The following is a 72,089-nucleotide window of genomic DNA, read 5'->3' as shown; positions in this document are numbered from 1 at the left end:
CAGGCCTTTTCAAGATTGTCAAGGATAAAAGGCATGAGCTATTGGTCCTGGCCATTCTACTCCAGATCAAGGCAGTGTGAGAGCCAGCCTCCGAGTGTGTCCCAGACAGGATCAGCATTGTTGCTTAGGAGTGGGGACCATGGTGGCTGATGTTGACTGAATTCCCCTCTCTCTCCAGAAGCATTTCTATATTTCAGTGAGTAGACCAGTTACTAAGATCAGACACCAACCTGTGCCTAGCAATGATTCAGGAAGGAAGACCCTCCAGGCACTCACAACTCACCAAGTCACTTCCCTAAGCTACATGAAGGTAGGCGGAGAAAGTCCACTCAAAGTGGAAAAAAGGATATGGTGTAAGAGAAAGGAAGAAATTTCCTGGTTTCCTTTCCTTTGTGTTCTGATTCTCTTTCCTATGGTATCAAAGTATGTTTCTAGCACACATAAAGTTGAATGGGTTACATATGTGTATGCATCCTGGTGTGGGTCTGAATGCCAGTGCCTCTGTGAGTTTTAAGCAATGCCCACTATTGGAGCTATGATGTGTATGGTCAGTTATAAATGAAAAGTATTAATGTGGTTTCAGCAAATTACAGGGAGAAGTTAGCAAAGGGTTCACAGGAATCTCCAAAGTGCATAGAAAAATTTAATTACCTCTTCTTGCCTGTTCCTGACTTTTGGAGAATATCAGCTGCTTTTTGAATAAGAAACATTCCTCTGTTCATTATTCTCCAGGTAACTGACCAGTTTCCACTGCTGAACTGATTTTATTCCAAGTTTCTGTGCATATTAAATAGGTTTCTTTTTTTTTATGGGTTATTGTCTCCCAAGTTCTTTAAGGTCCACAGTGAAGTTAGATTCTTCAGTTCAAGTCAATGTGACTTTATTCCGTCTCACCAGGCTTGTGGCTATGCTGTCTTTCTGTGCCTTGGGGGCCACACATCTGAGGAACTGTACTCTTCCACCTCAGCTGGGCCTGCCTCAGTTGAGGCGAGATCGCCAAATATGCATGAATGCAGGGACCAACATTTTTGTTGTTTCTGCTATTTACAAATAATTTAACAACCTACAAATTATTTAAAAGCAATCTAGTCAGTTTTCAGAACTTCCAATCAAATTTCAGTACTTACTGCAATGACAGTCTTTGGGTATGGTTTTTCACTCTTTCAGGCACTTCATTGACTTTTTCTATTATCTTCTATATAAAATTTATGTTTGCCCAATCCTCAGTTTTGTGGACAGCATGATCTTTCCTCTGACTTTCCTATTTGCACCAGTGGACTTCACTGAGGCCAGCTTTCTCTCCTCACAGTTCCTTCATCATTGTCCTGTCTACTCTTTCTCCGACAATAATTATTGAGCACCTACTATGTGTCAGGTGTTGTCCTTTCCAGTCCTCATAACAACTTTTCAGGGTAGTCATTCTTAATATTTTGTTATAAGTGAGGAAACCAAAGTGGGAAGGAAATCAGCTGTTGGTTCAAGGCAGCACAAATACCAAGTTGATGGATCAAGATTTGAATTGAGATCCTCTGCCCCATAACCACATTCCATATCTTGCCTTGGCTTTTCTGCTAGATGGTTCCTTATTCTCACAATATTCTGCCATATATCCATAGGCTATCTCTGCTTTTTCTAGATCTAGAGATCTAGAAAGACTGGATTCACCCAAAGAATCTACTCTTAGCCAATCTCAACCATATTTCTGAGTGGAATAAAGAGGGTAAGTTCTTACAGAGCCTTGTAGTTGCAGTACCCATAAACCCTCCACAAGTGAAAACTCTAGTATATCTTCATGTGGTTAAGTATTTCCTAGAGAGGGCATCTAGCCCAGTCAGATCTCAAGGATTGGATCCTCTCCTTCACATCAGGTCAGAACTAGCTTTGTATTCCCTGGAGTATGGGAGAAAAGTTTCTCTAATTCCTAAACCCAGGCTTTAAAACTTAGCAGTGATGAAGGACAAGATCCAAGGAGGGGGCATTTATACCAGTGGGAGGTTGACAGCAGTGTTTTTGGCTAGAGGAAACCCAGACAGCCAGAAATCTAATTTTTCACCTTCTACAATAAGCTGTCCAATCACTCCTCCTTTTAAAATTATATACTTAGGTTTCAGTGGGAGCTGGTTTCTTTGTGGAGTGTGTGTGTGTGTGTGTGTGTGTGTGTGTGCATGCACACACATCTATAGTGGAAGTTCTCTTTTTCTCAGAAAATGGAAATTGTGCAAGTCCAGTAAAAATTGGGCAAATTAAGATTAGAGCTTCACTTCCTTTTTGTCTTTGTCTTCTTGCCATTACAAAAATACCAAAGACCAATTGGCATGAATAACAAAAATTTATTTCTCACAGTTTTGCACACTGAGAAGTCTAAGATCAGGTTGTCAGCATGGTCAGGTCGTAGTGAGGCCCCTCTTGGTATATAAAAGGCCATCTTCTCCTTTTTTCACATGGAAAGAGAGAGAAAGCAAATGTTCTCATGTCTCCTATTATAAAAGCACCAACCCAATCAGGAGAGCTCCCCTGTCATGACCTCATCACCTCCCAAAGGCCCCATCTCCAAATACCACCACAGTAGGAATTAGGTTGTCCACTTTCTCACCTTTGGGGGAGAACAAATGTTCAGTCCATAGCATTACCTCTCCACCCATGCTCTTTCAGTATCTGTCAACTCAGAGTCCCCTACCTTTCTCCATGCTCTGGTCAATGTGAATGGTGCACCACCCTTTCTCTCCCCAGCACTGTCAAGGGCACTGAAAGCTGTGGAGAGAACAGGACAAATGAGGAGGAAACCATCAGGGCAAATGACTAGGAGGTTATGGTAATCTTTCAGAGGATAATTTCAATCGATCATGGAATATCTAGGTGGAGATATTTAATAAGAATCAAGAAGAAGGAAAGAACTAGCTCTTTGTATGAAAGATTACCATAATCTCCAAGTCACTCCCCATGATGGTTCCACTTAGATGTTTCACAGTCACCCTAAAATCAAAATGTCACAACAAAGACATTATCTTTTTCTCCACGGCTACTCCTTCCTGATGTCCTCATAGTTGGTAGTAACAACATAATCTTATAAACTACTAATGTTTAAAACACGATCCTCATTGGTGTATTTCCTTATTCTCAGATGATACAGATTTTTACTGCGTGACGTCTTTTCTATGCACATTTTTCTATTCCCGTCTGCTGTTCTATCCACGTCTACTCATGTCTGCTAGTTCTTCATTGATCTATCTCTAACCTACTTTTCTTTTAATGTTAAATTCTCTGTACTCTGGTTACAGTTTCAGCCCACTTTTTTTTTTCATACTCCTGCCTGACTAATCTTGCCGAAAGACTTGTGCTCACCTCTGACCCCTCAGTGACAACACACTGGAGCTCGCACGCCTTAGCCTTGCATTCCAAGTGTCACCACCACATGAGTCGGCCTCACCCCCTTCCCTTCTTCTCTACTACTTCTTTTCCACACGAGCCATACACACCTGAAGTTTCTGTTCTTCTCACTTTCCAAAACTACATTGTACCTTCTCCATCTATCTGCCTCCTTCTTGGAACATTTGCCTACATTCTCATTCTTTTCTTTTGAAATGCTACTACTGCCCTTTATCTTACTTTCTCTAGGAAACTTTCTGTAATTCCTTCAGCTGGCATGACCTCAGCCCCATATATACCCTAGGTTACTTTGTGTTTCTACTTCTTGATGTCATACTTGTGGTCCCATACAGTGATTATTTGTAAAAATGTTTTTTCTTCCCAACTACACTGTAAGATTATGTTTAAATTTTTCTGTAATACTTCATATAGGCCCGTTCACTTATTTATTTAATGACAGTTTTGTGTGTGTGTGTGTGTGTGTGTGTGTGTGTGCGCGCGCACGCATGCACACGTGTATAATGTAGGGTAAGAGGTTGCAGGAGACAATTCATTGAGATGTGGGAATAAAATATTAGAACTTTATTTTTATTTTTCCACAGTTATTTTAAATTTCTATGATGAAATGTATTTATTAAAACACAGTATTCATTGCAAAAATACACCTGAGTATCATTTCAATTGGATTCACTAAACAAACTCTGAGGTGAGGAGTTGCATACTGGGGTCTGATTGGAGATTGCTACTGAGAGATACATCTGCAAAGAAGGGAGAAGCACAGTTAGGGAGGCTGACGCTGACCTGCAACCTGATAACAGCTGATGCTTTGGCCTATGCTGCTGTGACAGTTCTGTTCATCTCAGTGCTGGGAGGGCACTTCAGAGTTTTCCTGAATTAAGGAACACTGAAGGCTCAGGTCTTTGTATCTCTACATTGGCATGGGTCAACCCCTAGAAAGGGAAAGAACCTTGATTAAGGCAGTTGTCTTTGACTTTAGGCAATTACCAGTGAAGGATGCAGCTGCAAGAATCAGCAACCAGCAACTGGAGGTTGTGCACACAATCCCTGAAGAGGGGATATAGTGGAACATCACAGTTCTACTACAGGAACCCATTCTCCTTTCCTTTCTTCCTTTCTTTCTTTCTTCTGATTGATGGTGATGCCATCAAAAAATCTTTGGAGGTCCCTGGATCAGAAAAATGACTAAAGAAAAACAGTAGGGAACTTACTTTGCTTCAGGGTCTCACTTTGCCGAGTTCTTTTCCTGTTCTTCTGTTCCATTTTGAAACATAAAGGGTAAAGAATAGAAAGTGATTAACATCCTTCATGCATGTTTCATGCTGCCAGGAAAGTGGACTATGCATTAAATTTGCCTTTCTGGAGATGGAGCTATATGATTCATGTGGGGATGACTCAGGAGCGAGGAGACCACCCATTCCCATCAATGGTCACTTCCCTCATGGGGAAGAGAAAATTTCACACAATTATATTCCCTTCAGAATTCAGTAATGATATAATTCTAAAGTTTGTTATTTCCACTATGTGGGGGTACAGATATTGAGCCAAAAACCTCCCTGAGAGCTTATTTTGAGCAATTATGGGACTCTTTACTCAAGGATAACATCTTATTTTCCTCAAGTCTGCAATCTTCTCTAGTTCTCAGAGACTGAGAATTCACTTCCAAATCCTTTTCTTCTCTTCTATTTAACTTGCATGAGCCTTCATTTTCTTCTCCAGGCCATATTTGGAGGAGACAGTACAACACCATGTTGAGGATGAAGACTCCCAAGTGAGAGTGGTTCAGATTCTTCCTCCAACTGTTCATCATTGGGCAAGTAGCTGGTTTTGTTTTAGCACCATTTCTAATCTGCAAAAGGAAGAGAAGACTAGTACCCACCACAGGGGCACTTTATTACTTAAGATCTAACTTCATGGGTTTGCAGCAAGAATTAGCAAATAAAAATCATATAAAGTCAAGTGCCTAGCTTATAGAAAGTGCAAATCACTAGTTAACTATTTTTAAATTTCTGATTTTTCTCTTTTTTTTTTTGCTTTGTTCCTACTCCTGATATTTCTGTCCCTATTCCTCAGGAAGTTATAGAACCCTGAAATCTCAGAGCAGAAGGGCCGTGGAGGGTGACCGAGTTGTACTGCTCATCTTCATCATCAGTGGCCTTGCCAATACTTACACAGTTGTTCTCTGATTTCCCTCCTGATTCCATTAATAGCCTCCTCCTTCATATTTTCAGTTTGAGGGTTAGACTGCAGCAGATATGCATTTATGTTTCTTGTATTGACTGTATCTTAATCCTAGATGACACCCAAATACAGGTCCACTGTAAGTGAGGTGCTGAGCCCTGGGGAACTTGGCACTTAGCATGCTCAGCCTGCCTACTCTGTCAACACTGGTGGATAAAATCTCCAATAGTTCTGATTGCTATGCTTCAAATCCTACCAGTGTTAATCCAAAATGAAGCCATTCTTGATCACTGCAACCGTGTTTCCTTATGAGCACAGATTCAGACCAGCCAAAAGGGAACCAACTGTTTTGCCCAAATACAAAGGGATAGGGTTTATGTGGCCTTGCAACCTTGCAGCTATTGGTATAAAATTATCCAGTCTTTTAGAAGTCCTGATTATTGATTCCTTATCTTGGCTGCTGCCAACTGCTGGACTTCTTGCTATACAAATGCCCTGAGCTGGCTTCCCTTCCACCTTCAACTTTATGCTTTCATTTCTTGGTTTCCACTTTTTAAATAAAATAGGCCAGATTTCTAAGAAGAAGAAGTTAGCACCAAAATCCTGCACTTCATACTACACACACACACACACACACACACAGAGAGAGAGAGAGAGAGAGAGAGAGAGAGAGAGAGAGAGAGAGAGAGAGGGAGGAGAGAGAACAAACCATAGCTTTCTGCAGAGGGAAATTTGCCTTTGTGCTCACATGCTCCTTATCTCTGTCTGCACTGTTGTCTGCACCCTACTTATCCTGGTCCTTTTGCTGTTTTATTATTGCAGATCCATTCTTACAGCACTTCCAGGGGTCTCTATATTCTTCCCAGGGTCTTTCAAAGTCCAGATTCAAGGAGTCTGGGGAATTTCCCTTTTGAGCCTCCCAAGTTACCGGCAGCCCAGTGACACTAACCAGATTTCCTGTCCTTTTGGAGCATTTATCAGAATTCCATGTCAGTTTCATTCAGATGCTGGGCAGGAGGTAGAAAAAATTCCTATGTGGAGAACAACTATTAAATAGTTCTCTCTGACCCTTATCGGCCCCACCTGACCCCAGAACATGGTCCATCGAGATGCAATGTGCAGAACTCATATATAAATTTGTTATTCTCCCAGGGGAGATTTGTAGACTCTTTGAACCAGGAAATAATGCCTTTCATCTTTCTAAGTTTACATGGTGACTTTGTCATATATGCATTGCTATGTAGCATGCATGTCTTGTTCATTTGTGATCATGTTACCTGCAACCAGTAATTTAATATTATGCAATTTTATAGCACACTTCATCTATGAATCTCACTGCACTTCTTAAACAGCAACTAATTGGAGACCACGGTTGTGTATTTATTTAATAATACAGTTGTATCCTCGGCTTTAACAAAATGTTCAGTTCTTTGCTGTTTATTGTCAATGTAATTTCCTTCACATAATACAAATTAATGAGGAGATAAAAAAGAAATTTGTTTTTCATTAGTTACTAATTTAAGGATTTCCAAGCTGATTAATCAGAGTTCTTCTAGCCCATCCCCCTGCCCTGCCAGCTCTCCTCTGCTCAACTGATGAACCATTTTTCTTCCGAAGAATATTTTTTGCAGTTAAATATTTGTTTTGGTTCCTTAACCTATAGTGATGTTGAATTAACTTATCCATCTGCATTTTTCAGTTTTCTGTTCTCTCCTTGCCCACATCATGATACCAATTCGTGTATCATACAATTTCTTGTCTATTTCTCAAGCAGCTCCCTTTTCTTTTTCATCTCATCTCTCAAAATTATGCTAGTCTTTTTTTTTTTTTCTTTTTTCTTTCCATCTTTGACTTTAACTCAGTGGCCTCAAGAGAAGTCTCTTTCAATGTGTAGTTATCTCCAAACACACATGCGCACACGCACGCATGCTTTTGTGCACACACGCACACAATAACTTTTGCTGTTAGGAAGCTTATTGATTGCTCATTCAACTTCATCATAGATATTTTTGTGTGTGAATTCTAACTGTTGCTTGGAAAATTCATATTTTTCCTCAAGTTTTCTGACAGAGTTTCTATTATCATCATGTCTTCTCCTTTACTGGTCGACAGACAAAATCCAATTATCAATTGTGAAATAAGGAGGAGGTGGGTCATTGAGGGCTCCCTAGGGGAGACAGACTTCTTCTCTCATAGGAACTGGCAGCAGGGTGGTATTCATGGGTATGTAACTTATGTAGGCTCACAACCATGCTTAGACAGACTCCCAGCTTGGTTTAATGCACTGTTGTCATGGTCCTGAAATTCTTAATAACTTTTTTTTTTTTAACCAGGGGCCCTGCCTTTTCATTTTGTGCCAGGCCTCACAAGTTACATAGTCAGTACTGTTTCTCCAGCAGTAGTATATCTTCTAAATCAAATACAACACTATTTTAGTCAGTTTTTCCACTGTCATGACCAAAAGACCTGACAAGAACAATTCTAGAGATGGAAAAGTTTATTTGGGGGCTTATGGTTTCAGAGGTCTCAGTCCATAGATGGTTGACTCTATTCCTCAGGGAATGAGGTATGGCAGGACATCATGGCAAAAGAGTATGGCAGAGAAAAGTGGACATGGTCACCAGGAAACAGAGAAAGAGAGCGCTGCTTATCACAACAAAATATAAACCCCAAAGGCACACCCCAGTCACCCACCTCCTCTAGCTGTCCCCTAAATGCCTACAGTTACCATCCAGTTAATCCCCATCAGGGGATTAATGCACTGATTAGGTTAATACTCTCATATCTCAATCATTGCACCTCTAAACTTTCTTGCACTGTCTCATACATAAGCTTTCATATCTAAACCATAACAAACACTGATATTTACAGGCCCTGGAACACCAGGAAAGTCAGAGATGAGCTGGGCCCTGTATTATCCACACAGAGGACATAATAGGCTTCTCTCTTGGTAGGAACTTTCACCTCCTGAGACCCCTGGCCATTTGGTGATGTTCACTCCAATGCCTCCTTCTTCCCAATCTTAGACCTCGTTTTTCCTTCTTCTTGAAATTTCTCATCTGAATTTCATCTGTCTCACATCTACCACTAGGTAATTTAGCCTAATCAGGTGATTGGTGGTGACACACACCAATACTTCAATGGTTGAAACACTCAACCTAGTATCTAAGAACCTCTGGACCTGAAATCTGAGCTCAACTATTCAACATAGCCTGAAAAGGCATCTCCTGAGAGTGACTAAAATGCTGTCTAAAAGCAACAACCACCAAGAGGCAAGCTTAGGGGAGAAGAAAACAAGCATTTTAAAAGAAAGTTATTTAAAGGATGATAGGATGATAAGAGACGCAACAGGGATTTAAAAAAATAGCTGGTTCTAAGGAAAAGGCACATACTCATTACTTATGAAGATATATGCAAAACTAAGTGAAAGGAGACAGGAAAGGTCTCCCAATGAGTATAAAACTGATTGAGATGTCAACTGTCATCTGTTACTTAAGGGCCTATTGTGAAGGAAAAGCTGAGATCTTACTGGAAAACAAATGGACCACATCTTTCTGTTTGCAACGCACATGTACAACCATCACCAACACCAATGACAACTGACAATGATTATGTACCCAGCTTGTTCTGTTAGACAGCTGCTCTTAGAGATCAGAGTCTTTATCTTTTTTCTTAGGGTCTGATTTTTTTTTTTTTTTCAGTTTCGAGTACTTGGTATGTGTTTCACAATATTAGATCAATTCATGATCCTCATTTTCAGTACTTCTGTGTTTTGCATTGATGATGACATTCAATGCAGATTCAATAAGATTTGAAGAATAATGAGCTTGGAGCAGACTATTTGGATTCAAAGTTCCATTTTGCTGTTATCAGCTTCATCAACTCGGACATGTGTCTAAACTTCTCTCTGCCTCAATTGCTCATCTGTAGAAGGGTTATTGGGAGGATTAAATGGGTTAATACACATAAGCTCTGAGTGCCTTGCACATCCTAAGCACTCAGTAAACATCAGCTATTATTTTTGTTGTTGATTTTCCTCTCTGCCTCATGGGAAAGCAGAGTTGACCCTGCATACATGGTGAGGTGCTGCTTTCTGGAGCTCTGGAGCCACATTTCCTGCTTGAGGCAAAAGCTTGCTATGGCAAAAGCGTTCCATAGCATCCTCACCTCTGATGGCAGGAGCACAGCTGGATTGGAATGTTACTCAGGACACCTTCCAGGCAAAGCTGTTATAGTCCATGCTAATTTCCTGAGGAGATTCATCAGGAAGAATGTTTCTGACAATTCACATTCAAAGCAGACTACAGAAATATGACTGTGCAGTGATTAATGTTATTTTCATGTATTGATTAAGCTCGTGGAATGGCAAATGAAAAAGCTAGATGAGGATGATATAGCCCATGTGTAAGGAGGAAAAAGATGTATTCCATTTGGGGGAAACCTTTCCAGGAAGTTGGTGGGACCAAGTGGTGGAAATCCCAATGTAACCTACAGAACTACAGTCCCTAAAGAAAGGCAATCGACCTTTGTTCACCATCACCATAGCCTCTACAAACCAATAAAATCAAAACTAATTACACAATAAAATATTTAGAAGTACTTTATTTTAGTTTAACCTGCTAACACAATCACAGGCCTTGGCATTTTCCATTGCTTACAGTGTCTTTGTGGAAGGAATTCACCCTATTAGGTGACAGCTGTTCTTGATACTAAGATAACATCCAATCTCTCTTCTTTGTTTCAAATGCAAACCAGGGACATTTGTGACTTACTTTCATAGTGTCTAAAGCACTTGAGTTTTTAATTGATTATTTTTTAGAATAGCCAAGCTTGCCATTGGAGAATTCTTTGAATTTTCAAACAAAGCCCAATGCCACAGAAACCCTACTGAGTCCCAGGATAAAGCAATATTATATCCTGGAGAAAGCATTTGATTTCAGGAGCAGCCACACTAACGTTCATCAACAATATCCTTCAGTGCCCCCAGTAGATGCACTTAAATGGACTCCTACTGGATGAGATTGTCATGATCTGCGACCTTCTTGCTCTCTCCCCACGTGTATCAGAGTCTCACACTGAACTTACTAACCAGAGTTGGAGAGTCCCCAAAGACGCAGCCAAATTATCAGAAAATTATGGTTCTGTGCAGGGAACCAGGGAACCAGAGGAGAAGAAAAACAACTTTTATGTCCCAAACTGGTTTCCATAACAGCTTCTGTCAGAGAGAGCCATGTGAGAACATCAGAGAGAGGATGACAGCAGGGTACTACCATCAAAGTCACCTTTGCTCCTTGAACAATGTGCATTGTCAATAGCTCAGTTGCCAATTGCTTAATCTAAACTTTGTGAGTGCTTTTCACCAGTTTGAAAAGAAATAGTTCCAAAGAATAGCTTGCAAGACTTACATTTCCGCAGATTACAGATGGGTGACCCTTTCCTTCCTTTTGGTGTGGCAGCCTAGGGGGATGAAAGGACAATAGAGATAAAACCGCTAGGAGAGTGTATTTACCTCCATGCTCTGTAACCCTAATGGAATACATCCCCGGCTTGATAATATTAGGCTGTTTGCATTAATTGTCCCTTGTGTGTGACAATCACACTGTGACAAGTGTCATCTTCAACAAGGAGATGATTTTAAATATTTCATTTTGATGCAAACATCTTTTGCTACTAATAAGGAATCCCAGAAAAACAAGTGCTTCTACATAGCTTTCCCTCACATATGCTGACCTACGGTAAGATGATAGAAGCTGACTAATTAGCAAGCTAATACTCCAGAGTGCCTATGCTTCTGATTTCCATTTTTCAATTTTCTGATTTTCATTTTTCTCTGGAATGAAATTTGAAACCCCATCTTTGGGAGGCATATTTTGGGGGCAAGGGAAGGAGGAGCAGAATTTCCCTCAATCTCATTTGAAGATACAAGGTGCGGTGTAGGATTTATGTCTAGCTTTGCAATCTCTATTCTACAGGCATCTCATTGATATTCAAAGACTTAAGAGTTAGATCTCCCTTCATGTGTAGAAGGCTAAGGGGTGAGGTCTTTGGGGTCCAGCTAACAGAATGCTCTTGTTCTCACTTGAGGTTTCGAGTGATGAAAAATGTTCAGAACCTGTGCCTGAAGGATGTGTAATCAGAACTAAAGAAAATAGTTGAAGACAACTCACTAAATTTAAAAAAAAAAAAAAAAAACTAAAGGAAGAACAAACAAACACACATTACAAAAACCCAAAAACCAACACCAAGATGCAAAGCCAAACGTTTCAAGAACCAAGAAGATTCAATGAGGGAAAAGATTTGAAGTAGAGATGGAAGGTGAGCCAAGTGAATTCTTGTGATTCTGTTATATCATATATGTGATGACATGCTTTGCAATTACATCCATGGTTCCCCTGCAAGGCAGGTGCTATGGTTTGTATATGAGGTATTCCTCAAAAGCTCATGTGTGAGACAACACAAAAGGGTTCAGAGGGGAAATGATCAGGTTGTGAGAGCCTTAAACTGATCAGTGAATTGATCCCTGATGGGATTAACTGAGTGGCAACTGGAGATGTGGGGTGTGACTGGAGGAGGTGGGGCCTTGGAGGTATGACTTTAGGGTATATATTTGTATCTGGCAAGTGGCATTTATTTTTATCTGGCTCTCTTTTCTTCCTAGTCATCATGTGAGCTGCTTCCCTCCACCATACTCTTCTGCCATCCCCTTGGGCCACAAGGAATGGAGCCTGCTGTCCATGGACTGAGACCTCTGAAACCATGAGCCCCCAAATAAACTTTTCCTCCTCTAAAGTTGTACTGCTCAGGTCTTTTAGTCACAGCAGCAAAAGGCTGACTAAAACAGCAGGCCATTGAAACTTTAATCTTTCCCCTCCCTCACCCCTGCCCTGGAGCTGCTGACCATGAAGAAATTCTCTGACTTACCTGGTGTATTAGTCAGGGTTCTCTAGAGGAACAGAATCAACAGGAAGTATGATTATAAAAGGGGAATTTGTTAGATTGACTTACACGACCAGAAACTGGTTAGTCCACAATGGCCATCTATAGGCTGGAGAGCTGGAAGAACCATAGCTGCACAGTCCAAGAAGCTGAAGTCCCATAACAAGGGGTATCAACAGTGCTACCCTAGTCTGAGACCAAGGCTTCTGGAAATGCCCTCTAGAATCACTGGCAGATCCACTTTGGAAGAGTGAAGAAGTGAGAGTCTGATATCCTTTGAACATAGAAGCAGCTATCAAAAACCAGTTCAAGAAAAGCCGAGCTTGCACCTGCATCTGCTTCCTTGTTCTTCCAACTTTTATTCCATTCAACCCACCATCCTATTGGGTGGTGCTGCCCACCCTTAGGGAGGGTCTCCACTTCAGTTCACTATCCCACATTCCAATCATTCCTAGACACACCCTCTTCAACATACCCAGAAGCCTCTAGATCATCCACATCTTTTAATCCAATCAAGTTGACAATTCAAGCTAACCATTACACATTGGTGTGATGGTAGATGTCAAGACCTCTCTTCCAGAAGGTTTCCTGTCACATACATGAGAGGAAGGAGTGTGGCACAGAAATACCAAGACCAATCTGGACAGACCTTGCTGGGTTTCCCCACCTAGTCCATTAGCACTGGATCATATTCTTTTTGCCCCCTCACATTTCAACATAAATGTCCTTGTTTTAATCATGCCTATGCAATTAAATCTCCATAAAAACCCAAAAGGAAAGGCTTGGAGATTTCAGATGTTTGAACACATGGAAGTTTCTAGAGGGCAGCACAGTCAGAGAGGGCATGGAAGCTCCACACCCCTTCCCATGTCTCTTGTCTCATGCATCTCTTCATCCATGTCCAGGAATAAAAAGAAACCAGTAAATGTGTTTCCCTGAGTTATCTGAACCATTCAAGCAAATTAATCAACTTCAAGGAGTCGGGTGTGGGAACCCTGGTTTATAGCTGGTTTGGTCAGAAGCACCATTCATTTTGGGGCTTATGACTGGCATCTAAAACAGCTGGGGGCAATCTTGGGGACTGCACTCTCAATATGTGCAGTAGGATATTATCTCCAGTTAGATTGCATCAAGTGCGAATTAAATTTGGGGACACTCAGTTGGTGTCCACTATAGAACTGATTGCTTGCTTGGTGTGTAGGGAAACCCTCTCCCCACCCCCCATGTCTTGTGTCATAATTCTTTTGTGTTGATTGTTGTGTGAGATCAGAGGAAAAACAGTTTTGGGTTTTTTTTTCCTCAATTCAGATTCTGATCCTCACTCTTGCTTTCTAGGGTACTCGAGGTCCCTGGATGGATTGGATGTGTTGGAAGGGGTTGATTCCAAGTGGACAACATGACTCCTTTCCATATGTGGACTTTGTTATTATCACATGACATCCAGACATCTCTAAGAGTACATTGCATTTGGAGACAGTTTCTTCCATTGAAAACCTAGAGTATAAAAACATGGGTCTTAGACATAAATACCATATTTTTAGATAGAAAAGATGCACAATGTCTATGATGGGCATAGACCCATAGGCCTTGGAAGTATTCTCTTGCAGTTTAAATTTAACCTATTGCTATGGTCTGAATATGTCCCCCAAATTCATGCATTGGAAACTTGATTCTCAGTGCAGTGGTGTTGGGAGGTGGGACCTCCTGGGAGGTTGAGGTCAAGAGGGAGAGGGTTTTCTCTCTTCTGCTTTGATGTTATGTGAAGACAGTTTGTCTTTTTCTTGCCCTTCACTTGCTGTCATGTAAGGCTGCAGTAAGATGGCCCAAGCTATATTCTAGTACCTTAATCTTGAATTTCCCAGCCTTCAGAACTGTGAAGCAACAAATTTCTGTCCTTTATAAGTTACTCAGTCTGCAACATTCTGTTATAGCCAACAGTTGTCTTCCTGGTTTTCTCCATTCAGTGCATTGAAGAATGGGAAAGATGAGTGCACTTAGAAGGATGGGGTTGAGGCAAAAAGATGTAGGGTGGAGAGGACCATCTCCATGTGCTTGGACAAGGAGGAATGATTCTACAAAAAAGGTCCAGATAGATTTATGATATCTGAGAGGCAGAGGAGTGCTGAGTAGAAAAGACTGCTTTAATGAACTTGGGAGTTGTAGATATTCATCCAAAATACTCAAGAGAAAGGATGGAGAAGGATGGAGCGAGGTCAGATTCGAGACAAAAACCCCAGGTCTATAACCCACAAAAGAGCAAGTTGGTGGTCTTATTTTATGGACTGTTTGTCAAAGGTGCACCTTTTCCCTCTTTGCACCATGTTAGGCTAAAACTATATCTGAGTTTTTAAAACTGGGTTGGCAACTTATTATCAATGGACACTTAGGTTCACCTAAAAAATAAAAAAGATATAAACCAAAACCCAATCAATAAGTCAGAGGTGATATCACTTGCCCAAGTGGATTTCAGATTATATATATTTAAGGTCCTGGAGATATGGCCCTGGATCTGTGTGGAATTGAGAGTTTGAAAAATAACTGTGCATAAAGTTTGGAAATGTAAAATGCTGCCATATTTGTAAAAAGAGATCCATAAAATATTCCCAATCAGCTCAGAACAACAGAAATAAACCTTATGATTTGTCAAAGACCTTGGGGAACAGGAAGGAGTTGCTTACGAGAAATGTAAAGCCACGTGTGGCTTGTGCCACAAAGTAGGTGTACCGAAAACTTAAGCCATGAAATTAGCATTAGAAGCTAGTTTTGCACTATTGAATGACTTGAAATCTCTAGTGGAAACACATTTTAACTACTCAAAAGTGGTTTTTCTTCTTTTTCTTTTCTCCTACATCTAGAGCAATCCAGACCTCCAGGGAAAAAATAGGCCCTGCAGAAGATGATTTCACAAATTAAAAAATTGCAAACCACATGAGGAAATGAATCACCACAAAGGAGAGTCAAGACATAAAAACAAATGAAAATTAGCTATCCAAATTTTGAACATAATAAGCTTGAAACTGTAGATTTGGGAAGAACTAAATAGGACTTCTAGAAATGAATAGAGCAGAGATAAAAATAATAAAGAGGATATGTTTTAGTGTGATAGGAGGTTACATATCAGAAAGGCACATGTTTTTATTTTATAGAGTAATGATGAATGTTATGAGAATAAGGGAATTTTATGTAATATTTATAAATGCCAACTATGAAGATCCATATTAAGTTTTAAAGATACCAAAATCAATTAAGACTACCCAGTCCCTGACCTTGTAGAGCTCTTATTCTAGAGAACAATAATAGTGGGAAAAAGCAATAAAATGTTGAACAAAATAAAGAGGGTGTAAATGAGAAAGTGGTTAAGCCTATCTACCAGGGTTGGTCAAGGGGCAGTCAGAAAAAGCTTTGTAGAGTAGAAAATACTTGACTGGATCTTGAAGGATAGATGAACATTTTCTAGACCCATAAAGAGGGGAAAGTCACTCTGATTAGAGGTGTGTGGTAAAAATAAAATGGTATGGTTGAGCCACAGAAAAAAGGGCAAAGGAATGAGCATAGAAGTAGCCAGGGGTAGATCATGAACAGCAGGTGGTAATTTTTACAAAGACGTATAAGGGACACACAATAATACAATACTTGAGAACTGGAGTCAGATTGCTTCAGCTGAAATCTTGAATCTGCAATTCACTAGTAAAGGAAAGTGTCTCAAGTAACTTAAGCTTCCCAAATCTCAGTTTCTTCAATTGTAAAATATGGACTGATAATAACAAAATCTTCAGAAGATTGTGGTGATAATAAATGAGATTATGCATGTGAACACATGGCACAGTTTCTAGTATGTTTTAAGGGGTTAATGATCATTAACCCTTGTTAATATGACTACTGTTCACATTAATATAAAGATAATTTGAGAGATGAAAGAAATCAACATCATAGTATTTGTTCATTCAACAAATATTTGAGACAGTGTATAAGGAATTGGGGACTGATTTGGAACACTATAGACTCAGTCCCTGCCCTCAAGAAATTCACATTTTAAAAGTGAAGACAAATAGTAGATGACTAAATATCGTCTTAATTGATTACAATTGTAATAAATGCTGCCTAAGGAGGCATATTAAATGCATCGTCTTGATCAATAACACCAGAGAATTATCAGAGTTGCAATCATCTCTACTCATCTCCTACCTCAGAGTTATTGAATTGAAAACTCTGGGCATGGGGTCCAGAAATCTGTGTTTTGAAAAATATTCCAGATAATTTTAATGCAAGATAGCACTTGAAAATCACAGTACAAGTTTCTTATTTCTTTTAATGTTAAGGTTTAATGAAGGAAGATCTTCATTAGAGTTGAAAACACCCCAACAGCATCTGGAATAGAGCCATTGACAATTACTTGGCTCCAGGTACTCTTACTGAGCCTTCAGCTTTTTTGAGGACTAATTTAGGTTTAAAAGACTTGTTTCTTAAATTGCATTTTGGTAAAATCTTAAGAAAGAAATCAATAGCTAATTATAGTCTGTTTGATTTCCCCTCTTCATTATCCTGAGGGAAATGAAAGATGCTCCTGCTGTCTATACCAGGGGGCTCCACAGTCATCCAAAGGGCAAGGGGAGGGTTCCTAACCAGAACAGCAGTGAAGTGACAGCCAGCAGTACACATGAGCTGACTTTATCAGGGGTACATCCTATGGATTGTGCCCATTGCCCTTATGCTTTTTTGTATTATATAAAATTGCCTCAGTGGTGGAACATAGAGAAATTTCTCAAGAAAGTAGACTTAGTTAGTTGCAGAGCTTTTAATTTATTACTGAGCATACAAAAATTGGGACAATACTGCTGTGGTCTTCCTTTTTGAGCCTCCTCCAGATTAATATTCAGCTATATATTCAAGATATATTTAATGAAAATCCATTCCAAGGGATGCCAAATGATCAACCCGTCCAGAGATACCATAGGTATGGGTCAGTCTAAAGCAATAGACAGCTCTGTATCACAACTCTGTTATCACTGGGAGACAGCCCAGTGGCATGTTCTTTGTTCACTCTCTGGGACTGCCCACCTTAAAAAAGAGTCGAACTGTAGACCTCAGTGATATTTAACAACTATCTCAGGAAAGCAACATCTTTGAGGTTGAAGCTGGTCTACAGGTAATTTCATTCCCAAAGTTTGTTTGTAAAGTAGTTTTAAAGGAAGTCTTTCTTTAGATATCTTGTTATCCATTAGGAAACCAAGTCAATCCACACTGTGCCTATTTTACTGAATGGCATTAATAGTGCTCTTTTAACTAGATATAGTTACTATCTACAAAGGAAAGGAGGAATGCATTTGGACACAAAAAATACCTTCTTCTTCCTTAATGATAAGGTCACTGAAAGCAGAATTTGGTGCCTCAGTATTGAGCTGGGGGGAGGGTAGAGAAGGAAAATGATGAAGAATTCTTTCAATAAAGTTATGGTGCTCTTTTACATTTCTGTATTTGTATAGTGGAAGAAAATGCTTGATATAACATATAAGAAGGTGTCTCTTAATGTTTTGCACTGTGGACTGCAGGCATTTTGATGGGTGGAAGAGAAGGGATGGATTGGATTCAGGTCATTTTAATGCCATGGGAGGGGTTGCCTTTTTAGCAACATTTGTGTGTGGTCCTAAGTAGATTCCCAGGTGGAGGCATTGACTTTCTCTTTAGATGAAGAATGAGAAAATAATTGACAAATGGAAAACCTTTTGTGTATGTGGCCAGAATATTGGTACCGATACAAGACGTCTAATATTCTAATATAAATTCAGAAGCATGCTTGGAGTTTGTTTTTGAACCAAACCACAACAGAAGTGCTCCTTCTGTTGAAAATTTGCCATAAGGAGTGAAGGATTCCATTGATCTGGGTACCCCTTCCACCATTTGTTCAAGGTCAGACAATGTGTGGGGACAACTAGGGTTGGGGTTGATCGCCTAGAGCTACAGAATGCCTATGATAAAGATGGGCATTGTCAAGGTATAAGGCTTTGCAGCACAGGGTGATGATTATTTGGAGAACAGATGTTCAAGATAATAAAGATAAGAATGATCAGTTTTCGGATGTTGACTCATACTTCTTTCATGTATATTTTCTTAATGACTTTCAAAACTGCACCATTACAGAGGTACAAACAGGGAAAACCAGAAGTAGGGAGAGGTAACTTTCTTAGAGTCACAAAGTGATAGAACCCAGACATGTGTGCACCAGAAACTCTACTCCTTCCTTCCGTATGCTGGAGATCAAACTGAGGGAGGGCCTTAGGCATGCCCAGCAAGCTCTCTACAACTCAGCTACATCCCCAGCTCCAGAGCTTATGTTCTTAATCAACTAAATCCCTGTAAATTTAACTATTTCTGAGTTTCTCTGGGTTTATGATAAAAGGATGCACCAGCCTTTTGCAGTCTATCCTGCCAGAGGTAGAAGAGCCTCCATATTCTAAACTTTGTACTTAATTTCAGTTTTTCTGCAAATTCAGAATCCATGCAGTGAAATTGAGGGAAATGTTAATACATTTATTTAATCTTGAAGAATTCCATTGAAATATTTCTCTCCCAATAGTCCGCGCTCATTTCTCCAACCCATTAGCACTGCATGGATTGTAGTTGGTATTACAAAGACTAGAATGTTTTAATTTCCAGATCTCCTGTGTATTTGTACATGACCTTAAAGCTAAGGAATTCTCAGGTGATTCTAGTATGTACATTTGTAAATGGCAGTAATGGATATTGCCTGATGGATTTTTAAAAAGCAATCTGTTTGTAAATGACTTTCAGCTTCTTGGGTCAAAGAATTGTATCAATTAAAACAGAAACGAAAGTTTCCAGCATAGCATCAGTTTTTACTGGGAATAGTAGAACGTGCCTACAACAAGAACTAAAGAGATCAAAGGGCACATGCACTCAATTGAGTGAAACTAATAAATTATTGGGAATCACTTTTCAAGTAGAATAAAATGCTATATATGTATGCAGAACATTATGACTAATTTTTTAAAATATAGAATTTCTTACATTCCAGCGCATCAAAATAATCTTTGACCATTTTTATTTGGAAAAATTACTTAACTACAATTTTTCATTTAGAAGTTGAAATTCCATATTCAGAAAATGCAATTATTTCATCCATGTAACTGGAAGCTCAAAAGACATTAGACTGAACTGGTGGAAGCAGTCATAGACCTTCTCACATGAGAGATCAAGATGTGCACAGGACAATACCAGAAGAGCCTATGTGTGATCCAAAGTGGAGGCTGACCACAGGTCAGGATCTACATAGATAGTTTATATTATTTAAGCATATAATACATATATATTCATAAATTATAGGATCTCCTCCTGAAGTTCCAGAATAATATTACTCTTAAATATGCCTAGTGATACCCTAACAACTGATGAAGAAAATTTTCTTATTCCATATTCAGACAGATTAAAATAATCTGGGGACTTCTTACTATCCTCTCATTGTTCAAAGCCTTCTGACTGCCCCCAAAATATGATTCGTGTTTCAAAATTCCTTATTCTATGTTAACATGTATATAAATATCCTATAATATCCTGTTCTTGTAATTGTCTAATGAACACTCTGTTTCCAAAGTCAGAGATTCTTAACTCAAGTGCCAAAAAAGGCTGTAGAAATGTTTTCTCTGATATTATTTCTCTAAGTCCTTCGAGTGACTGGTAGGGTCTGAGGCCAGTGCTTTCCACTCATGAACAGTTTCAGTATTCAGTGTAATACACAAAAAATATTTTCTATGCACATCATGAGATTTTTTTTTTCAGTGCTGGGTATTGAACCCAGGGCCTTGTGCTTGATAGGCAAGCGTTCTATGAACTGAGCTATATTCCCAGCCCCACCATGACATATTTTAAAAATTGGTCATCTGAGTGTAGCAGATGAACACTAACTAATATTATTAGATCAGCTAACGCTGATTTAGGAAACATTTTGAGCAGTGCCCAGCACATAGTAAGTAAAGTAGACATGCTTCTTAAAAACATCCATGTTGAAGCTACTATGAAAAAATAATTTATGAAGTATAAATGACTGATATGTTCAATGCACAAGGAGATATGTTCAGTTTAATAAAGTATCTTGTTAATCTGAATTAATTTCTAATTGATAAATCTTAGTTTCTCTTCTCCTAGCAACTACCCATTCCCTCCTTTGTGCTATCAGCCTTTCTGGTGCCTTGCAAACTAGTCCCAGAAGGCATAAAATGAACAGATCAATACTGTTTTGTAGCAGAAAACCCCATGTCACCTATGCTTATCTATTCTAACATTTTTACAAGTGATTTCATATCTCAAAGGATTTGATAAAAATAGTCATTCTTGGAGCAATAAGTAATATTTAGAAAAAAACAAAATGAATGTTCAAAAATCAGGAAATTACATATCTGTGATTCAGAAGATAACTTATAAACTACAAATTATCATATAACCATTTAACTTCCATTGGTCTTTGAGTGGTTTTCCCAAGTGGGTGATAGATTTGCACTATAAATATTTTTTGAATGAATAACCCATAAATCATCAAATAAACAAATTCTAGTTGATTCATATCAACTATAACCAAGGAATTCAATAAAACTATTTGGTCTTTTTCCTATCTTTTGGCCTGGCTGAGAAGTCCAAGACAAAGAAGCAATAAGCAATTATACTAAAATGTCAAAACACAATATCTGAAAGTTGGGAATCATTGTATAATCCCATTCTATCTGAATAGTCAAAACACAAGTTTTTCAATCTATTTTGTGTTCATTCCCAAAATTAGATATCAAATTGAGACTGATGTGGAGGTATCAGCTACATGGAGAAATTTCAAATATGCCTATAAATCCACTGGGAGTCAACTGTTTTTTGTTTTTGCTTTTATTCCAGTGCCTTCAATTCTTTGCATATATGTGATGTTTGGGAAAAAATACCATCAATAGAAAACAGTTTGACGTTATGTATGAATTCTGTGTATATAGATTGACTGCTACTGAGTCACCAGGAGGCTCTGGGGAGAGCTAGATGACACTCAATTTGATCATGGAAGACAGATCATATTTTTAAAAGAATTCTCCAAGCAATTCAGATATATAGCAGAGGTTTGCCACTTTTCCTTTCCAACTCTTCAGGCTCAGTGCTCTCAGAGGGGGCTACGCTGGAATGCAAACTCTTGGAATGGAACAGAATAAAAGGAGTGGGCTCTCTTGGAAGTTCAAGGGGAGACACAGTCCATCCAACCTTATTTGAACTAATTTGTCACTTCTTAAACTCTCCCAAGTAAAACCTTACATGAATATGGTACTTTACAGACTTAAGACATAGCCAAAGTTGTGATCCCTTTCTATAACAATACCAACTGGTTGGCCCAGTAAAGCTGCCAGAAGGATTACTGGGGCCTCATACGTGGGACAGGAAAGAAGTACAGCCACAATGGAACACAGCTACTAAGTCAAACCTAGAACCCAGGGCTGGCATCCCTCTTATCAAATCGCTATAGCTTCACTGAGTCTCTGCAGCATTAGGGAGCCACTGTCTAAAGAAGTAACCCATGATGATAGTTATTCTGCAGAGCCCAGGGGGAGAATCCAAGGTACAATGAGGTTGAGCATCTTCTTGGCTTCTAACAGACATGGACAAAAATATTGCTGAATGGAAGTAAAATCCCCTCTGACTTTCATTTGCCTTGTTTATAGTCTTCCCTTTGGTATTTAGGAGCTAATTATGCAGTCTACAAACCGTCTCTTTTCCCGGGCCTATTCTGCCTGGTCTCTGACCATTTGCCTGCCTGTTATTTCTATCAGCAGGCAGAGGTCAGTGAGAGAAATCATCAGACTTTAATCAATCTCCTCTCCCACTTGTTAGCATCAGTAGCAAAATCTTTGATGAGGACAGAATGTTTCTACTTGGTTATCAAGGATTTAGGATCTAGGGATTATTTATGGATTTCATTACTCACTTCATTTCCATCCACTATTACTGTGCATAGCTGAGGTTTGCCTACATCCTGAACACAATTTCAAATTTGTACAAGTATTCTATGCCCTAAAGAGCTGAACATTTTTGGCTTGTCATATGTATCCATGGCAAAGAATTCTGGGTTACAGAAGACAAAAATATGCAAGAAACTTTTAGAGGGTAGAATGGGTGAAAAAATTTTACACTGTAGGAACATCTCACTTTGAACCATAAAGCTATTTCTGAAAAGTCCCTGTAAATTAAATTTATGAACATCTAGTTACATTTAAAATAAACCAGAGGATTGTCAACTCTTCAAAACACACTGTGCTGCAGGTGCAAAGTATCTGTATGAGTAAATAATCTCCACCATTTATCTTTTTTTATGAATTCGAATTTTAATATATCAAGTTTTCTTAAAACACCTGTATAAAGAAAACTGCCAAGGTGCTTTTCATTGAATGTCTGGTAAATGAAGGGACTCATTCTCCCAGGGGAACGTTGTAAACCACCTGTCTGTTTCCACTTCCAAAGCTAAGAAGCACTCATCATAAATTGGACACAAGTTTTTCCAGTGGGTCACTCCTGATTAAGTTCCTACAATTCTTGAACCTTCACTTTTCGTAAACAGGAGAAAACCAAGTAGGCCAGTTCTTACAGCCAGGTGAAGTGTCTGTTGCTTGGAATGTTAAATCTATTCATCATTGTACTTATGTATATTTGGGTAAGAAAGGTCTATTTGTTTTTGGATTTCTAAACAGGGTATTTTTGCAAATTCTTTCATCATTTGCCTACAGAATGTTCATTTAGACCCAAAGAATCAAAATAAGCTCATTCTCATTTATATATTTCATATTCTTTTCTGTTTATGCCTCATCTTTACTCTCATATCCCTAGACAAAAGCTAATGTTTTTACCTCCCATTTTTCAGGTGATTTGCTCTGTCTTTGCTGTCATTTGTATAGGCAGCTTCAGAGTTTCAGAACAAACATAAAGTGTCATGAAAAATTAGCCAGATATATATTTTTTTTAAGAAAAGGTGTTTAAAGCATAGTAAATCTGCTTTTGCCTACTGTTTGAATTTCTCTTGGCTCACTGCCCAACATCCATTAGGTACATTCTGAATATGTTAGCCCTGGACTCAAAGGAAAGAGCTTGCTTTTTAGATTGGTTTGTACTATTTACTGTCAGAGATGAGAGTCATGAGAACAATGGCATTGAGATATGCTGCCAACTCTCTTGGTTCACAACCCTTCCCTACCCTGTGGTATTAATTCCTGTCTTTGCATCTAAGACGAGAAGTAGTATTTTGATTCCTGACTGCTGTCCTCCTACATGCCTAATGATCCTCAGAAGTAGAGCTGGGAACTCTTTTGGTTGCCCTTCAATCCTAAAAAGGTCAGGCATATGCCCAGATTGGTTAGTAACCTATATAACAAGGCGGGGAAGGAATAATGAGAAATGGAAAACAATGGAAGCAATTCCACTGGTGGACAGCCCCATCCCAGCATTGTTTGTTTCTATCTGGAAGCACCAAGTTCAGGTCCACTAATATGCACGCAAAGCCTCAAGAAGCTTCCTGTTCTACTTCAGGCATCTTCTGAGGCCACCTTGTTAAAGAATTTACTTTCATAATCAGTTTTTAAGAATCGATATTTCTTTTGCTATTTCCCTCTGCTTGGACATAATGTGATTAGAACAAAGAGCTCTTATGCTTTGGGACTAATCAGAATTGTTACTGAAGAGAATATCCAACAGTCCTCCCTTCATGTACCAATGCTGCCTTTTACTTTCCACTCTGACATGATAATGACTGTCAGAACTGGGGCTCGGGAGGAAGTGAATTTACATGTGTCCTATCTTCTTGGAGGGCAACTTGTGCTAAGATCTTTGTTGTTCTATTTTTGCTGCAATGGCCAAATGTTCCATCACACTCATCTCTCTCAAAAGTCTGTTCCTGGAAATAGTGACATTTTGCAATAAGTATGACTTATTCCAACGGATATTTTGATCTATCTAATTTAGGCAAATAATAATGAAATGCATATAGGTTGTCCCTCTGTTGAGAAATGAAAGGTGATTTCTAAGGCTCTCCATCTCGAATCATCCAATCAGTAGGTAGACACAACATTTGAAAAAAAAAAAAAAATATATATATATATATGATGACCAGTAAGACAAATTGGTCAGAGCCACCAGATTGTCAAGATTGAGATTTAACAAGAAAAGCAGTCAGAGATTAAATTGAATGGTTAAGAGGTCTGGGTTCCTTTCTAAACTAATAAAAGATTTTGAATGAAGAACAAGTCAGAAAAATTGTTGGTAGGTTTATAAGTAATAAAATCTGTCAAAATATAAGGCAAAGTTCCCTCTCTCTTAAAAGACACAAGGTTTGCATTTCTCCTCTCCTTATAGTATAATTCAAAGATATCTTTAGTTTTTTCCTGTCCCTTTTTAAACTCAAACTCTTAATTGAAAAGAAGTCTGTGTTATTCAATATGAATGAAATCATTACACTTAGGTCAGGTGTACACTTGGGTTGCCTTGGACACTTTAAAAAGATTCTCCCTCTTAGTCCTTATCTATTTGTTCCCTGAAGGATTTTTGTATCCCTTTAGGCAACCTAAGCAGTAGCAGCAGCAGCAATAATCTTATTTACTAAGGGGCAGAAGGGCAGAGGGTTGGAGGCCCCAAGGGCTGGCGTTCAATAAGGTCCCTGTCATCCTGAGATCAGAGGGTTTGCCCTAGCCCAGGTGAATAATGACCAAGAACACTTTGTGACTGATGACTGCTCTGTTTGGGGAGCTAATTGATGTCCCTCTGTTCCAAGTAAATAATGCCCTTTCTTGCAGTGACAGTAATGTCATCAAGAGAGAAAACATGTGCCAGCTAATAAGGACACAGAATATGGAGCCCCACCCTAATCCCTGGGTGCTCTGGGGCCAAGCAGGAAGTGATACTTTCACACATGCATATAATGTTTGGAAGACTGTCTTTGAGCAAGCAGAACTAGGAAAAAGGCTACTTAAACTTTGACCTTTTTGGTTAAAACTATGAATCTGTCTGACCTCTGCAAATTACAGAGCAGGTGCACTAAGAACAATGAATCTCTGTAGCATCTATGACCCTTGGGGATCTTCCCCTGGCCCTCGTCCTTGTTTTTCTCCAGGCACCATGTCTTAACCACGTAAGGTTTTGTGTCATTTACTGGACATGTCATGCTCTCTCACAGCTCTTGCCCCTTGTCCTCAACCAACCACTATTTCTCTCCCTATCCCTTCCACTATTCCCATTTCCCCCTTTCCTCTTTTTTAAGCTAGTTCTTCATTAATCTGTTCAAGAATCACCCCTTTTTCCTAAGTCAGTTATTTGTGCCATTTTTGGTTTCTCATAGCCCTTTCTGATTTAGCACTGATTGTATTAGATTGGGGTTTTCTGCTTAAAGTGTTCACTCTGATTAGATCTTAAGTAATTGGATGGTTTACCATGCAGATACTCAATAAATGTTGCTTGCATTAAACAGGATAAATGCATAATGTAGTTCACTAAATGGAAATTGACTTATGATTCTCAACTCAGTAATATAGTAGGTAAAAGCAAATCTGAGCTAATTGTGTGATCTTGGGCAGGTAACTGTCTATCAAATGGGAGTAATAATATTTCACAAGGTGATGGAGAGAACCAAATGAGATGAAGCATTCATAATAAATGAGAATAAATGCTAACAATTTTTATCAGTGCCAAGTTATAAGATAGGTTCTCAGTTACTAAATTGTTTTTTTATTTGTTCTTATTAGTTAGACAAGACAGTAGAATATATTTTGACGTATTATACATATATGGAGTATAACTTCTCATTTTTCTGGTTGTACATAATGTGGAATTATATTGGTTGTGTATTCATTTATACCCTTAGGAAATCAATGACCTATTGTATTTTACAATTTTAACAAGGTAGATTTTATTAAGTAGTAGAGTATTATTTCCTAGATACCTTCTGTGTGGACAAGTTGAACAATAAAATTCGAGATTTTTTTCTTTAATTAAGTGAATCAAAATGAAAAATCCCTGCGGAAAGTGGCCAAAGGCTGGAAAAATAGCTACTGTAGGTAGGATCAGGGATGTATTTGCAGTGCTCGACTTTGGGTCTAAAATAAATCAAACTTCCCTTCAGCCACTCTTTCAGCTACCCAAGATGAGTGATGATTCATACTAGGCAAGTAATAAAGAACACAAATTTAATTTATTTTGGCATCCAGAATGGATTTGATAAACTTTGTGAATGGCTTCTCTCTGAGAAATGAAGGAAGAGAAAATGCTAGTATCTGACTAAAAACACGCACATCCTCACTCCTCTTGCTCCTTTGCAATGTGGTGTGATGAAAATATCTAGGGTTCAGAGCCCAAAGACCTGGGTCTCAGCTTAAGGAAAGTAACTTACTGCTGACTACCCAGATGAACTTGACCTCTTTGAGTCTACACATGTAGAAATGTACAATAAAACACTGGAATTTTGAACATTATTTTTATGAGGCATTCTGATATGTAGAGGGGTGTTTTTCATCTTTAAATTTGATTGCACGTGGGAAGTTTTCAATTAATACTTGTGGAATATATGACCTTAAGGGAAGAATGAATGAATGGATGGATGAGTAGAAGCACTGCTAACAAAAATAATATGAACTTTGAAATCAACAAGGCCTGGGTTCTAACCTTAGCCCTGTGGTCTCCACAAACGTTTTTTTCACCTATAATATGAAAACAATAAATAAATGTGTGTGTTTCTCTGTGTCTGTAAATTAATTTATATAAAGTACTGGCACAATGCCTGCCACTCTGTACGAAGAACAAATTATAGCAGCTTTATTTCCAATCATTACCTAAAGAATTGGTATAGATTTTCTCAATAAGATAAAATGGAGAATTCAAATATGGATTAATTTTTTCTAATATTTTATATTGGTGTAGACTTTCACAGTTTTAAAAGCTCTTTAAAACACTTTATATCATCTGATGCTACATATATTTTCAGACTGGCATTTTTGCAGATGAGAAAAGCACATCAGGGGTTGTGGCTTGTCCAAATCCAACAACTAAAAAGTATGTGGTCAAGAACTACTTCCTGGATCTAATAATTCCTCCTCCAGTGTTCTTCCCAGCATAAGAGCTGCCTTTGTCAGTCAAAAGTGGGTATTTTTGACATTTTTTGTGATTTGGATGTTAGCTACAAAGATTGTGTTCTGGGTAAGGAGCATGTGAACATTTTCAGATGGATCAGCCTTACCTAAAGAAGTTTTTCATTATTATTATTAAAATGAACACTCAAGTACTACATTAGTCATCTATTTCTTAGTATTAAAGAAAAAAATCTTTGTTTGCTCTACAAATATTTGAGCATTCATGTTGAAAGCAAGGGAAAGAGTTGCTGCACATACTACTTGGGAGTCCTTGTGTCTCATTTTCTCCTAAAACCATAGCTGTAATTTTTAATTCTTCTTCCCATATATTAATTCCTTCCTATCTATTCCTTTTTTCCTGTGGATATTGCACAGGGAACCATGTGAATATAATCCCCCATACTCTTTCTTTATTTAAGATTACCGAGTGTTATAATTTGAATCTTGGATGTCCCCCAAAGGCCCATGTGTTAAAAGAATTGATCCCCAGCCTGTGGCACTATAGGGAGGTGATGGAACATTGAGGAGGTAGGGCCTACTGGAAGGAAACTAGGTTATTGGGGATGTGCTCTTGAAGGGGATATTAGAACCCTAGCCCTTTCCTATAACTCTCTTTGCTTCCCAGATGCCCCAAGGTGAACAGGCCTCCTGCACCATGATGTTACTGTATTGTCACAGGCCCAAAGCAACAGAGCTTTGATGGGCTTTGACCTAAGTTAACATGGACTAAAACCTCTAAAACCATGAGTCAAAACAAATGTTTTCTCCTATTAAGTTAATTATCTCAGGTATTTTGTCACAGTAGTAGAAAGTTTATATCCAGAGAAATTTCTGAAGTGGTTAAAACTGCAGCCGAATGACCTATATTTCTGAGATGTTCCAAGGCCCCTCCATTCCAAGTTTCATCACATCCAAGGTTAACCAGATGTATGTACTCCAAATGTTCTTCAATATGCCAGGGACAGAGAATTGAGGAATGATGATGATGAGTTTGTTCACTGCTATAGTGTAGATATGAGGTGTCCCCCTAGATATGAGGTGTCCCCCAAAAGCTCATGTGAGACAGTGCAAGAAAGTTAAAGGTGAAATGATTGGGCTATGAGAACCTTAACCCAATCATTGTGCTAATACCCTGATAGGGATCAACTGAGTGGTGACTGTAGGCAGGTAAGTGTGGTTGAGGAACATGGGTCATTGAAGTGTGCCTTTGGGGTGTGTTTTGTGAGTTTAGTCTCTCTCGGCTTACTGATGGGGTGTACTGAGCAACTTCCCTCTGCCCCACCCTTCTGCCATGATGCACTATCTAACCACAAGCCCCAAGGAATGGAGTCAGCCTGTAGGGACTGAGACCTTTGAAATGTAAGCTACAAAATAAACTTTTCCTCCTCTAATTATTCTTGTCAGGTCTTTTAGTCATAGCAGAAAAAAAAAAAAAATGACTAAAGCATTTACTTTCTACAATTTAAAATGGAGCCCAAAAGTACATATTTATCATCTGCAATCCAGGAAAAACTCTTCATAAAATGTTCTAGAAGTGAGGGTGAAACCTTTCCAGTTGGAATCACTCAGGGGAGATGCTGTGTGTTGTTTCTGCATTTCTCAACTGGTTTTCTGTTTATACCTCATTATATATTTATATATAATATGAACATATATATATATTTCAATATAGATGGCAACATGTACTGATTAAAGATCAGTTTGAATTTTAAGATGCCATATGAAAATACTGAAATCAGTATCATTCACTATGAAATCCTAGTGTAAAATTTAATAGTTAATACATGTTATTTGCTTTTTTGTTAGAAACATTCAGCTTACACAATTAGTGGACTTATTTAAAAAATCTATTTCAAATATTCACCAGTTCATTATTTGAAAAGTTTAAGAGTTTTTTTCAAAATTGTGACTGCAAACATATTTTATTTCAGGCAGAACTATTTAAACTTTATTATATTGCTCTTTATTTTCAAAGAAAATTATGTGAGTTTTTACAAACTGTTATGATTTGAGTCTAGAATGTTCTCCCCAAAACTTATGTGATAGGTAATACAGGAATGTTCTAGCAAAATGATTAGATTATGAGAGTTCTAAATGCATCCATAAATTAATCCATTTGATTAATAATTTGAAAGGACTACTGAGAGTTAACTGCAGACAGGTGGAGAATGGTTGGAGAAAGTCAGTCTCTGGAGATATGGTCTGGACTATATCTATCCTGGACCTTTCCTCTCTTTGCTTTCTGGTTGCCATAAGTCCAGCAGCTTGCCCCTGCCTTAACTTTCTCTCACCTCAGGTTCAGTGCAATGGAGTCAGCCATCCACAAACTGAACCTCTGAAACCAAGAGCCCAAAATAAACTTTTTTCTTCTCTTATTCTTGTGAGGTATTTTGATCATAGTGAAATAAAGCTGACTACTACACCCTTTGGGTTTATTCTTATTATGTCTGCTGAATCTCAATTTAATTTACACATTTTGACCAGGTTTGTCTTAATTTATTGCAAAATCATTAATATCTTCAATGAAATAATGCCTTTAAAAGGAATAGCAGGCTGGGCATGGTGGCACATGCCTCAGGAGGCTGCGGCAAAAGGATGGCAAATTCAAAGTCAGCCTCAGTAACTTAGCAAGGCCTTGTCTCAAAATTAAAAAATTGAAAAATCTGGGGATATGGCTCAAGTTAAGCACCCCTGGGTTCAATCCTGGTACCAAAAACAAATTTTTAAATAAAAAAAAAAGAAATAGCAGCCATTTCTGCTTTATCATGTAAATGATGGTTTTCTGTACTGTTTTCTTATGTTAAAAAATGATTATATTAAACCAATCTGTTCCCATATTTCAAATAAAGTTGTAAGTTCTCTTTGGAGAACAAATTAGTGGTTCAGCAATATTTTAGAATGTAAATCCCAAGAGATTTCCCTTCAGACTGTGAAATAAAGCAGAGACCCAAAGCATTTCATGTTCTTCATGATAATCTAGAATTTTATTTGATTCCAGGTAACTTTGGACAATAGACAGGATGAGATGTTGTCTCTTGAATAAATAACAGTTAAATTACATCAGTGAAATAAAATATACTGTGGGCTTAATACATTGTAAATATTACAGAAGTACTACTTTGCTATAGTTATTTAATGACTGAAGCTACATTTAATAACGATCTTACTATTACTTGTATACAAAGTATTATACATATTACTAACAAAGAAGATATTACAGCAGTTGCAAGGATATTACCAGCTCAACAAACATCTAACAATACAATATTCTTCTAAGAGGAAAAGTAATAATGTTAGATTTACAGACAATAAAGAGTTACATTTTCCACTTGAAACACTGGAAATAAGAATCCAGATAATCTGGTATCTTGATTCATAGTATTATAAGAAAAGTTTCCTTTCTTGGGGACTCTGATCCCCAGGAGGCCTAGTCCCGTAAGTTTACATGAAGAGAGCTTTTAGGATGCCACAGCAATGTAAAGAAACTCTCCTATCTGAAAAGTACTGATTTGTAAGCCACTGCTTAAACATCTGACCTTTGAAAACCTATATACATACATTCAGCCCAAATCAGTAAATAGTGTTTTGTCTATATTACAATAGGCATTGTTAACACTTCATCAGAAGGCCAGTGCAAGACGATTGTGAATAGCCATTGCCCAGCATTTCGGAGATTTTAAAATATCATACAAATATACAGTTAGAGCGTGAGAAATCTAATTTTGTGCGTGATATTGGTGGTCTCTTTTACAAATATGGAATGGCAAAAATTAATCAACAGGACAGTAACTAGAGTGCTACTCATCCAGGGCCTGATTCTCATTTGGTGGTTGGGCCTATTTCCTGCAAAGTGGGTTTAGGCAGCAAAAAATCCTGGACATTTAATTCCAAACAGACCTGACTTAAAGTGCCAGGGAAGCCTGGGAATCATCTCAAATGAAGGCATATGACTGCACCATCTCCCAGATCCAATTTCTTTTACATATATTTAATATGTAATGAAAATTAGAGGTTCTTGGAGACAACCTGACTGTTCTAAATGAAACTGCTAGTCTGGGACTGAATCATCATTATTCTGAAGAAATTGAGTGGGCTGGGAATTTGGCCCTTTCTGAAGACAAGTGATGACAGAATGCATGGTCAGGACAAATATGTCATCCTTGGAGGACATGGAGAACTCTGATGCCAGAGCTTATAAATACTTAAATTTAAACCATATTTAAATTAATGGATCTAATTAAGGGACCAGTTAATGAATGATACTAATGAATGGTAATTCTAATGAGTATATTCATTGGGGAGAACATCTTAGTCACTTGGGTTAGGAAATGATATGAGAAGTGTCAAAGTGAATCCAACTCATTTTAAATGTTTTCAAATGAAGGTAGTATAACACACATAATGATATTTCACAGATATTTCTTAGGATATCAATAAGCACCGAGTTTAGTGCTGTCAGCCCCATTGTCCCTTAATTTATTATATTTGATTTAGGTCTTAAAAGCACAATACACTAAAAAATCTACATGGCATTCACACAAATACAGTTTCAAAAATGAATTCTGAATTTTTTATATCTATAATAAGAATTTCCTCTCTACCAGGTCTTCCTAGCTGTGAGAAAGGAGTTGGTGCTGCCTGGTAAGTACCAAGATTTATAGATTAATATTCAGAATGATCCAGGACAAAAAACTGGAAATTCTTAAATGGAAACGAGACTCTGGTGAATCCTTTTATGTCAATCATTTTCTCTTTCTTAAGAGACCTTAATCCTCCAGCACCCTGAGCCCTTGCTACATTTCACACAGGGATAAAGTGAGGGAACCAACAGGCAGATTCTAGCTAAATCCCAGCTTGGTCCATGGACCCCATTCCATCTTAGACCATAAACTGCAAAAAGGGGAACCACCCCACCAGGGTGCTTGGGTATCATGAGAGCTAGAAATCATCAGATAGAAACTAACTCTCCAATTTGTTTCAAGCTGTGCAGGCCCAGGTTCTGTAGGAGTCATGTTTTATCTGTATACGGAGAGACTACCAGTAAAACTTGTCAGGATCAAACGGCTTCTTAAGCAACATCGTTCCTTACTGGAAAAGGGCCCAATTCTGAGCACGGGTGGCACCATTAAGGAGTCTGAGACTGGAGCATCAGAAGAAAGCAAGTCATGCTTATCTTTATGGTTTAGCATATCTTGCCACAGGGAAAAGAGAAGTCTATTCCACACTGACTGACACAAAGCCAGGTACCAGGCTGACACCAAAGACATCTGGGCAAAGCATGAAAACAGCAGCCATGACCCAGGCCCCAGTCCCAGGGGTGGTGGTTCTTCACTGCCCTTTTGTATCTCACCCATTGTCAGATTCAGCCTCCTAAACCACATGGCCTGGACCCGGCAGTGCTGCTACAGTGTGAGGTGTACAGTGCTGCTGAGACTCGGGTCACACTACCTACATGCACAACTGAAGAATGTTACTGTTTGGGGATTTTAGAACCATCTTCCTTTTAATGATCTATGTCTCCATAGACTTCACAAATATTAGGTGCTCAGAAGCCAAAAGACTCTCATTTCCTCACAGTAATACTGTAAATATAAACCTTACTTGGGTACCTGTCATTGATTAGTTCTTGCTAAACACTGGTCTTACATAATATCTAAAGGTAAATTTATTACTCAATCCAATCTCTTAAGGGGGAAAATTTTCTCCGAATGATTATGGTCAGAATTTTTATCAGAAGACTTCAGGAAGAACTCAATTTTGGAAACTGAATTCATGTGCTAGAGTGCAGCAAGTGGTACAGTTGACACTTGGTCACAGTTTTCTCACTTTATGACATTGCTGTTAACAGTACAAGATAGAAACACGTACACACATTTACATTCACATCCACACACAGTATAATTTTACTGATTCAGACGATACTTTGATTTAAAAAAACAAAGACTGTTGTTTGGCCACCCAGGCATGGAATCTACTTACACCTGGAATATAAGAATGCAATACTCATCAAGTAAACAGCAACTGCACAGTGACACAATATACATTAAGATTGACACATGCTGTCTTAAGAGGTTCTGTAATAGCTAACAACTAAAGAAAGTCAGAGATGTCAGGCTAAAAAAAGTCAATATGCTTTCTTGCTTTCATTCTGATTATAATCCATTACCCAACAGAAAAGCTACAATCCAGAAGATAATAAATGTCCTCTTATGAAAATGCAGGGCTAAGAAATTTTTTAGTGTCAATGAATTCTGCTCAATACTTTGGATAGTTTTCAAATTCTTCTTGTTGTGTTAACAGAAAAATAAACCTTTATGGTGATTTCAGTGTCAAATTTAGACATATTTCAAGAAATATTAAGGTTTCTAGAGTTATATCATGGGCAATGATATTTTTGAAAGTGGTCTCATTGGTATATACCCACTGCTGTGTTCCATTGTTCTCATAAAAGTCAACCTTTTGGTTTTGCTTAACTAGACAAATATAAATAACATGTAGAAAACACTGATACACAACTCACGGGACATAATACATTTTACAAAACATCTCTACTTTAGTACTACAACTGTTGTAAAAATTGACACCTCTGATACTATGGACAGATACATGTCACATTTACAATGAAAGTTGTGGTTACAAAGGCATTACTCATTTGATGGCATTTTCTATGGGTACTTAAGACTTCAAATCACATAGCCAAAGGTTTTTCTCCTATTTCATTGAGACATTGAAGGACTATTCAGTCACTTGAGCAACAGGCTTTCTTCACTGTAAACCCCTGGAGAACGGAGTTTGAGTACCTAAACTATTGAAATGTCAGGGAACTGATAAATGAGCGTGGTGACAATCACCTTTTCACTGAGCATGGTAAACTTAAAAAAATATAACCGATGAGACGACAGACTCTTCTAGGTTTTGAGCTTAAAAAAAAAAAAAAATAACAATGAATTTCTTTTCCTGTGCTGCCAGGGAGGCATCAAGCTCACAGAGCCTCGGCAGACGTGTCTGTGGACACAGACATGGTCACCTTGGCGATCTTGACCGTGCTCTTGATGCAACTTTCTGCAGCCCTGTGAACACTGGCTGTGTTGTTTGCATGCTTGTGCAGGCAGTCCGAGTCCCCCATGCTGTTATCCAGAGGCTGCGCTGTGCCTTCACACGACGGGAACATGCTCCGGAAAGCATGTCTCAGGTCCTTGCTCCTCAGAGCATAGATGATGGGGTTCACGGTGGAGTTCAGCAGGCAGAGCATACTGCAGAAGGCAAATACCGTCTTAATGAGCTTGTTCATCTTCCCAAAGACATCATACACCATGATCGCAAGCAGAGGGCCCCAGCAGATGATCAAAACCACCAGGATCAGGACCAGGGTCTTGGCCAGTCTAATGTCCATGCGGGCTTGATCTGGCCGGGTGACCTGTACCTTGCCATCCTCTGATGTGTGGATAATGATGCTTTTCTGAGTTCCACGCTGAATCATGCGGACTGCGTGGCTGTGAGCTTTCCAGAGAATATACATGTATGCATACACGATGAACAGCAGCAGCACGCTGGTGACCCCGATCCAGAACATCAGGTAGGTTTCATCGATGAGTGGGAAAATGTCTGAGCAGACAGATTGCAGTTTCTTGCAGTTCCAGCCAAGGAGAGGCAGCACAGCAATAACAATTGCTATGGTCCACATCAGGCAAAAGGCCACCACGGCCTTGGGCCTGGTGACGATCCTCTTATAGGCCAGGGGCCTGTGAATAGATATGTACCTGTCGATGGCTGTGAGGAACAGGCTGCCTACAGAGGCAGTGAAGGAGGCTGTGACCCCACCCAGTTTGAAGAGAAACACGTTGGGGCTATCTTTGCGGTGGAACACGTGGAAGTCAACGAAGCTGTAGACAAAAATGACACTCCCCAGAAGGTCTGCCACTGCCAGGCTGCCAATGAAGTGATAGGAAGGCCTGCAGCGGAGGCTACGGGAGTGGAGGATGACACACAGCACCAGCAGGTTCTCCAGAACCGTGAAGGTGCCCAGCGTGAGGGACAGCACAGCAATGGCCAGCTGTTGGCTGGGGTTCAGAATCATGAAGCACTCCATGTCCATGAAGTTCTCCCCACACTGGATATTCTCCTCATTCTCCTTGTAGGATGAGAGAGACTTGTTGTAGAATTCTGTAATGTTGTTTCCCGGGTCTACTGGGACCAACTGGGCATTATCTCCTGCAGTCATCTTTTCTTGGAAGGGACTGCCCCTAAAAGAAGTTAAAGGAAATTTCTGTGGGAAGTACCCTAATTTGGATGCCATGTCGCCTTTGATGTCTTCGTACTGGATGTCATTCGAGCCCACGAAGAGGAGGTCTGTGGTGATGGTGCGGAAGGTGGTGTCTGCAAGGCCATCTAGGATCGACTTCATAACCTCAGCCTTCGGTTAGGCCAGACTCAAAGTGACTGAGATAGAGACCGCAGGAGGGGATCCTAACAAGAGGGAAAACAGATAAACTGAATGGTGAGAAAACCAGGAGAAAAATAAAAATATCACACGCATGTGCCACCATGATGTTTCATTCTTGTCTCTGAACACAGGTCAAGTCCTTGTAGATTCAGTTAGTACAATGTGTCACTCAGAGGAGAGCCCCCAAAGCTGGGGAATGGAGTGGCACACATCAGAAACATCTTTTATTACTTAAGCTGTCTGGATTGGAGTCACTGCAGAAGTCCTGACTGGGCCTCCAGGATAGAGCAGGCCAAGTTAAATGAAATGTTCCCTGGCTGCAGTGTTATCCCACAGGAAGTGTTTACCTCTCAGCTTCTATGATTACATACACAGCACCCTGTGCCAATGGGGTGTGGAGTTCACCCACATATCACACAAGTGTATCTCTGGTGTGATTCCTACCTTGTCAGATGGGTAGGAATAAATGTACAAGACAATCAAAGGGAAAAAAAAAAGAAAAACTGTAGAATCAGGTTTTGAGTTGCACAATCCGTGTTTCTGTAAAGGGAAGGAAGGAAATGCTAAAACCAAGGGGCAACTCCAGGCCATGGTGGGAAGATCTGCCCCGCCAGGCAAGTTTCCTCATCCAGAGAACATCTGGACTGAGCTGTGACTGAGATGAACTTATAAAATGTCTACAGTAGCCAAGAAGAATGTCACAAAGCCCATTCTTGCACTGAAGCTTGTGGAAGACCAGACCTTGAACACCTGAGAGGGGTGATGATGGAGGATGCCTCCTGAAAGTGTCCTCTGCAAGTGGTCTGATGACACAGTGGTACCAGGGGACAGGAGCTAGGCTGGGTGGTGTCAAAGCCTTGCCAAGTGAGTAGCATCAGAAATAAGGGCAACTAAGAGGAGGGGACCACATTTTAAGGGCTCTTCAATTTTAAGCCAAGCAAATTGGTGTTTCAAAATTAAGAGCTAGAGAACTGATTTCACCATTTATACAAATGCTTGTTTAAAAAAATGGCTGTTTATCTCTTTAGTTTATAAAAATCTGTTAGAAGTATAGTGTGATATCTATACGAATTGAAATAATCCTGAGTCAATATTCTGCTTATTAATTGCTACTTGTTGCTCCGAAACACAACACACTATGGGAAGTGGGGAAGACAGCCTTTATCTTGGAATAAATTTAAAAGTTCTGGGTCTTCCTGATAAAATAACCTACTAATTAGAATTAATAATTTATTTATTACTGTATTATCCATTCAACAAACAATGAGCACCCATTTTGCCCATGCACTGGATTAGACACTAGTGTCTTGACAGCATTGAGGAGTTCTGGCACACATGAAGTATACCATCCAGCAGAGGAGATAGGCAGCTCCCCCAGTAATTTGAGTGACACCTTGAGACTGCAGGATGCTGTGGAATATCCAGCCCAGGTGGTTGAAGGAGGCTTCCCCAAGGAAAGAATGTTTATGCCAAGAGTAGATAGAAATGAATAGTGTGGACCAGGACAGGACATAGAATCAAAGAAAATATTTTAAAATTAATACCGTAAATGTCACAATATTTAAAAAAGAAAAAGTGATTTGGAATAGGCATAAAGTGAAATATATGGTCCACCTTCCCACATTTTGCCTTCTCTAAGTCTGGGCCGCAACCAGTGCTTGCCGGAATTAGGGTACCTGCACCCCGACCAGTTTTCCTGTCTTTCTCTGGTGCTAGTCCCTTTGATCATTGCCATGCTGCTATTGGCCTGATCTTCAGAAATCATATGGGTAATTATGTGACTCCCCTGTTTCAACTTCTCTGCCAAGAATGAAGTCATTGCAATAAAAATCTTCCTGTGATCTAGTCTGCCTGTCTCCCTAGCCCTCCCCTCAGCACCCCTAACCTCAACACATGAGCTGTACCAGATGGATTCCAGTTCCATAAACACCTCCAAATGATTGCTTTTCAGCTCAGTGCCCTTGTTCCCACTGATCCTAACACTCTTCTGCCCAAACATTCAATCTTTTTGCCTGGTCATCTTCCCAACATCAGTATGGTGTCACTACTTCCCCTAGCTCCTTGCCTCCTATGTTTAGATGAAATACCCTCTTTGGGGCTCCCAGAATAAACAAATAGAGTTCTATCATGGCACTTACTAAATTTTCCAGAATTTCTATGTTTGCATCTGCTCTGCCCCTTCCTCTAACCCACCAGAGAACAAGCTTGTTCAGGGCCTTATTGGGGACATTATTTATTTTAGTATATAACTCCCAGCATTTAGTATGCTGACTGGCACATAAAGGATGCTTGAAATAAGTTGCTTGATTGAATATTTATATACACATATACATATTTATATATAAGTGTGTGTGTGTGTGTGTGTGTGTGTGTGTGTATTTGAATGTATTCAACTAGAGCCAGAAAAGAAAAAAGCTCTTTTCTACCCAAGGTGGGGTAGGTATTCTCCCAATCATTAAAAATAAATAAACACATCATTTGAATGAAGGTTTCAAGCCCTAGGAGCTGCCCATTCCATTTGTACTAAAAAAAATGCTATGTCTATAGGATTCTAAATGACACTACCTATGTGATTACCTAGTCTACACACTCAAGAAGGAGTTACAAGACAGGCAATGTGGGTGGGGGTGAGGCAAACAAGAACAATGCACTATCACACCAACACTATCACACCAAATGGCAAACAAAGCAAGAGCCCTCAGCACTCATGTAACAGGAAAGCCCAAGGGCTCCCTTAAGCCCTCCAAGTATACCCAAGCACAGTATGGAGGCAATTGACAAACCAAGGGCCCTAATCCTCCATGGGTAACTTTTGTCAGTACTCAGGAAATTGAGCTTTTTCCCTTAGTCTGGGTTTTCAAGTCAGTTCTGCACACTGTTTGCACTGACATAGAGCAAGGCACTTAGAAACAGTCACCTGCTTTACCAGAGGCAGGAGTTCCAGGGTACAAACAACATAGAGGCACCCAATGTGGTTAGGTGTGCTAAGTCCACCCAAATCAGGGCAGTGGCCCAGGAGCAAAGGCTGGTTGCTGAGGCTATAGAAATACAGGATGCAGAAATACCACCAAAGTCCAACAGTCAACCTGGTTGCCCTGAGCTTTCTGCTTCTTTAACCTAAAGACTCTCCTGAGCCCCAATCTCAGCCTGATTCCAACTAATTCTCAAGTGTCCTTAGGGTCCCTATTTATCTGTCATCTCCTTTCTCACATCCTTCTCTCTTCAAGAACATGTCCTCTGTGTGCCACTATTGAGCTATTTCTCAGGAGTCAACTCTTGTTCTTTGCATACTTGTTTGCTAAACAATTCCACTCACACGTGAAAGCTTTCATCCATAATCAAAGGGACACAGAAGACAGTCAGCATGTATGAGAGCTGTTCCTTATATGATCCTGGTGTTTTCTTAAGCCCACATAGAAACATACAGTTTCCTGGCCCTGGGCCATGGCTTTCTGCTCTCTGAATATACCATCACACCTGCCACCTTCCTTCTTCCCCTGCCCCTCCCTCTGCCTGAAGCTCCTTGCCTGTTAAATTGATTTCTTAACGACTGTGCCAAATTGTTCCAATGTTACTTCATGTCTGAGACTTTCCTGACCAGCCCTTGCCACCAGGCATAACTAGTACCCCTAATTTATCTCTCTATCATAGGCCACATCATTTAAATGTGTATTTACATATTTATTTCCATAACTAGGATGCAGTTTCCAAACACAGAATGTTGTCTTTTTACCTTTAGGTTATTTACCAACCTGAGAGCAGGAGAGAAGGCTAGGCTGTCATGGAAATGCTCACCTGAACCTAATAAGATGGGAGTTGATTGAATTAGTTGGTACATTTAAAATGGTGATTTAATAGTATTTATTTGCTTTTCTTAAAATTTGAAGAAGAAAAAGATAACTCAATGGACATTTTGGCCTGCAAAGTAAAACTTGAATTCACATTTCCAAGTAGTTTGTGAGCACATATTCCATGGCCTCTGTCCTTAGGTCATTTTCCTTCAAGTAACAAACACTCCCTCAACACTTACACTTAAAGTCTAATCTTAAAATACATATATAATATGAATATACATATATATGTGTATGTATGTATATGTATTGGATATATAAGATTCAAATTCAAAGGGTACAGAGAAAAATATACAGTGAAAAGTCAATCCTTTCTAGCATACACATTCAGGCTAATAAATATATATATCCGCTCTATACTTCCTCTTAAGGAAATAATAACACATTACAATACTGTTCCACATCTTGCTTTCCATCAAAAGCAAATTAAAGCTGGGCAGGTGGGGTATGCTGTGCATACCTGTAATTCCAGCTACTCAGGAAGCTGAGGCAGGAGAATCACAAGTTTGAGGCCAGCCTGGGCAGTTTAGTAAGCCCCTGTCTCAAAATAAAATAAAATGGGCTGGGGTTGTAGCTCATGGGTAAAGAGCTTCCCTAGCTTGCACAAAGCCTTGGGTTCCATCACCAGCACACTAAGAAAAAAAAAAAGTATACATTGAGATAGTTCATTTTAACAAATAAAACCTCCCTTTTGATTTAACACCTGTCCTAAAGATCAGTTAGATGAATGTGCCTAGCCTCCTGCCAATGGAATGTTTTGGGTATTTATCATCTTTTGTTACTACAAATAAATGCTGCAATGAATTAACTCCAGTATCTTCATTTTTCACATTTCTTGTAGTATTGCAAGAAATCTTTCTAGACACTAAACTCTTCCTTTGGACTTACTGTGACACCTCCTCCTTGTCTTCTACAGTCAGGTATATCACTTAACTCTTGCTGATTTCCCCCTTTCATTCACATAGAGGGAGCTTATTGGCATTCTGAGTCTTTTATGTCTCAACTCACTTATTTTGACTCTATGAGGCAGATGCTGTTATTATCCCCATTTTTAGAAGAAAGGCATAGAGAGGGCAAGTAATGTGCCATTAGCACATCTAATAGTGGTAGAGCCGGGACTCAACCCAGAAGTCAACCACATTTTAAGTGCTTAATGTGGCTAGTGGCTATCACATTGGACAGTGCCGGCCTAGCACTCCTGCTCTTTGCCTTTTTGATACACTCTTTCTAGGCTAAGAAGGGATATGACTATACAACTATTTTCTTTATTTTCCCTACTGACTTCAACCAGCCAAAGCCGGTCAACAAAAAGAACATTGCATTAGGAGTTAGCAGAACAAAATAAGTGTCAGATATTACTAAGAAAGTAATCTTTCTAAGGTCAGTATTTCATCTGCAAATTGGGGATAATGGTGCTGCCAGTCATGACTAAGTCACAGAATTATTATGAAAATAAGTGCATATGAGACCCTCAGTATACAACACAAAATTAACTCTTCAATAAATATTAATCACTGTCTTTATCAATTAGTTCTTATGGTCCTTTGATATATGCCAGATACTATTGATATTTCAAGAATATATAACATACTAATTATTAATATAATACTTTATATGCTTATTGCATCTCAAGAATGCGTACTACCTTAATTAGATCAGAGGCTACTATTCCATTTATTTTTGTCTCAGTGATTAAAGCATATAACAAATAGAAGACACATACATGGTAGGGGGATGTTTACTGAATGTTTATTATATTCAGACATTTGAGAAGCTTAAATGTATTTTATTGTTAAACTGTCAATGGTAATTCTATCAGGTGCTTATTTATAATCCCCATTTCACAGACAAAGTGGAGGTCTTTAGATATTAAATAAATTATCCAGAATGTGAAAGATTCTCTTGCAGTTGAATTCACATTTCTCAGACCCCAAAGTCTTTGTTTTCAGACCTTATGTGATGTTTTAAGGATTAACATAAACTAGAGTAAAGCCATTTTGCACTTCAAATTCAAATATTCTAGCCTCTTAAAGACATAAGGCACTTTGCCAATAATAATCAACACTACTTCCTACTCACTCACCATTTCCTATTCCAGCCCATCTAGGTAAATCTGCCCACTGGGATGGCCCCAAGAATTAAAATTTTAGTCAATATTTGGGAGAGCTACCAAGCTTCTTAAATGAAGACAAAGGGTCACAGACCTTGTTTCAGTAATGCAAAAACATGTGTTCTGTGATTTTTCCACAGGAAGATCACCACATGTGCGATCACAATTTCCCATATTAATGCCACCTAACACTTTCATTAAAACAAATCAACTTGTTTAAATCTAAGCCAGGGCATGGTGCAGTTATGAGATATAGAGAAATTTCTGTCCAATATAAGCCAACTTTAATTAAAGAATATAGTTAAAAAGAAAACATGGATTTTGTGCAGTTCAAGGATCTTAGTAATGTCAAAATACCACTGTGTACAGGCTATTTTAGCAGTTAATAGGATCATAGCAGGAAAACTGTTTTCTGCATTTTGATAATTCTTTCTTTTATTTCTACATTTGGATTATTACAGTCATTTCCACCTTATTATTTTTTGCATCAAGAGTTTTCTTTGAGAGTTCATTAGCAATATAGCTTAGGCTTTGGGGGAGGTAGCTGCCATTAATTTTGTTTTTGTTTGCTACTGGGAAAATCATAATTAGAAATTTTTAACAGGATGTGTGGATGCACCTATTAAAGAAGCAGTTTGTTTTTATTACAGCTATAGTAAAAGGATGATTGTTGAGGAGAATTTCTTAGAATTCTACTTTAAAAAATATAACCAAAATATTCTAACAATTCAAGCTGTAAATCCTTCCTTTAAGAGTAACAATAAAAAGATTTGAATGTTAATTATATTATTTTAGAAAAATACACTTCAAATTGAATAGAATCACATCACCTGTTCTTTTTGTCCTCCCCTCCATATGCACAACTGCTTCTCTGCTCTCCTCTTCCCCCCAAAAATACATACTGCAGCTCATCAAATACAGACTCTGCTACCATCAAAGGAATTTTTGGGGTATGGCAACAGCATAGAAATTTTTTATTTTAAATGTTTATCCAGAGCCCAAATTTTTATTTTGATAACCACTAAATGTAATAAAACATCTGTTTCTAATCAGCCCGAGTATGGCATAATTCCTGGAAACAAGATTTCAAATACAGTCACTTCTATATCAGTATTATTTAACTATAGTTAAATAATATGCCCCACTGAAGACCTTCTTTATTTTAGAAGGCCATTTTAATATTTAAGTATTTGCATCTGGAGTCAACATTTTTGTGGTTCTGGCCTGTGTGGCATCTCTAGGGAAACAGATAGTAAGGAGGCTAGTATTTGTTCTCTGCAGGATGTTTTATGTCCAGGAAAGCAGAAAACCCTCTGGAAGTATCAGAAGGACTGATGATTCTGGTTATAGCTATACATTCTGCTCTTCTCAAATATTCTAAGTTTGCAAATGCTTTAAGGAGATGATGCCAAGCTCACAGTATCTGAATAAAGAGGGGTCCATGATATCAAATACAGAAGCTCCAGGCCCTTGTTTAACCCTGCTGTTTCCCCTACTTTGTTAGTTCTGGGTTCTGATCGCCTACTCATACAAGAGCCTTGTGAAGGGCTCAAGAGAATAAAGGTCCCAGTAGATATATTTGTTATTTTCCAATCATTTCTGGGAATAAGTCTGTTTCCTACTAATTCGATCAAGAAAAATACCTTGCTAATTTACATCTCTAAAGTTAGTAGGGAAAATTTTACTTTACTCTTATAACAACATTATGTCTAAGTTATGTCCTCAATAGACATGGAAGGTCTCATGGGCCAACATCATAACATAATGCATGATGCTTTGGTGTCAGCTGAATGGGCAATGAGTCTCTCTAAAATCTTACCTAATCATTAGTGGTTTGGAATTATTGAAACAGTTTGGTCATTTTTTTTTTACATCATCTATTATAGCAATGTTAAATAAAGAATTGATTTAATTATCCTGATAATTCAGGCAAAAATGCATAATCCTTCTTCCTAGTACTAATGTCAGCTCCTTTTTCTATATATAAAAGAAAATTCCATTATAGTGGTAATGCTCGGTTGGCTCTCAAAGCTTTAGCTCTTCATATGTTTTATTAAAAAAATAGAAGTTATTAAAGGCACCATTTTCTTTGGTTTTTTTCTTTACTAACAATAGGAATATTAGATTTTCCATAGAAATATATCAACTTAAAGGAACTAAAGACATTAAGACACTTATAAAGCTGTATTTCTTTTCAATTTAATGTGAAATATTCCTTATTATTTACATTTAAATCCTTATTAAAACTTAATTTCAAGGTTCAGAAAAATGATGCCTTGAAATTACAAAAGGCTCAGACACTATTTGGTGATGATGTTACATGAAAAGCCTGTCACAAAGGTGAATTAATGAAACAAATGAAATGATCTATTGATTTATGTAACAAATTCCTTTTACCATTTAACTTTGCTCTGCCATTTACATGTTTCCTCCTACTAAGTGGCTTGGCCTATTCTTTAAGACAGAGATGTTTTCCACACAGTGTGTAAAGAAAGCAACCATCCCCTAACAGAGAACATGCAGTTTTCAATTCAATAAAAGTCATGATCCATACATAAAATACTACATAAGATTGTCTTTATCTTGCATGTGAGATTTGGTCATTAAATGTAGGAAGCAATATATTATTCTGGTTCATAAAATACGTAGGACCCAGTAAGCAGGCTCTTATTTTTGCCACTCATTATGAAGTACTCTACACCAATAGATAATGGTACGCAACATGATATTCAATTGTGTGGCAGAGCTTTCAGTTTCTTCTCCAACTATCAAAGAAGAGGTATTTTCATTCTGAATCCATGTGCATACAAATTAAGCCCAACTTCAATTTTATTTCTTCAGCTTCAAATCTGAGATTTAGATGAACAAATGCACTTTAAAGAAAAATCTCAATTTTCAAATATTTTCATTTAAGAAACATCTGAATGTTTTTTATGTTCCAGTCATCATGCTAAATAGAGATATTATTTTTCTTTAATATTTATGTGCAATAGAAGTCATTACAATCCCCATTCTGCACACACACAAAAAAACTGAGTCTTACAGAGGTAAAAATGCTTTGCCAAAGGTCTTCAACCAGAAGGAGCAGGGCTGGAACTTGTCCAGTTCTGCATAACTCAAAGTGCCTGCTCTTCACTGTGAGGTCCAGGAACCATTTAATAAGAAACTCTTTCTTTGATTCCTAGGGAAAAGAAAGAGTCAGTCTGGAGGAAGGAGGTCACAAACAGTACATAATAATTTTACATGGTGAAAAACTAAAATATGAAAAGATGATCTGTTGACAGCAAAAACACTGGTCAGAGCACCTGCAACTCATTCTTCACCAGTAGTTTCAGGGACAAGTATGATGATCAACTATATATGGTTTTAATGACCAAATCTTTCATGGAAGATAAAGACAGTCTTACATAGTATTTCATGCAGCTTTTAAGTATGGATATTTTCTTTGGCAAAAAGTCAGCTGATCATCAGGGAATTAAACTTGAGTCTTGGTCGCCATGCAAGCATCTATCTGAAAAGGTGCCCAAATGTCAAAATTACATAAAATGCATCAACAAAGATCTATCCCAGCATCTTTTCTTTCAGTGTCTAAAGCAAGTCCCATGGTCTTCAGAGACAAAGCATGCCAATCAACTATAAAACTAGAAATCCTAACTCTGGATTAGCACATTGTTTGCAATAATTGTTGGCCAGTACAATTACTTAGTAAAATCTAAGTCTTTTTTGTCTCTATAATTAATTAGGAAAGGTGGTTCTGTTTTGTTTTTCTTTTTGCTTTATCAATTATAAGGACTGTGGATGTAATGACACCCTTCCACAACACCATGAGACATGAAGAAAGCATCTTCTTTAGTCTGAATGAGAAAAGGTGACTGTTAGTAAACAAAAGCTGAAATATCCATTCCCTACGTAGAGAGACTCTCACTTGAAATCAATCAAGTTCCCACTATGTGCTATGCATTTTTCTTAGATCCAGAGGGAATAAGATTCTCTCCAGCCAGTTCCTAAGTTCTGAGCTAGAATCACAGTAGACAAATTGTATAAACCTTAGTTTGGCTCCAACAAATAAATGATTGATAGACTTCTAGGGCCCAGTAGTATAAAGATGTGTTGCCACAACAATGTGATTGATGAATACAGAGGCTTTTACATGCTTTATTTAGTTCATTTTTACTGGGCATGCAGTCTGTGCCTACCACTAGACATTATATTCCAAGTATGAACATTTTCTGTGATTCACTCCTGAAGTACATCCATGTTTTACCCTTATGTAATAGATAAAAGTTGGATAATGGAAACAAGGAAAATGATTCTGCATTTCACCCCATCCCCTACATAAAGCCCACCCATCTGTCTATCCCTTCCCACAGATGAAAGAATAGGATATGAGAATGCATAATAGGGCTATTTTAATCATCAAAGAGTATGGGCCATGCATTGATGATCTCCTCCAGAAGTGACAATAGGCAATGCCAAACCATTCTGTAGCAGTCTCTCAAGTCTAATCCCTTCAGACCATGAACACTTTGAGAGCTGGGACCCATCTTGCAGGTCCTATACCTGACCCAGGGTCTGGCACAGAGTAGGCATTCTGTTTACAAAATGGATGTTGGCAGGCATTAGCAACATGACAGCTCTAACTTAAGAAAATGACTTTTAAGAATGGATAGTTTTCTTTGGCAAAAATCCAGCTGATTGTTAGGGGATTAAAGTTGATTCTTGGTTTCTATATAAACATGCATCTGAAAAAGTGCCCAAATGTCAAAATTACATAAAAAGCATCAGCAAAGATCTACCCCACGATCTTTTCTCTCAGTATCAAGTAAAAGTTAAGGGCCAAGACCAGATATTTGTTTTTCATTCTGATTTTGGTTCACTCTGGGTGTGTATTATGAACTGCAATGATTAGTCACATAACGATGATACATGAAGAGATTTGTGTGTCATGCACAACCTTGGATAAATACTAACTGTATACTTTTGATATAAAGACAACACATGAAATTATTATTATTATTATTATTTTCTTTCCCCCAGCACATGTTATGCATTGATCTTTCCCAAATGGGTTTTTCCATATGCAACTGTGTTTTCAAAACAACTTGTCAAGAGAAGTTATGTGAAAATTCAACCACTAGATGGAGTGGCTTTTATAAACCCTTCTTATAAGCCCTCAGGAATTAATTTGTTATTCTATTCACTGGACATAGTTCTTGATTTGGTTGAGCAACTTCTCCTCCTGCTACAACATTTTATGAATTTTACAACTGAATTAATTAAAATATAAATAAGAAAATATGTCATGGAGGGTTCAAATGGATTATTATGAATGCCTACAAAAAACAAATTTTAATTACTTTTCTCAGGCAAAGGGGCATTGAGAAAATTTAATATATTGACAAAAATTAATTGTGAATATTTGGAATTTTGCCTCAAGAAAGTAATTAAGAATGAGTAGAGAAAAGCAGTTCTGCTGAAAATAAATATGTTTATGCCAAGAGATGCTAAAAGTAAGAGAAGAGGCCTCAGGAGCCCAAAATCAATTCTAATAACAAACTCAACACACTTCTATTTTATGAAATATTAAGCTTTCCCATTTTCAAATCTGAAATTACCAATACAGATCATAATTCTGTGATGAAAAAGGATGCAAAATTATTTTCTATTATATAGGGAGTGAAGTGTACCATTTCACAAGAGAGGTGAATATTAGTTCAAATGCTCAAATTGAGGACACAGTGACTTCCAAAATAGTTCAATTTCCTTCCAATTATTCTCTCACTGAAATAATTTAAAGTAAGTTTTTATTATTGCTTAAATCCAGGGAAACATTTTAGAAACTAGGCATTTATGTATCACCTACTTTGACTGGAATGTTTAGGAAAGTTTCAGTGTATACTAACAATGTGAGACATAAACAGAAAAACGTACTTTCAAGATGCAAATAATTATATACACACAGAAGTATAAGTACTAGATTTCAGTATGAATGTAAAACATAATTTGGAAATGTAGTTGTGGCTTAGAAGTAAGCAAGCAATTTGGATTCCAGTGTGAACTGCTATACCACTGAAACCATGAGGTGGTTTTATTGTACGCATTTAAGGTCAGACTCTTTCGAGGGCTTCTGTGATTCCGTTATAAGATTCTGAACAGAGCTGAAACAGAAAGTGTTCAGAAAGAGTGACACGAAGATAAAGAACTAGGAAATATGACTGGTGCAAATGGGTTGAAAACTCTAGTGTGCATTTTAGAAAATAGTCTGAGAAGTTACCTAGCTGTTTCTAAGTGCATACAAGGTTAGTGTACAGGTCAATGGCTCTCAAAAGGTGGTCTCCCAACCAACAGTAGCACCGACATCATCTGAAAACTTTTGAGAAATGTGAATTACCAGGCTCCAGTTCATATCTGGGAAATTAGAAACACTAGAGTTGGGGCACATCTGTGTTTTTAACAAGGATGCCAGGAGATTCTGACACATTCTGAAGTTTCAAAACCACTGTTAAAGACTGTGGAAACTCAGGAAAAAAGACTAAATAAGGAGAAAAAATAGAATAAAATTTTAAGAAGAATTGTTAGACAGAAAGAATATTCTGAGTATAGGTTTTTAGATCATTGAAATGAAGGGCTAAGGGAGCCTGCTCAGGGTAAGTAGACTCTGCCAACAGATCTTTAAAACCAGGGTATTCCCATTTGACTGGAACAGAATAACATAGTCTGACCCAAAAATGAATGTAAGGAGAGGGAAATGTCTCTAGGTTTTTCAGTCTACAATTCAGGGCTTCTCTAGACTTTTTCAGGACACTTATTGTTACACATTTTACCCAGCAAAGTGACTCAACACGTAAGGTATACTAACACAGCACACAGACTTAAATTAAGAAACTCTACATCATTTTCTCCTAATTCTATTTACAAAGTCTATGTAAAGCTTTATTGGAGTGCTAAGCTATTTCTTTTAACACCACTGGGAAGGAATCCACAAGTACTGAACATAACGGGACAGGAAAAAAAAGTAATTAACTTCTCAGCTTATTTTTTAAGCTAGAAACATTTACTTCCATTATTCTTTACCCCCAAACCATAAAATATTATATTAAAAGAGATAAGCCCAGAAAATGACAAACTAGAATGGCAATTTTGCAGTATCTAAAGTAATATAGATCCACTGTAAATTCTTACAGAATTATTCTAATAATTATACAATTTACATTGATTCTAGTGGGTCAGAATCTTTTTAAAATACTTACAAGTTATAAGTACATGGAAATGTGTTCCAAGGCACTTCAAATGTATGACACTGGGCAAGCTGTTCCTTCTCTAATTATTTGATCAATAAAAATGGATCACAGATTACTTATAATCAGTTGCCTTAGCTGATAGCTAAAATCATTCAAATATTTTCCCTTTTTTGTTTATAAGAAGTTAGATGCCATTTCCAAAAGTAGTTGTGTATCCTCCAAAGTCAAGTTCCCACACATACAGAGACACAGAATTCCTTGGATAGTCATTCGCTTACTTATGTGTTAAATTGTCTGGCTTTCTTTTTTCTCTCCATATATACTTGTTCACCACTTGTACAAAAGCTAGAGAAAACATTTACAAATTCTGGTAGCAATACATTGACATGAGTTTAAAATGTAGTCCATTTTACCAGCCACCATGGAATAAACCAAAATACTCAGATCATAACAGCATTAAAACTCTCTTATAAAGAACAAATAAATGTGGTTTTTAAATATAGTTGCAATAAAAGCAAACATGGGTGACAAAAGCATGACTGCCTAAATAATTTTTTGGAGATCAATGGTATTGATTTACTTGTTATGGAAATCAATATTGTGAAATTACCTAGTACATATGTCCATAGAGGTAGAGATTAATTAAAACAAAATTTTAATCCTTTCAAAACATTAGAATTTATCAACATCGTGAATGTAACGCTCCTTACAACTTAACTCAATTTGCAGAACTCATATTGATTCCAATTTTCTTCTCTAAAGACATGGTCCAAAAGAATGGATGAAGAAAACAGGGGGGCCCCACCATTTAAACACAAACTTTGAAAAACTTGAATTCCTAATTATATCATATTTAATTATATTTAAATATACTATGGACAGATGCAGTTTGTGAAAGCATTTGTCGGTATATTAAACCACCACAACAGATTGCCTGGCACATTTTTGAAAAATGCCTCTGCTTTTCTTTAAAAAGCAATAGCATGGAATTTGCTAGTAGAGAAAAAAAATAGATATTACATTATCAAATTTAGGAAACTATATTGCACTTTATTTCCTGAAGTTAAAAGAAATTTTAAAATGTTATTCAGACTTGACAAACGACAGTAAAGAATAATCTCTATTCAATCAACTAAAATTCTAAACAATAAAGAACCCAACTAAGAGTGGAAAAATAAAACATTCAATGATAAAACACTGTATTGTTAGGGAAAAAAGTTTTGCCATTTGGGTTAGAAAAAAGGGAACTTAAATTCCTTTTTGCATTCAAAAAATATAAAATCTACTTTTGAAACTTAAAAAATTACTGAATATAATAAAGTAGCACAATGCATTAAAAAGAGAGTTGTCTAAAAAAACAATGATTCCCATCTAATCAGTCTCAACTAATTTATTCAGATACAAAACAAGAAAAAAGAAAGCAAAACTTTGAAAGATTTCCTAAAGTGCAGGTGTGACAATCTCTCTAGCTGGGACCTAAAAAAGAATCCATAGAATTCCCAGAACAAATGCAATGAATCTGCCAGATCCACTGGCTCATGTTTAGGAAGAAAGCAATTCTTTCCTCAAAAACCCATAAAAATGCAACTACAAACTTCAAGAATTCCATGGTCGCTAAGTTATTAAATTAACCTGTCCAAATGAAGCTTTCAGATTAGAGGCTATCCCAACTTTACTCATTAGTAATCTATACGGAAAACACTTCAAATAGATGAAAAAAAAAACCAATTAAAACTATACTTGTCTATGCAACTAACTATTCTATGAAAACTATTACAATAGAATGTGTTGTATTTTTTACCATCCTGTTCAGTGAAGAAATAAGACCCAGGAAAGTTTTTAGTACAGATTTTATCTTAAGAACTAGAGATAATCCCACTGATTACATAAAGGTTTTAACCTATTATCACTGATACATCATAAACTTTCCTATTATCTATGTGGGCAAGTTTGAGATAGAAGGCCATCTATCATCACACAATTTGAATAGTAACAAGAGAAATGGAGACCATTGAAAACAAACATTTTTCCCCTGGCCTCACAAATTTCCTAAAGTTTTAACTTCCTTGTGATACAGCACCATAATACTTTATATATAAAACAAATACAACTATCTTACTATGCATTTTGTGAAATGGTAATAATCTACATTTTTTCCTAATTGATATAGTCCTAACTTCCAAAACTAATAAATAATTAGCATGAGTGGTAGAAGCTGTCTTAAACTTATCAGTGTTTATGAAAAATTATAATCCAATGTGATGATGCTCATCCTGGCATATTTGCAAGATTCTTAGAACACATGGGCCTGGAACGGATTTCCACCTATCCTGGAAAACAAGAATAGCCGTGTTTTGATTAAAGGTGAATACTTCATTTTTGCCTTGAGTCTTTGGTGTCCATCTGCACAGCTGCTTTGACTTGGACATTTCTCCAAATTTATAGAATTTATTTAAAATCATAAAGATATGTTCAAATATATTAAAAGTCAATGTGTCTAAATTTTTATTTTGGTCATGAACTACATCTATGAAAAAGTTTGTTTATGTATGTATGTAAATGTGTTTACACATCCAGCTATCTAAAATAATGCAGTATTGGTATAGATATTCTGAATGATGCTTATCATTATTTTTAGTCCAGAAAATATTTTGGAGAAATCTGAGTTGATCTATAAGATGAAATCAATTTAGCAGACAAATATAGAGATAAGTGAATTAAATGATTGTCAAAGCATTAAATAGCAATTCAGTGGCAAAGTATTGAGTCCCTAGTACCCTCCTGTCCATATAGCACTTATGCAGTTAATATACAAAGTTAGTATTTCTTTTGAGATCAGGAACGAATTGGAGATGTGAGGTGAGGGGGGTATGAAGTTAAAAACCTGCCAATAAAAAATACACAAATCATTTTTTATTTCCTTTTCTTTAAGTTCTCTACCAATCTTGAGTCAGTAAAAGAAAACCCAGCAGATCTGGCTATTTCTAGAAATATAGATATGAAATATATAAACCTGGCCCTAGTACAGTTTTTCAAACAATGTTGGGTTCAGGTTCAGAATTATAAATAATTTATATCCAAAGGCTGGTTTCATTCTATTTGTCAGTTCAATTAGAAAATGATGAATACAAAAATAGAAGAGACAGACTTACACTGGGGGAGACATGGCATCCTTTTAAGCAGGGAATGCAAGCTCTCATCTGTGTTCTTTATGCAACTGAGCTAACATAATTACGCTAAGAATAACAGACAGCAACCTACAGGACAGGCTCCATAGTACTAACCAAATTCAAGAAGCTATAACCAAATCTCATTTCACTAATTATGTGTTGTTAGGTATTTCCAAATTCAATTTGTCACTTTTGTTTGTTTGTTTGTTTGTTTATTGCAGTGTTCCTGGATAGCTAGAGGAAATAATCCCTTAAATTATTAGGCCAACTGTTTCTGGGAGGAAACATTTGGTAAGCATGGTGAATTCTAAACCACTATTAGAAGTTCCATTTCATAATAGTTTATTCTTACCCAGTAAAGTATTTCAATTCTAATTAGAAAAACTAATATGCAAGACAACCAAGGAGACTGTCTAAATTTCTTGGTGGTTAATGTTAATTCTGAGTCAAAGCAAAGCAGAGTGTCATACGATTGTTTTGAAAGAGTTTCTCAGGCTTTGCCTTAGTAATTAATAAGCTGACACTGCATACTAAATACTTATCAACAGAATCAATGGGGCTGCTTCCTTCTTGAGAAAATAGGTAAACCGATTCAAGGAGTTTTCTTTAGGAATAGACTGTAATATGTCACAAATGTAGTGGTTCTTTTGGAGAATTTCATTCCCAACAGTTTCAGCTTGGTAACATTTAACAATTTCACTATTTTAACATTTTGAAATGCCAAAAAGAACACACTGATCCTGCAGCTAGGCTTATTAGAGAAGAGCAATCTCACAGGCAAGACGGAGAGAACATAGTCCACTGGGAAAAGGGTAACAGAAAAAGACAGAAAACAGTGGATAACAAACAAAGCCAAGCACTACTCCAATGTGAGATCTGATTTTCACCAGAATTAAAAACTTTGCACACTAAATTAAACATCACCTATGACTTAATTAAGGCTCTAGTCACAACATATAGACACATATATTGATGCTATTAAAATTCAAGATATGAATATCTAATTTGCCTCCCTAACAATGAGTATGCAAGCATAGTAATTTTATTTTTGAAGGGTCATAATTGAGCATTTCTACCCTGTGGCATTATTTTACCCTCCTGTAGGCTTAGGAACACAATGAGACCTCTCCCCATTAGACACTTGATACATACCTCAGCCAGGAGTATTCCTCGCCTGGTGTGGGAGACATCTTTGAAACAAAAAGAGTCCATTTATAGTAAGTTCTCCTGATAACCTAAAATGCATTAGTTTTTAAAAAAAACATGCTCAACATGAAGCCTCTTGCCCAACTAAGGTAACTGCTATTGTACCTGTAAATAACTGCCTGCAGTGTGCAATGTTTTAACATTTTGGTGGTGCATACATTCTGTTCATATATGTATAGAATCAGAAAATTATTTGCTTTCATAAGAAACTATACCTGGCCTTTTATTTTGATAAAATCACTCTTAACTGAGTTAGAGAGCAGGGGAGGGGGAAGGAGTAGCAGGAAAAAAAAAAAGGGACAGCGAAAAATCAATCAGTATATCTTCCCTTGCGAACTGTCAGGAGGGTGGGATTAGAAAAGCAACACTTTAAATCAGATAAAGTCCTATGGGAACCTTAAAGGTTGGTTGCTCTGAGCTTCTCAATATTCTGCAAAATAGATTGATGTCAGTAGTGACCCCTCTGATACTCAATGTCCATGAGTTTCCTCTAAGAAATTGCATTTCCCCCATCGTTCAAAAATATTAACTTGGTAATAAAAATGAAAAGTTATGGGACCCATAGAAATATCTTTCAACACCTTTAAAACCAGTAAACCTGCTCTAAAATCTTATTGGAGTAAATGCTCAAGGAAGGTTAATATACCAAGAGATCAACAAAGGCAAGATTAGATCTTATTTGAAAGAAAATTTTAAAAATGAAAAGCAAAATGATTAATAGGTTACTATTTTTTCCTCATCTGTTCAGTTTAAAAGCTTTGAGGGATAATATATTAAAATAAGAAACATGCATATTGCCCTCAAACTTTCAAATGACCAAACAGCTTTTCACATCTATCACAGCAAACATTTGCATTCAGGAAGTAATCCATTTATGATTCGTGAACCTTATCAAAAATGCAACATCAACTTTATTCATCTAATGGCTAGCTCTGATTTAAATAGTTTTTATCAACATTTAAATGTAGACATTAAATACTATGTTCATTTGTTTTTCCTCAAAGAGAAGTGGCTTCTATAGCTATCTTTTTCTATACCAAAAGTTTATTATTTGACATACATTTCTTTACATGACATTTAATATTTTATTTAGTCGTTTTTCTAGGTTTGATGCAGAGATGAATGTTATTTCTCTGGGAAGACTTCATTGCTGATGAGGTTTATAGACAACCAACTCAAGCGCCTGTTTTTCAAACATGCACAATTACACATTTTCTACAAACAGACATCAGTGCACACAGAGAGCCAGGTGCACACACATTCAATAAATAGTAAATGGTAGAAACCTCCAGAAGTAGCACAGACAACAGTTAACAGGCTGAGTCTACACAGCTAAGTAAACACCGACGCACGATTCCCTCTCCCAGAATAAGAACTCCACGAAGGACACTTGGGGACCACACTGGTCAGTACCCAAAGGGGCAGGAGGCGGAAAAGTATTTCCAAACATAACTCTGCCAGGTCTTACCCTTCGCATCCCCTGATCCTCAGGGCAGAAGCTCCCTCAGCACCTCTCGCCTAGCTCAGTGGCTGGTTCTCCGCTAGAACGAAACGTCCCCCCTGACTCTATGGAGAGCTCTGCAGGGAGCCGAGGCGCCCCAACTGGACCAGGGGAAGGCACAGGCGCCGCGGGAGCCAAGAAGAGGCGGAGGCGGAAAAGAAGTGGAGAAGGAAGGGGTAGCTGAGGGAGTAGCTGGGGGGAGGCGGCGCCGGCGCTGGGACGCGGGCTAGGCGGGGTGGAGCGGGTGTGCCTCCGGCGGTCGGTCAGTAAGTCAGTCGGTCCGCGCGCCGGCGTCCCCTGCCTCCAGAGCCTGCCCGCGACAGCGACGCGGACTGGCGCCCCCTCTGCTCCGGCTGCCAGAGAGCCTCGCCCCTTTCCCGGTCTCTTCACTGGGTCCTCCCGCTGGCCCCGCCTGGCCCGGCGTGGAGCCGCCCGTCAGCCTGAGCGCCCGTCGCCTCGCCCTGCTCGCGTGGTCCCTGCCTCTCCCTCTGCTCGCGCTCTGCCTCTGGCTCCCTCTCAGTCCCATTTATGAAGCGCGGTCCCATCACGTGTTAATGAGCCTTTGTCCTGCCCTGGCAGCGGCGGCGGCACAGACTCCGCCGAGGGAACTGCACGGGGAGGGACCCGCGCGCGGAGCCCGCGGCTCCAAACTTTGCTGGCGCGGGGGACCTGCCGTGGCACTGGCCTCGGGGCCATAGGGACTAGCCTCTCCCTCTGGCGTCACCTACTTTTCCTCTTCCTCCCCCTCTTCGTCCTCCTCCGCTGCCACCGCGCTCCCGGGGGACCCAGCGGCCATGACCCTTCTCTCCTCCCGGATACCCTCACACCCCAACCGGGCCAAAAAGGGGCTTGTGGCTGAGTCGCCCCCGACCTCTGGGCCATTAATCACGCATGCCCCGGCTGCGCGCAGCACCAACACCTTGCGCGGAGGTCACGTCTGGGGCAGCGGGTTGAGCCACAAGGGGAAGAGGAGCAGGAGGGGAGAAGCCCAGGCACGCCGGACCCGGGGGTGCGACCTCGGGCCCCACTCCCTCTACCCTAGGCCGCCCCCACGGCGAGTAGCAGTGAGCCCGGCCCCGAGATGAACCAAGCCTTAGGACCGCGCCGCGCAGCCCCCGAGCCCTTTGCTACCTGCCTGCGGCCTCGCGGCCACCTGTCCTCCGCCCTCGGAGCACCGCCCGGCTTCGCGCTGGGCGCCTTCTCCAGCCCCCGCCACCCGCTCCCGGCGCGACCACTCCAGCGTGCCCCACCCGCCGGTCCCCGGCTGCAAACAGTTGGGCTTCGTAGGCGGCTGGCTCCGCGCCTCCCTGCCCGGCGCGCCCCCTCCCCAATCACCCGGGGCCCCACTCCTCGCACCTCATCGCTGGAGGAGGACGCACCCCTCCGGGGCCGGGCAGGGGGGGGTCTCTCAGGGTTCTGGGGTGGCCGTCACGGGCGCCTGGGGATCCGCGGTGCGCCCGGCGGCCGCGGCAGGAATTAGGGGACATGCTCGTTAATTGGTTCCACAATCAGCCGCCGTCTGCCTCCCGTGTGCACGGATCAAACCTTAATTGGTCTTTACATTTATCATGGTGAATTGTGAACCTACAAACAAACCCCAGCCGCGGCTTCAGCTGAGAAGGCGCTTCTCCTCCCCCTTCCCGGGTCTCGGACAGGGCAGTGGCGGCAGCTGCCGTGTTTATTTAGATATCTTTCTCTCTCTTAAGTTGGGTAAGGCAGAACTGCTCGGTTTCCACCTGATGGAGCCACTTCACTTCGGCCCTAGGGGCCCTGCCATGGGCAGTTGGTTCGGTTTCCTGTTCTCCTCTTCCTGGCCGCCTAGGCATTCATCTCATGACACCTTGCAATGAAGTCTGCCCGGAGGGCATCCCTCACCGCACTCTTAAAAAAGAGCGACCTCCACTGTTCTACCCCAGCCTAGAGTCCAACAGCAATGATAACATGTCTGGGCCCATATTTGGGACTACGTGACAAGAATCGGGGAGAATGAGCTTCCCAAGGAAAGAAGTAACATGGGTGGACAGGAAGCGGCAGATAGGGTGGTTCAAGGTCCTGGAGGAGGGAAGGCTGAAATTCGCTTTGGAAACAACAGGCCAAAGCTAGAAAGGCTTCTTGCAGAGCGCTAGTTCTGTCTCTGAAAATCTCCCTGGATTGCTTTAGGTTAGAAAACGTATTTCCCATGTGCCTTTCGGAGAACTAGCCATTTGTTAGAGTCCACAGCTGAAAGTTCAAGTTCTACTAAGTAGGTAGAAGGAATATGATTTACAAATCAAGATCTCAGGAACCCATTAATAGGTGGAGAAATGTTTGAGAGGTGGATGGATACGTGTGGGATTCCTGTTGGACCTTAAACCTGCTGCCTTAGGGACAGGCTCTACTCTGTCATTTTTAGCCCATCCCCAGCACAGAGACAGATTTCGGGAATTTAAAGGGAGAGGAAGGGAGGGGAACGGAGTGTCAACATAATTTACTTTTTTTTTTTTTTTTTTTGTAATCATAACACGGAGGTTATGGTTGTACGAAATTTCGGAACTCCCAGATTCTTGACTAGAAATAACTGCAAAATATCCTCACTGCCTGGCAGGACAGGTTCAAACAATAGACTGGTGATTAAAAGAAAGGATCTAGGCAACTCTTCCTCTCACTATTATAGAGACATCTTTCAGTCTCAGAATAAGCTGGAAGTGCTGGGTTTCTCCAAATTCTCAGTAACAAGATTTCACATGGGTGCCCCATAGCTGAGCTGTGTATGCACTTGGAGAAGCACGACTGTCTAGCATCACTTGGATACATAACACTGACTACCTGGTAGTGCTCCTTAGGACATTCTCCTACACAGTGACCTACCCTCTTGCTAGTCAACATCAAATCTGAAAGTGGGAACCATTTACAACCTGTGGAAAGTATTCCATGGAAATCTCATATCTCAACTCATCCAACACCAACTTTTGCTTTTTAATACAGAGGAACAATCTAATTATCATTCCTAATAGGGGCACTGACAGCTTGTAAGTATTTCTAAATTTCTCAAATCTGTTTTGGCTAATAGAGAGGTGTTGTTGTTGTTTCCCCACCCCCCCCCACCCCCCACTGAATGCAAAGGAGTTTCAAGCAGAAACCTTGGATCTGAATACCTGAAAGTCTGTTTGTTGATTGGTTGAAGTGACCTGTGGACTAAGTCAATCATTAAGAATCTAATCAAGGAGTGACTGTAGTAGCTGTAACTATTTAGCTTGTTATTCCATTGACAGAGGTTGGAGTGAGACTGGAGTCTGACAGCTAGAGAATTGTACTGACCTTCCATTTAGAGCTCAAGAATAATGCTCAGTAATGGAGTCAAAATTTGGCTTGTGACCTGGCATTTTATCACCACAAGTGAATGCTTTATTGAAAATGGGAGAGTTGGGTTGCTTGGAAAATACTGTTCTTGCCGTCATGCATGTATATCTTTTCAATTGCATCTGTCCCAGGCTCATCAGATATTAAACTAACAGTTGAAGAGCTGCTGTATTTTTCCCTTGGAGCTGAGGGAGCTGGAAGATGGGCAGGCAACAGACAGCATGAAGGCAAGATGCTCTTTAGTGCCATGGACTTCACATTTTGCAAGTATCACCTTTATATGAAAGGAAATGATTTATTTTCCACATGTGTCTGGCCATCTACAGTTAATTCTGAGAGAGTCAGTAAGAATGACAAATGCAAGCTGTCAGCATCCCTATTGGGAACATTATGTTAAAGACACATAAATTTTACACAAAATGTTAAGTGATCCTTGGTCACTATAAACCTAGGTTGAATTTGAATCTGTGACTTCATGGGGAAAGACCCTGGCAGCCCCTTAACAGGCTTCACTGGTTACTTCAGTGCTAGGTTGTCTGGATTTTTAGATCTTTATCCTTTTAAAATTAGAATGGGGCTATGATGAGCCAATTACTGCTGTTCTGTGTAATTTAGGTTGTTCACGCAGTGAAATATAGAGAATGAGAGCACAGTTAAGGCTGCATATTTCAACTTCAAAGAAAGATATCAATTCATGACTGCCAGTGTGTTAGTAGTTGTACTGGACATAGAACATTAGAGAAGCATCTGCCTCCATGAGATAGCTGTCAATCTGAAAGGACCTCTTCTAGGTTTCTTGTTTTGCTTGTCTTAGTGTGGTGCCTCTCTCCCACGTCCCAAAGGGGTGAGTAATGAGTCCCTGGCTTGGGAACTGGTGAAGCAAAAACGTCACTCTCCTTTAGAGTTTTGGGGTTTTGGCCCAAGTTTGGCCCTCATGTTGAATTTGGCATTTTCAATGGGATGCTCACACCATAGGGATGGAATGCTCACTGATGAATGACATTTTCGGAATGATATTTCAACAACACGATTTCATTCTAATTCCGAGCATTGCTCTGGAGTCTCGACAGCTGTTATGAGCTCTCTTTTAAAACCATAAAGCATTTGGGTTTGCAGTGGTTCTGTCTTGCTCCATGGGGATTGGCTTCTTCACCTACCATCTAAAGGGTAAGTGTCCGTGTGTGTCTGTCTGCATCTGCAGACCACCTGAGCTCTGTCAGCACAGTGTGAGGTCTGAAATACCCGCTCATGAGATGCTCCACCAGTGACACAAGTAACCTACTGAATCTCCTGCACCACCCCTGCATGCTTCTGAAGAACCCCAAGTCAGTGATGAAAGAGGAGAGTCTTTTTCACTTCACCATTAGAAATTAAACTTCATGAAGCTGACTTCAAGTGGAGAAGCCGGTTGCCAGGATAGAAAATGAAGGAATGAGGTGAGAAAGGAAGGACAAGGCACTTTTTTGACCTTGGGGGACACTGTGTTATATTAGGCACAAAGAAAATCACTGCTGCTTCTTAGTGATCTTTCCATATAACTAAACACATGCTCATTAGGGGTTTCTGTTCCCCCTTCTTCTTCTTCACCTTCTCACCTTCTTTCATTAAACTTCAATCTTTAACATCCCAGCTGAGCAGCGGCAGAGAAGGCTGAGAAATGACAGGAAGGCATTTTTCCTTTGTTCATATGTTTCGTTTGTTTTTCGTCACCAAGCAGAGGGTCTATAATGAGGAGATGGATCATCCTTTCATTTCAAACCATATGAGGAGTATGTTCTAACAGATAATAAACAAGCGCATGGTGCAAATAATGAGGGTGAGAAAACAGGTTAACACAGCTTTTGTTCCCCCTGGATTAAATTTATCAACTAGTCATCAACACTCCATAATTAAAAATGCTAAAAACATTGTATATCTAAATTTTTTTGTAAAAGATAGGGCAAGTTGTAGTAATATAATGTCAAAATACAGCAAATAATAGAAAAATAGTAATAAAAGATATGTATTTCTTAATAGTCACTTGGTTTCCTCCTGAAAAATGCTCTTCCTAGTGTTCTTTATAGTTTGTATCAACTGCTGGTAGAAACTTTGAAAAGAAAAAGAAGTGATCATTCATCTTGAGCAATGAGGATTAAATGAAATAGTAGACATAGACACCCCCAGCCTGGTGCCTGGTACTTAGGCTCTCAATAAATGATAACTGTTTTTATTTCTCCTGTGACTTTTGCTGCACTACAACTGCATCTGTATTAAGGATCTGGAGAAGACCACAGCATAGTTGAAGTCTCTTTCACTTTCAGAGGATGGGCAGTTGATTTGTAAATAGAGTATTCGCATTTTGAAGTTTTCTTCTGGCTCAGCTGTGTCTTCTTTGCTGTCTGTCCCATTCTAAACAGATGCTGTAGATTATCTGTTTTGTGCAGTGGTCTGGATGTACTGATACCTCGAGAAGCCCCCATTACCTACTCCCTGCAGTTCACTAGATTTTCCTTGAAATGCAGCTGCCAGTAAAAATGAGAATTGCCAAAAGCCAATGGGGTGTATGATTGGTCTGTGGGTTCATTGCTTTGTCTATTGTAGTCGTTGTTAAAGAAGCAGCAATAGTTCAGGCCTTAGTGAAGAATTGAAGGTATCAGATAGTTTTCTAACTTGATGTTTAAAAAACTATTTATTTAGACAGATACAGGTGAAATTTGGGAGCAGACCATTTAGGAATAGGGCTTTTATTCTTCAACTCTGGCACTAATGGCCCAGGCTCCAACTTATCATTTCCAGACCTCTCTTTTCCATTCTGTGAGATGGGAATAACATTAATCTCTTCTGCACAGCCTTTGAGAGGGTCTAATAAGATAATAGAAGTGAAAATTCACTGGAAAAAGCTTCAGGAAAAATTCAAATGAAAGGTTTATTACCATTAATAATTTATTTGACTTAAAGGTCCACTGATTTCTCAGTTGTATCAAATTACATAGAATATTTTAATTATTGTGCTAATTTGAAGGAAGAACAGTGAATAAATTTTGAATCATAGAGCTTTGATGGCATTGATTTTGTATCAAAGGCCTAGTGAAGAAGATGTAGTGTGCTAATAACCAAGTGGAAGCCTATTAAACAAGAATACTAGATGTTTATAATGGATGATTATGTGTATATAGAAAGGAATTTCAGTTCGTGGCCTGATGATATGTCTTTTTAAGCTGGGAAATTAACTGCTATAGTCTCAATGTTAGTGTCGCCTCAAAATTCATCTGTTAAAACCCATTAACAGGTATTAAGAGGTGAGAACTTTGGGGAAGTGATTAAGTCATAATGGCTCTGCCCTCATGACTATGACTTTTGCCCTCAAAACAGAAGTGGAAGAGAGCCCCTTGCCCTTTCCATCATGTGAGGAAACAGCATTCACCCCTTCCATCATGCCTTGCTCTGGACTTCTTAACTCCCAGATCTATGAGAAATAAATTTCCATTATTTGTAAATTACCTAGTCTAAGGTGTTTTGTTAAAGCATCCTAAGACACTGATCTTCCTCTGATTAGTGCTACTACTCACTACAAACTCTTACCCATGGGGGCGTTATGTTTTCAACCCAAGGGAATATAGTTTCCTTATATATAAAAATCTAGAAAATATGTTTTATTATCCTAGGGAATATTTTTCACAAAATTGAGTGTTAAGTCTGAACAGCTTATATCTTTTCCTGCAGTAGGCATGGAGTAAAATAACGGTGACTTCATCTCTGTGTTGTATGTGGTTCTCAGGCTTTGGAAAACCAACAATAAGTGTAGAAATTTCTTATGAGAAGTTAATTTGGAAGCTATTAATAATTTTCTAGATATAATCTCAAATAACTCAGCACAACACTGTGGAAAAAATTGATATGAGGATTTTGTAATGTTAAAGGTATTAAAGAACATATAGGAGAGAACAGACCATTGGTGAATGTCTTTAAAAACTTTTCAGTTCTGAGTTTTGTATCATGGTCTGTTATGAGGAGAATCCTAATGGAAAGGCGATGCCTCTGGTGCTCTGAAATCTCTCCTCTGTCACATTCTGGAGGAAGACTTCATTTCCCCTTTCTCCTGTTCTTTTTCCCTCTAATAGCTTTTTTTTGTTAATAAGAGCCCATGGGGGTGGGATGGGAAAGAGATACAGTAAAGGAAAACAAACAGAAGGAAAAAAGAAACATGATGAAAAGAGGAAATAAGGAAGACTTTTTTCCAGAATAGTTATGTCTCTTATCCTTTTTGTTTTGTTTTGTTTTGTTTTGTTTTTGTTTTTGTTTTTTGGGGGGGGACTGAACCCAGGGCCTTGTGCATGCAAGGCAAGTATGCTACCAATTGAGCTATATTCCCAGCCCGTCTCTTATCCTTTAAGTACTAAAAATGAGAAACTTGAGGTAGTATCTGAAATTCATGACCTGACACTGTGCCCAAGATGAGGCAATAACAGTGCTCAGCTTTCACAGGGCAGCCCCAAAGGTCTCACTTTGGAGAATTATTCTCATGTTTTGTGAGGGCAGACCCTTGGCTAATTCGTTTCTACTCCTGAAAGTCCTCAGAGGAAAGGACTGGTGTAGGAATATCCCTGAAATTCAGAGCACACCGAGACAAAGAGTGGATATTTAATTTGACTTTTAAATGATTCAAAGATAATACACAATGTCAAGATGACTACATTTAGTAACATGGATAATATGTTAGAACTGGTGATAGGGTCCTTGAATGGAGTCCAGGGTTCAAACTCAAGTTGGTCCTTTCCTTTTGAGTCCTTTATCTTTTTTTGTGTGTAAAAGTAGAATTTAAAAACCTGTTTTAACAGTGAATCGTGCTCATATCAAATAAAAACAATGTGATAGGAAGTTTATGTCAACGTCCCCAGACCACACCCCATCTCACAACTCTACACTGTAAATGTGCATAATTAGCTGAATGAATTCCTAGAAGTGGAATTTGGAGGTAAAAATTTTCTTCATTGCAAATGTTGAAAGAAAATACCAGTTGTATACCAAGCCCTTTAAATGGATAAGATTGACTTATGTAAGCACATGACTGGATTCAAGTGAAAATCTAACCTGGCTCCTCTAGGACAGCACTGGGCTAGTTCAAAGATAGTAGACCAGGGACCAGTACCACTGCCCAGAGACTTTGGAAATCTGTAGAAGAAGGGGTATTCTATTTTTACTATAATTGGGAGGTTGAAGTAAGAGACTAGGATATTAAACATGATGCTATGCACAGTGCAGTTCCACACAATTAAAAATTATTCTGTGTCTTATATAATTTATAAATGTTTTGGTGGTCATTGATGTTGGTGAAGAACTTATTTGCTGGACCCAGAGCCTAACTACATTTTACATATAGATCCAAAACATGTTTTTATGTTCATGTGTGATTTATTGTTTTTCTGACATGGCTTTAATATGTACTGAATTTTCCATATATACAACTGCCATATAAATGGAAAGATAAATATTTTTGAAAAGTTGCATCATTGTGGTATATAAACCCCATATACCTTTTTATGTCTATATTTATAATTAGTGGACTCCCTGGGATTCTATGTATAATTTGGCTGTGCCAGCACTATGCCTAAAGTTACACATAATGATATAGGTAGTATACAAATTACTCTCCTTTTGGTTCATTTTAAATTTTAGTTAGAGCACTACATTGATATTTTTAAAAAACATATGAAGTAAATTATGCTACCTGTCAATGTTATCCCATTATGATTACACTAGCAAGTATTTGTTATAGAAAGAAGAATTGTATGTGAAAGTGTTAAAACCCACTGTTCTAGAGAACATTTGTATTTTCCCAGCCAAATGGGGTTATGCTAACTATGCTGGCTCAGGTGGCCTCTGGTTCTCTGACTCCTCTTGGCTTGCTCTCAAGATTCCCCTGCCTCCCAGTCGCCAAACCCACAGGTAAAGAGTTATGCCAATCTTATACAGCAGCCTCAGAGAACACAGCCCAGACTAGTCAATTCTGTACAGTGTCTTCTGCAGGGACAGACAATTTGTGGGCAGAAGTGCTTCTCTGTTCCTAGGAAAAAGCAAATTAGCCAACCTAGACCAGAAGGCACACTAAAGAAGAGTAAAAACAAGATAGTTGCCTCTTCCTGTACTACATAACTGGTGCCTTTTGCAGTTTCAGGTATGCAAGGAGGGAGAGCAAATGCAAGATACATCAGTTGACTATGCAACATGCTAACAATAATTCCAGACTCCCATATTTTCAGGGCACACTTAACTATTGTGTTAAATTGCAGAACTAAAATATTATTTAGTTGTACTTTATTTTTCAGTTGCTCTCTTTTTCTCCTCAGATGATTTATTACTGTCTTCTGACTTTCATTTTACATAATATGAAAATTATTTCTCTAAAATATTGATTCTGTGCAATATAATCACAAAACTCTAAATTTAAAAAAGAATTAAGAGGTCTACAATCATCACTAAACCCATCAGCTCCATCCCCCAGAATGTAAGTGGCATGAGTGCAGGGCTCTGTATGCTTTGATCTTCATTCTAGTCCTAGCACCCTGGACAGCGCCTAATTGTTCTCAAAACATTGGTTGAATTAGTGAATTCAGACATCCTGTAAAGAATACGCCCCCCAATCCTTTAAGTTACCGAGAAGTGTCAGAGGTTACTCTTATTTTATCATGCAACCCTGCTTAAATTTTAAAGGCTGGATACCTTTTTGTTCAAACTTATTTAACTCTATCATGGGCAGCATTAATGGTATCTTGGTGTTTATTCAATTTAATCTGCTAAGTCATTCCAACGGTCATGAATAACTAGTGTTGTGCTGGGTCACTGTTGGATAGGAATACTGCCCTGACTTCTGTATAATGATTATGATCTAGAAATGACTAATTCCTCTTATGGCATTTCATTCTTAATACTGGTTTTGGTTTTGCTTTTGCTTTTCAGTCTTTCTTGGGTGAAATCAAATCTATTATTCTTGTTTCTCTCTTAAAGTTATGTGAAAAACCAAGTGTAGCTCCTGCTTAATGACCTTGATAAGATTGTTTTTGGGGGTGTGGCTCATTAAGCTGTGTTATCTTGCTCAAGATTGGTGTGCCTTGGGGTGTGTCAGCAGTTTCCCTTCAGCTTGGTATTTTTTGCAATTTAGGGTATGGAAGGAGAGAGCGAGTAGCAGTAGACTGATGACTTGGCACTCTTTCAAGCCCTCTCTGTTTTCTCAAAGGTATGTGTTTGAAATACTGGTCTCCATCCCACAGAATATCACTATCCAATTATAAAGGTCCATGTAAGAGTACTGATTTTTCTGAAAGAAACGGAGAATGAAAGTCACTCTTCTTGTGTGTCTTCATTTACTTTCCCCTTTGGGGGAATAGGCATGAAAATTATATATCCTCCAAACCTTTTACTCAGTTATATGGTCATAATACAACCATCATATTAAGAACTGAGATAGATGCAAAAATAAGATGAGGTCCCTGTCCTTGAAGATTCTATAGTGTGACAGAAGATATAGAAATGGGTGCAGAGATTCATATGCAATCAAATTGAATTGGGTATAGAGTGCTATGGAAACACATAAAAAAAAAGAGTAGTTCCTTTTGGAGTGAGAGGGTAATAGGAGAACATCAGGAAAGGCCTCACAGGCATAAGATTTGACCCTGATCTTAAAGAACAGATAGTTCAGCAGACATTCTGATCACAGAAAACATGATTTACATGGTTTAAAAGTATAAACAAGGCTGCTTTGTCTTGAAAAGGGAAAGTTTGGAGTAGCTAAAAGGCCAAGTGTGTGAGCAAGGCAGGAGATGAGGTTGAACATGGAAGTTTGGAAAATTTTCTTAAGTGTGTTATGTTTGGTCTAAGAAACTTGAACTTATAGACTTTGTCACATGGAAGACAGAGTGGAGAGAAGACAGGATGAAGATACAGAGGCCATTAGAGTTCTTTAAGGAAATCTTGGAGGAGAAAGAGCAAGGGCCTCAAACTAGGGCAATGACCTTCAGTATAAGTGAAAATTTCACAAGTATTTAGGGCTCTTCAGTGGTGTGAATGATTTAGGACCTGGGTATAAGACAGAAAGTCATGAAGAACAAAACACTATGTGCCTAAAACATTCAACTTCAACTCAAAAAGTAACAACAGCATCTTTGTTGGTCAAACATAGCCAATCCAGGAGGCAGATTTGGTCTCCAGGTGTTTGATTGCCATTCCTCAGTCAATATGGAATGATCTATTTACCTCTTTTTGATACCCTTTCAAAGAGGTTTTCCTTTCTATGGTTTTCCTGACTTTCTCGGGTGGACCTTGCTGGTTTGGTCATTCTGAAAGTCAAGAACATGGGTATTTTCTCAACTTCTGTTTCTTTAAACTTGCTTCCTTTTGTTCTGTCTTCAGTGCATCCAAACATCATTTGGAATTTTTTTCCCTCCCATTCTTAGAGTTTTTCAGATTCTTTACCTTCTAACTTAAAGGACATTTTGTTTAAAACCAATACAAATACACGAAATTATGATAATAACCACAATTAAAATTTGCATAGTACTTCATGGTTACCATGTACTTTCATCCCTTTCTTTTGAAATAGATAAAGCAGATTTTTCAGATAAGCAAACTGAAATTTCAATTAAATGACATATGCAAGTCATATAGCTAAAAAGATGGAAATGGAACTTGGTCTTCTCTCACTGAATAGGTTTGCTCTTTTCTTGACACCATCATGCCTCCCATGGCCTATTTGCAATTCAGATGACTCATCTGCATATTTGTTCTAAGTGCAGAGAAAAAGAATATTGATTCAGAACTTAGAAAACAATGGCATTTTAATAAAAATGACACTTTGGGACTTAAAAAACATTAAATTAATCTGTTCTTTAAACCCACAATTTTGTTGAGTTGACAGAGTGTTAAAATAATGAATATTTAAAAGTTTGATTTTTTCTTAATATGGAAAATTTCTTCCAGTGACTACTTTAAAAACTCTTGAACTTGAAACTCATTCATTTGTTCATCCACACGTTTAACCATTTCTCTTTTTTCTTTTTAAATCAAGCATTGTGCAAGGAATACAAATAAGAATGGAAAATACTTTTTGGCAGCAACTCAGACTCCCAGTTATTTTGACTCCTCCCTGCTGGATCTGAGAACTGATATTCTTTGAAAACTTTTCCTTGGATTTTTAAAACCCAGATCCTCATTCCCTCTGAAAAAGGATTTATACAAACACATCAATCTTTGATAAAACCCAGTCAAGTTTTACTTAATTGTGAGTGAACACTGAGAAGTCCTTAGCATCCTTTAGATGATACATAAGCAGAAAAATCACATTGCCTACAAATATATTTTTAAATCAAAACAGAAACAAATAAACAACAGCAAAACAAAAACTGAGGGTGGGTGGGAGATAATCTAACTCAGATAATAGCCACTTTCAGTAGACTGTTTTGTTTTCTCATCTAGATTCAAGAGAGAACTGCATTTATATAGCTTGAATAAACAATTATGAAAATCCAAAGTAATGAAGGATTGCACGAATTTGAAAACCACAAATGTCACATTTAAAAAAGAGATGGAAGCAGCCAATAGAAGGAAAATTTTGAAGAAATTCAATTACAAAAGAATTTGCAAAGCTCTCCCAAAGCACAGAAGAAATGGCTAAAAGACTGAAGTGATGAGGGAAATGATAAAAAAAAAAAAAAAAGAAGAAGTGTGAGAAAAAGATCATGAAGATCTAACCAAGGAATATAGAGTTCCTGAGAGGGAGAAGAATAGATGAATCAGAAACAAAGATCCAAGTTTGACTGGAAGAACACTTGGCTGATCCAAAGAAACTCAGTCTAAACATCTAAACATTGAAAGTATGAATAATGTCTCCAGGCAAATGTCATAATGATACAATACTTGACAATTTAAGTTATTAAGAGAATGTAGCAATCCCAGAAATTTCCAGCACCTCCCCATCCTACACACACACAACAAAACTAAGACCCATCAAGTTATCTACTGGACCAGTTAGGGTTCCTGCAGGAAACAGGAACCACTGCTCTGATGGTTCAGGAAGAAGCTTTTGTCAGGAGGATAAACTGTAAAGCAAGAGAGAGAGGTACCCAGAGCTTACCAGTCATGGGAAGCTGCTGATGTCTCTTGGACTGAAGAAACAAGGGGAGAAAGTAAATTTAGCAGTCTGTTGGGTTGGACCCATGGAGGAGAGGACTTGTGTCTTATAGAATCACAAGGGTCACAGCTGCTACCAGGCATGCTGCACCAAAGGACCTGGTAACTTTGACCTCCCTTTCCCTTCCTACCCTCTGATCTCCTGCTGGTGCTGCCTGTTGGCTGACCCCAGCCAAGAGCTAGCCAGTCAGGGTGCAGGAGAGGCAGAGGACAGCTGTCAGCCCCTAAAGGTCAGAGTAGGGTAGAGAAACACAGAATGGATTTGGAGGGTGGGATGGGGACTTGGATAAGGAAAAAAATCTATAGTCTACCAGGGATCAACAAACTAATTCAACTGAGAAATATCCAATTAGCTTTGAGGGAAAAAATGCTGTAGTACATGAATTCTGTAACCAATTAATTTGTTGTTCATGTGTGAATGAAGTAAAAACAATCACACAGCAAAGGATAAGCACAGGCTTAGAGAAACTTCTGGAGGATTCAATGAGTATAAGATAGGCTCAGTCACTTCTCTCTGAGCTTATAGTCATGCTAAAATCAATTTGTAATAATCAGGGCTGAGAGGGAAAACTTCTCAACCAATTTAGGTTCTATTGGTTTGCTAGGGGAGGGAAGACTGTGAATTAGTTGTCAATAGACAGATTAATAGCAGAAAAATTTTATCATATAAGCAGGAGTACCCTTCAGAGAGAGTACCTCCTGGAACAGGTAGGGGTAAAGGTTTACGTAAGAGGAGTGGAAGTTAGGGCTTCATAGGAAGGAAGGTACTGATGAGACTTATTTATACAATTTCTTTTTATTGTTCTGGTGCCCAAGTTCATCTTCCAAAGGTGTTTTTGTGGCAACTGGCTCTCATAAAGCTCCATTCTTGTCAGATGAGGAAATTCAAATAGAATTCTTTCTTTCTCTGCAGCTTAGATATTCCACTTTGAAGTAAACTCTAGTGTTGTAGGTTGTCAGTTTCCTCACATTGTTACAGAACTGGGAACTTCTAGGAAATTAAGGCAGCATGAAGCCCCCTCTGCCCCCCACCCCCCGCCTTCAAAGCCCAATTCCTGGGATCAAGTCAGAAAGATTTCAGACATCACTCAGAATAACAGGAATCGGTTTGTTGAAGGGATAGGAAAAGGGAAAGGGGACACTCCCTATGGAAAATGTGGGTCCTCTTAGAGAGGAGAAGGACACTCCAGTTTTATTGGGAATCCCAGAGAAGTTTCCAGAGAGTCTCCACACAGGTCTATCTCTTGATTTTTGACTGATGGCAAAATGACATCAGATTTTCAAGTCCTCACTCCCATGACAACTCTAGGTCACCTTGGTCCATGTTGACCAGTTCTAATTGGATTTTTAACCATAAATGCTTACAGACTTTATGGTTAGAAGGAATTATCCTTATCTCCCTGAGTTTCAGGGTCTGGTCACAAAAGTCTCCCCCTTCACAGTAACTTGGGTTCCTTTTATCAGCGTTATTACATGATTTTAGACCTGCATTTCTCCTTCAGATGACAGGTAGTTTGCTGAAGAATGTGACGTAGCCTATGATCGCCCACCGCCTGCAGGCAGTGGGCGATCACAACGCGTACGCTCTTCTTGATCACAGGAACCAAAAAAGGGCTTTATTCCGCAAGTCTCAGACTTATATTGAGAACATCAGCCTATCAGAGAGTAGACTACCAGGAAAGTCAGCCTATCAAGGAACAGTCTCCAGGCAGATACCAGGATTGCCTCATGTACAACAGCCAACCAGAGTTACTTCCTAAAACTTGAATATGAGTGCAGCTATGTCTGGCAAGCTGCCAGGCGCCATCTTAGAGATCAGGCCACAGTGCGGCTCTGGGGCCCTCAGAGCCTGCCCCTGACATCTGTTCACTTAGGCCAGGCAGGGCTGCAGGTAAGTTTCTTTAAGCTTAGAAAATAAAGCATGTGGGGGTCAGCACAGTGGGCCCACTTTATAGAATGATTCTCTTAACCTTGTGTTCCCACCATCTTCATCTCTCTGTTCCCTAATGACATGGCTATGAAAGCAGAAGTACAAGGTGCTATGGAAACAGCTTGGAGAACAACCTCGTCCATGGTGATAAAGGAGACTTCAGAAGAAATCGAGGTCTTAGTTGAACCTGAAACTTGAGTAGATGTTAACCAGGCAATGAGAAAGCCCAGAGTAAGGATCAACTGTATGTACTCAACAGGAACAGAGTAACCATGGTGCAAGAGTTAAATAAACAGCCCAATGTACAGTCAGGTGAAATTTTTCACAGGGAACTAATGTATCTACATCTAAGAAGAATCTGATCTTCCATTATGGAACTGGCACTGGGAACACAAAAATAAGTAGAATATATTTAATTTCATGCTTTGGATTGAGCAGTCCCAGAAGAAAACAGGTAAACAGAAAAGAAGCCTTTGAATGAAAAGAGCTGTGCTTTAAAAGCACCATAGGAGGGAGGGAATGGCAGGCCCTCCTGTCTTCTCACTTTCATGCTGGCAAGGGTTAGGATTTGGTGTGCTGCTCTTGACCCTCAGGTCACTTGTCCTCAGAACTGTGCTGTTATGTTTAGAGGGATCTTAAATAAAGGGTCACTAATATGCTTCATGTCAATATCCTTGCTAATTGTAGAGGAGGAAAGACTTCTTACAAGTTCTGTGGCTGAAGCCCCTAGAGCAAAAGACAGATTAGTAAGAAAAGAGCACACACATTCATTCATTATAGGTTTTACATTACACAGGAAACTTCAAAAGGAAATGAAGACCAAGAGGAACAGCAAAACTGGTGAATGGAGAGTTGTAGAGAAGTGTGATGAGACAAAGAAGGTAGTATCTAGTGGTAAGGAATGGGGAGGAATTTAGTAAAGTTTGTTCAGATTCTATTCCGAGTCCCTGTGTCCTCAGAGCTCAAAAGAGTTTTATGCCCTAATCCAAGGTAAAGTCAGAAACTTCTATTCTATCCTTTGCTTCTGAGAATAAGGGTGGGAGGTCAAGAGACCCTCTGCTTTTGCATTTTTCTCAAAGCCAAAGTGCCATATGTTGGAGTGGCATGTCCTGGACCCCATCAGATTTGTATTCTCAAACAGGTGCCTGTATGTTAACATTACCAACTCTACTGGCTCTGCTTTTTCCATCCATCTCTTTTTATTACAAAACTTTAACACACCATGAGACAGAGTGCACTAAATATTCAGTTTCCCAGGAATTTAAAGTTACAGAGGGACTATTTCATCCAAAATCTCTTTTTCAAATTGTTTATTCAAATAAAGAAGACATTGAGTCTTCAAATAGTTTTACATAAAAAAATCTATCTATCTTGATAACTTGACAGATATTTTTCTCCTTGATCACACTTTGGTCAAACTTCTCTTAGTTCTTTACTCAACTAGACCAGCTCTAAGCTCTCTCTCCATCCTAGTACAGCCCAGTTTTAGGAAGAAT

The 72,089-nt window shown here is 38.8% G+C and overlaps 1 protein-coding gene across 3 annotated transcripts; it reads right to left on the bottom strand.

Annotated features, from left to right (window-relative positions):
* Positions 1-30,602: 30,602 nt before the first annotated feature.
* Positions 30,603-56,626, bottom strand: Cnr1 (cannabinoid receptor 1). 3 transcript variants are annotated; one of them, XM_047559037.1, is made up of 2 exons: positions 56,520-56,626; positions 30,603-36,107 (listed from the first exon to the last, which is right to left on the bottom strand). In XM_047559037.1, exon 2 carries the CDS (start codon positions 36,043-36,045, stop codon positions 34,624-34,626), a length of 1,422 nt encoding a protein of 473 aa, XP_047414993.1. In that variant the 5' UTR covers positions 36,046-36,107; positions 56,520-56,626; the 3' UTR covers positions 30,603-34,623. The 3 variants fall into 3 exon arrangements, with proteins under 3 accessions (XP_047414993.1, XP_047414992.1, XP_047414991.1); XM_047559036.1 differs by lacking the exon at positions 56,520-56,626 and adding an exon at positions 55,892-56,008; XM_047559035.1 differs by lacking the exon at positions 56,520-56,626 and adding an exon at positions 55,131-55,684.
* Between the last annotated feature and the right edge of the window lie 15,463 nt (positions 56,627-72,089).

Source organism: Sciurus carolinensis, chromosome 7, assembly GCF_902686445.1.
Source record: "Sciurus carolinensis chromosome 7, mSciCar1.2, whole genome shotgun sequence".
In the NCBI taxonomy this organism is placed as follows: domain Eukaryota; kingdom Metazoa; phylum Chordata; class Mammalia; order Rodentia; family Sciuridae; genus Sciurus; species Sciurus carolinensis.
Note: the sequence above shows the minus strand (reverse complement) of the source record. Positions and strands in the feature narration are given on the sequence as shown.

Coding starts and splice junctions, on each gene's coding strand:
- Cnr1 (XM_047559037.1), bottom strand. CDS start 36,045: ATGAAGTCGATCCTAGATGGCCTTGCAGACACCACCTTCCGCACCATC.